Here is a 72,089-nt window from a genome sequence, read left to right as displayed (position 1 = left end):
CTCTGGCTATGCAGCAAAGAACACGACAAACACAGGCAGAAGAAAGACGAGAAGGATATGAACTCGACAAACATATGGTCTGATGAAGATGAGCACAAAATGCACCCAGTCACAGATGTGGATGCGTCCCTAGCTCAACAAACACACATAGACGACCGAACACATCCCTGTTGTCTTGTGTTGCTCATCGTGCAATGAGGAGCACATGACTTAAATCGGGTGTGGTGCATGACCTCTTATCGGACAAAAGCGTTCCACAGAGAGAGCTGATGGGGGAGACTGTGCCTCCCCGCCTGTTGGCAGTCATGAGGTCTCCATCCCGTTCGCCACGGCGTGTCTCGTGGTTCAAAGACCATAAAATGTTGGCGGCGTCTTGTCAATAAATCAGCTGCTTAGCCTGAGGAAAGAGGCATTGACGCGGGGGAAGGAAGCGCAAAAGACTTCTTTTTCAGGCATATTTAGCAAAAATGAAGCCTTTGAAATGTTTTTTTGTGTCCTTTAAATGTCGCACCTAGAGGGCCTGAAGTCTCTCAATGAATATAGTTATATATGGTTTGTATTTCATGTGCTCACCCCGAAGCCTCTCTTATGCTTATGCTGTCATGCAGAGCTAAATGCATGTATTCCAATGACAGAAGCTGTATCCTGTTTTATCGCATTTATTGATCTCTCTTCATCGTCTTGCCGAGGAGCTCCTCTCATTTAACTAATAATAATGATAATATCATCTGCATGTTGAAGTAATGAATCATGTGCCTTATATCTTACAGGGATCATTTCTTGACAGTCTCCTCAACATTGTGAGCCATACTTCACCATGTATCAGTTTCTGCCACTTTCCATCAGTGCTAATGTTTGCACTGAAACCCTAATAAGGCCAATACTTACAAACATATCATATATTTTAATGTTTTGTGGTAGATTTCATAGACAGGTAGTTAAAATGCTTCTGCAGGTGTTAAAATGGCTAATAAAGCAACTTGTTTCACGACCAGGGCAAGGTATCTTCAGAAATCAGCGAAACGGGGCCAGCAAGGAGAGGCAGAGAGAGGAGATGAGGGTTATAAAAGTTTACAACTGAACATCCTCTCAGATGGTTCCCTCTTTGATTTGGTTGATGGCTGAAACCGGCAGAGTGTAACCAAAAGGGTGAAATCAAATTGAGCAGAAATGTGTGAGGATACTCGTCCTCAGTGTGTGTGTGTCTGTGTAAAAGCCGGCTGTCCCATGACAAGGTAGCGTCACTGAAAAGCAATGCCCCCAGGCAGCAGCAGTCCACTTAGGGAACTTTAAATTAGAGTAGTGTTCGCTAACACAAGTTTACTGGGTTCATCCGCTGTCGAGATATGAAAAGGGCCGATTGTCTGGTGCACTGCTGATGGCTGCATGAAAATCAAGTGACAGAGCTTTGAATCGCAGGTCTATACAGTATGTGACCATGGCTAATTGTGGAGTGAATTGAAGAACCGAAGGATAGATCGAGGGATGTAATGGCAGATGCAGAGATTGCTGTCCCTTGGTGGGATGGTTACCTTCAGGAGCCATCACATGGGGTGCAAAGTGGTAAAGGAATAAGTGGATTAAAGTACGGTTTGTGACATATTTTAACTGTTGGATTATGTATACTGTCGATATGTTGAATAAAGATTATATTCAAAATAAAATTAACTGTGTTGTTGTCTGTGTTTTCGGTTCCTAAAAAAGATGTAAAAAAAACAAAACAAAGAAATTAAAATCCATGCACATCCACATAATGATACCCCACTAACAGTAATTGCAGCCCCACTGGACCAGTTAAAACATGAGGGATGGCACTGCATGCACATTTACTTATGTCACTCAGATGTTTATGCACCACAGCGACTTTTGAACACACATATCCCTCTGAAAAAGCTGGGCACTGTAGTATTTTTAAGTACATATGTTGGGGACTACTTTCAGCAGTGGAGTGTAATACACATTTGGTGCTCTTATGAGCATGAATAGCAGCAGGATGGTGTACGTGGGATTGACTCAAAGTAAACTACATTGCTGATAAATTCATGCTAATGAAGGAGCCTGTCAGCCAGTGCAACAATGTGGCTCATTGATGTGTGTTTGTAATAGTTTTTGGACAACAATGGATCTCTGGGGCACAGAGGAGTAAGCCATATTAGGCAGTTCATTGTTAGTTTTTTTTGGGACCACTTCATAATAACCGTCTGTAATAAATGGTTCATTTATAGTTAAAGGTGCAATATGTAACAATTGGCCACCTGCCAAATTCATACTCAAAACAAATAGAGGGCATTATATCAGATAACAGTAAGCTAACTGCTGCCAACTGTAGCTGCTGTTAGCTAGTTAGCCGTACAGCTAGCAGTACGGAGCACTGGGGGACTGTTGGTACTGTAACACCACTACCACAGGAGCTTCGGACTGGGATGAGTTGGGGCTAGCTGGTTAGCATGCTAACTTCAGATAGGCAGATACCTCCGCAACACAATACATGGACATCAACATCAAAATGTGTTACAATAAAATTGTTATTCCTTCACATTGTGTTGATAATTAAAGTTAATTTTTAGACGTTTTCAACTAAAATTCCTACATATTGTACCTTTAATTAAGTGTAAATTAATAGTCATTTGACTGTTAGGAGAGAATGAAATGCTTTATTAATCATTTATTAAAGAATTTAAAAGGTTTATAAAATCAGTTGCAACTTTATAACAGCCATGCAAGTATTGTTTATAGATTGACAACACAATATTTATAAACCATTTATTGAGCAAATGTTTATTGTAAATGTTTATAATGCTGTAAAACAAAAACACTGTGTAGTTCATCTGTTAACATTATTTGGATGGCCATAAAGTTGTAACTGATGTTTCTAAACCTTTACAATTGATTAGAAGAGAAAGATCTTCATTTATGGATTTTTTTATGCCAAAACAAACTAAATAAAGAAACTCTCCTCATTTTTATGACTGAATAAACAAACTGAATTTAAAGGACAACACAATTTCACACCGTTTTACTTTGTTTATATTTGCCGGACCCTGCCACCTTTCTAGCTTCAAACTGTTTTATGGGAACCTTATTTTTCTTCATTGATGATGGTTATTACAAAGTTTTTAAGACATTTTTTCTTTTTATGGAATTTGTTGACAAAAATAAAGAAACATCACCAGACTTATCTTTCTATATATGTAATATTTCCCAGAAAAAAAAGCACACCTGATAGATCATGTGACAGGCTCTCCTGTGTAAATTCTTCCTGTCCATACATGGCCTCTTTAGTTGCTGTGCATGTTAAATGTTATAAATAAATACATAAAGACAACAAGTATGATTCTTTCATTTTCCTGAGTGTGGGTCACACACAGCTATAACTTTGCATTGAAGAGTCACAAAATATTTTAACATCTGCTATGGTTGCAAACGCTGACAGAACAACACACACACACACACAAGCGTGTCTGATGCAGAAGCAGGAAGTTTATCCGGTTCTTGAAATCATAAAGAGTGTTATCAGGCTTCAACTGCTATGTAAAACAGAGTAGTTCAGCCTGCATTCTGTATGCAAAATGACAGCTAAAAAGACAGTCCCCTGAACTCAGTGGGAACGTGTAAGTGATCTAACTAAACTTGTTCAGCTCAGCCTGTCTGATGATATGAGGGCCACTCTCTCTGACACACACACACACACACACACAGACTAATGAGTCAGACATTCCATGCATATAAAATAAGCGTCTCTCTCTCACAAATGTTTGATAAGCTAGATCATTGTGTTGAAGTTTCTGTGGTATGTTACATGCTGCTGTTTGCCAGCGAAACACTTCAACTTTCACTTTAAAAAAGAGAAAAGTTTTATGTTTTCCCAGAGAAAGGAATGACAGAAATACTTGAAACTCTGAGACGTTTTAAAATAGACATGCTCTAACTGCAGCAGCTTTCAGTACGTTATCTGGTATGTGTTGATATCGCTGTTATTCACGTCTGAAGAATCTGTGGTAAGTGCTTGTCTGAGTTCTCGAGGCACAGTTTGGCAAACCACAAGATTCCTCCAAATCCCCACCTTGCCAAATTTATTAACCGCTCTGAACAAAGCGAATCGTAAACTGCTTAGAAAATGTCACATGAGACAAGCACTAACTCATTGTCTTGAGTATGATTTTCCATCATGGCTCATTGCTATTAAACCTTATGAAAGCTCATGCCACACCTGAGCTGTGGGAAAACACCTTTCTCATAAATCCAAAGACAAAAGGGGGAAAAAAAGATCTTTTACCTGCCAACTTTACTACTTATCCAATATTTATAAAAGACCTGAGGTTCCACCAAAGACTTGAATAGCAGTTTAACTGTGGGAGGCCGGTGACACGCCCCGCCCAAAGAGCCACACCATGTGGCCCATTCATAAAGCCTGTGAGCCCAACCCTGGAGCTGCATCTCGAGGCCTCAAGCTGCATGAGGAGGCCCGGTCACACAGCCTGCGATCCACACCCTGGAGCTGCTTCGGAGGAACTGCTTACACAGTCCAGTGGGACCAGTCCGCAAACACGCAGACACGCCTTATCTGTGCTGCGTTTCTGCCAGACGCTGAACGGACGCTGGCAGATAAAGCAGCAAAGGCTCAGACCCAGATGAACTAATACCAAGGAACTTTAAATCCATCTCCTCACATCCTATATTCACAACAAACACTGTTAACAATAACTAAACGTGGTCGCACGGCTAAAATGTCCGCACTAACTTGCGTGTTTATCTCGGTAAATACACACAGCTGTAAGCGTCCAGTGCAGCTCGTGAACAATGCTGGCAGCTCCACACCTTCAGCACAAGGGACACATTAAGAGAAATAGTAGGAGGAACTGGCCCACTCACTCTACAGACCAGTCCCAAGTGAATGTGTGTGTGTGTGAGTGTTTAATGTAAAATGTCCTCATCTTTAAGAGTGGGATGAAAATATTGTTGCAAGTCACAAAGGATTGCAACATGACTGCAAAGTCTTAAAGTAAAGGATGTAAAGTTAACTAATGCAGGAGTGGGATCCATTTTCAAACACTGAACATGAATAAAGCGTCTCAGAAAATGTCACACTATTCAGTCCTGCCAAAAGTTCATGTTCAGTTCCGAACTTATCTCAAAATGAGCTCACTTTAGAGCGATCCGAACGCTTAAATGAGCTTTAGCATATGTACTGAGTGTCTCAACTCTTTACGCTACCTTAAAAAGTGTCAAGCATGATGATGACACATGCCTTTGCCCATCAAATGTTTTTTTTGTTGCTTGCATTAGTCAGGTCCCACAGAGGGAGATGATGTTTCAGATGCAAACGCTCGCTCGCTGGCATGTTCCATTGCTCAACCTGTTGATCAGGCTCATTCCCACAGGGCCTGGAAGCTAATTTCTCTATGGGCTGTTTCTGTCAGAAGCGGCACCAAGCACAGGCGGTTTTATCTGCCAACTGCTCCGAGCCAAATGGATACGTTTATCTAAAAAAAGTTCCACAAGCTGGGCATAATGGAAGCATAAATCATGTACGAACTACATGTGCAAGTTTGTGCAAATCCGCAGCAGAAAACGTGAGAAGGGTAACTTATTTTTGCCGTTACGAAACCGAGATGTTGATAATGATGTGGGTGAAAGGCTGAACTGACAACGAGCAGTTGCCACAGGATGAACTTCAGTGTCCGTCTGAGTTTTGCAAGACTATGAAATCTCTAATTTCAACAGCGATCCCTATGGTCACCAGCGACACATGACCCCAACACCACACTTAGTCACTGGTATGGTTGGCTGCGAACACACACACACACACACACGTACGCGCACACATATGGACATGTTTTCCACACACGCATACACAGGAGAACCCTCTACTCTCTCTGGCGATCCCTCCCTCTTTGCAATCCCTCGTTTTTTTTCCGATGGCCGTCGTGAGTAGCAGACGGTTTTGCCATCCCGCTCCCAAAATAGCCACCCGTTAGCACAGCCAGGTCAGATGGTTTTGAAACATCCATGGCAAACGGTGCTGGAGTGGAGGGGTGGAGGGGCAAACTAGTGTCTGACCACCTTTTGGAGAGCTCCAGAGAGGTGGTCACGGGTGGGCCTCAAGTGGAGGTTTCTTTCACACTTGGGTGACAATGAGTGCTGGGGAACAAAAGGAGGGGCGTCTAAGAAAGACTGGTGATGTGTGCATCTGTGTATGTGCGCGCTTGCAAGCAACAGGTGGCGTACATTTGATTCATAACATTTTAACAGTCATTACATTATCACATCAGGGTTTGCTTTTCATATGTTATGACAAGTCAGCATCCACTTCAGCATTTCTCCAATTGCACAACTTAGTGTGACATACATCTGTTTTTACGAACTGCGCGTCTGTTTATCTCCCGTCTGCTCTACACTGTAGCCTCCAACCCTAGTCATCACAGTGCTTTTTCATCTTTATGTCAGTTACTTTTCACAGTTAGCTCTTAGTATATTGTTCACAGTATTTACAGTACCTTTTATTTTGCATATAGTGCTTTTGATCATTTTGTTAATCACCTCAGTGTCTTAGATAACCTTAAGTAACGTTAGCTAGTCACTCAGTGTAGCACCAATGTTTTCTTTTTTTAAACATTTTTTTTATTATTATAGTGACAGACGTTCGCTGTCTTGAGAGAGTGAGCACTAAAGTTCCGGCCTCATTGCTTATAAACTTAAAGGAGCTTTTCTCCATTTTAGGACCCAGCCTCCCGCACCTCTGCCACCCTTCACAACCCCGACTGCCTGAGCCAGCCTCCCGCGTACACCGTGAGTCTCCACCTTTACCACCCTGGGAGCCACCGGCCTGTGCTCTCTTCCTACCAGCAAACTCCTCCTTCTTTGAGTCAAAAAAATCACCTTTCAAGTCACTACCTGTTTGGCATCACTTTTGGGTCCACCACATAATTAATTAATACTATTTGTACAAAGCTAGCTGTTAAAGTTGAAGTAACTCACTTAAGGATGAAAAGCACTGTGATCACTGAGGTTGGAGGCGAAGGTAATGCATCCAACCTCAAAAAACAGAACAGCTTCCCTGAAAGTTCCCTGAAACCAGTGCAGAGCGGTTATCGACGTTCCCTTGACTTGGTCTCGTGCATATACATGATATTCGCTAATACCTGACATTCATTCATGAAGCTGTAATTTTTGCTGTCTGCCCCTGAACTTGTGCCTGGACTGTTGTCAAGCAGTGAGATGGTTTAATCCACTGTGGTCTAGGGCTCAAGAGGAAAGGTGTTCCTAAAAGGCCAGAAATATTGAATAAACAATATTAGATCTTCTTTTAATGACCCTTATCTGAGTCACACAACATACTGTTGGCTCTGTTCTGAGGTTGTAGTTGTTAGTGTTACAGATTTTATTTGAGTTTTCTTATTTCTGGAACAGAACCTGGAAGTTCCGGTTTCATTTTAGCTCGCTGGGTAAAGTACAAGTATGTGCAAGTAATTGAGAAGGTGCAGGATTTTTGTTTTTCTCGACACAAATTGAGCTCTTCATCAGACCCACTTGTCAGTAAGGCTTTCAGGTGTGCAAGAACATTGCAGTAATTGTAACATATCGCTAAAAAAGTAAGGGAAAACGTGAGGTAAAAGTAATTACGGCTCTATTTGTTAAAGCATCAACACTTATAAACAAATAACTGCAATCATTGGTTTCCTAGAAACAGAACCAATATCATCATTCCAGTTCGATTTGTTTGTGTTTTGACAGGATAATCAGAACCATGACAAAAGGGATTATGAACGTCAACTCAATAACATTTTGCTGACAAATTTATAGGCAGTAGTGAGTAATCACACGCACCATCTGGTTTGACTGATGTTACGTTTCTGAAGTACTTTTTTAGCCATGCCAGCACTCACAATCTGCGGAGGAGTTGGCCCTAAGTTAAAATGATCTGAGGGCCAGGCAAACCAGAAGACAGAGCTCATCTTCCTCTGTGTGTGTCCCTTTCGCAGGCAGGCGTTCGGCTTATTGATTCATCAGAGAAGTAGGCCGAAGCTTGACACAGCAACCCAACATGCAGTCTCCTAATGACTTAACCACATCAACTCTTTTTCTTCTGTGCTGTTCACCCTCCCTCCATCTCTCCCTTCAGGCACCAACCGTGGCTAGAGCATGGTGAGTCACGTTGGAACAAAAAGCCCTATTCAAAACACACACACACACATACACACACACAAACTCCTGATCAACTCTAGCCAGCCTGCCTCTTAATAAAAACTCCCTCTCTTCTTCAGTTACCCCCCTCCATCCCGCCGCCCTCTCAATCTCCACGCAGAACCAGAACGCAATGGCTGCGGTGAGACCAGATCAAGCCAAACCAGTTGCCAGGCGAGTATAGAGTCACCACCATGCTGGTGCTGCTCCCAGAAACCACATCACACGGCCTGCTGCCTGTGTGTGTGTGTGAGAGGCCGAGAAAAGAAAGCAGGATTTAAAGATAAAAAACATACGAGCAAACCAAATCTATTTTGAAGTACTATGACTTCCTTCCTCAAACAAGGCCTCAGTTGCCTTTTTCTGTCCCACATGACACACCATCACGGTCACTCACTGGCCTTTTGACAGACCTACGCTCTGTTCTGCAACTCACCAGAGTAAGAAAAAGGAAGAACAGGCCTGAGCGTTTTTAATTTTTTTTCCGCTTTGGCAAAATTTGATTAGCAGCCCCAAAATGAATTTGTGATGGTTGGTTTTGTTTCTTCTGCTGTTTTTTAGTGTGTCAGAGCAGCAGCATTTTAATGTTGTAGCTTGTTAAGTGAAGCTCTTAAATAATAGTGGAGTAAAAAATACAGTATAATCTAGCATGACGTGAATGTCCATCTGAAGTATCTGAAGTACTTGAGTAAAAAAGCTTACTTACTCTCTGCCACTGCCTAATGTACATTTGCACGACATCTTAAACTGCCAAATAACAAAAAGGAACTATCTATTTTAAGAAATAGTTTCAGTAATTCTTGTGCAGGCCTGCACCGTGTTCTGTAATGTGCTATTTAAAGGGATTATCGGGATCTTCAGTACATCATCTGAAGTCATTAATCATGACAACAGTATAAAACATGTTTTCTCTAGGCATTGTGCCAGTATTCACACCAGCAGTCTACATAGGAGGAATCTCACTGCAGGTCACAGAGTTTGAGTCACACACTAGTGTGTGTGCCGTGTATAGACTGTGATAATAGGTTCATAAGGAGTGAGCTCATAAGGGTTCACTGGCAGCTTTATGGCCTTCTGATCTCATGATTGTCTGGATCTTGAACCTCTTTTAACAGTTTCACAAGCTGTCTTCTTTTTCAAGCAGGAATTATGGCAGATGCGAGTTTGTTAAATGTTAAACTTAACACTAGAGTGTAATGGTAACTTTTACCTTTTGCTGCTCAGTTTTTGACTCAAAGTCCAGCAGATTGGACCTTGGATCAGTCCGAAATGTACCTGAGCTTCCATACATGAACAATATTTTATATTCTTCCTAGGACTTATTTTACACCAAGAAGAACATTTTCCCCAACAACTCAAAATACTCAAAGATACGTTTATTTACATTTTGGAAAAAGGAGCATTTTAATTTTGTCTGCATGTGGGTACCATATATATTGGCTCTTCTTCTTCTGTAAAAACTGACTTATGATCTTATTTTCTGTCTCTCTCTTTCAAGTTTATTTTATATACTGCAGTGCCTGTTGTTGGTTTAGCGTGGGATTTTTCTGCTTTGCATTGTTTTTCTGTTGTCGATATTAATGATGTTGAAAGATGTCTGTGTTTGTTTTTTTTAAAGAACATTTTTAAAAAAACAACTAAAAGTCTGTTCCCATGAGTGACAGCATCGACATGTAGTCAAAGTAAAAGGCCTCTCAAAAAAATACCTTCTGTTTGAATTCAGTTGAGCTAATTTGCCTGGAAAAGCTTCCCTCTGATCCTGATTGTTCTCTCCGGGCATTGGGGGGTCGAGTTCCTAGTTAAAAAGTAGATTATTCAGCACATTTGCTTTGATATTGCGAGGATGAGGGCTTGGGGGCAGGAGTGATCCCTGAGCGTAACTGTCTACCTGTGAGATATTCGACAATTATTTAAACACACAAAGCTTCCACCGCCTACATCCATTCCAGCAGGGTGACTGTCTGTGCTTGTTCTCTTGCAACTGCTGTCCAAAAAAAACATACATACCCCCACCAAAAAATTAACCCTGGCCAATACACATCTACTCTTATATGGGCCAAGTGCTGCACATAGTCATGCTAAATATGAATGAGCATTTCATTTAAAGTCAAGTATCTGCATGTTAAGTGTCACGTTTCTCTACAGCAGTTTAGCATGTTGCAGATCAGATTCCCATCACTTACATTAGTGATATAGTCGTGACTCAGTGCAATGAACTGTGGCAGCACAGCCAAACATACATTTACATTGGCTAAGCCCCTGTGTATGCACAACCTTACAATCACGATCTAGGTTATAAAGTTATGGACATGAATAGCATGCCAGTACATTTTACCTCATGATGTTTCTTGCCTGGGGCGACTACCTTTTACACTGGGTCTAAAAACAAGATAAAAACACTAAATCTGAGGGAAAATGTACTCAAAACAAGTGAAATTATCTGTCCATGCAGCAAGATAATTTCACTTGACAAGATTTCTTAAATTAAGATTGTTAGTTGAAGTTGAACACTTAAAATAAGAAATTAACTCTTAAAACAAGACAAATTATCTAACACTTCTAAATCTAAGTTTTTTTTTCTTGGTAAGAACCAAATAATTTGCAGTGTACTGTTTGCAGATCTTTCTCAGAAATGAAACATTCAATCCCCAGAGATCTTACTAAGGAAAATGTAAGCTTAATGTTGTAGATGGAATTAAAAATGTATGTGCCAGGAGTGTATATTCTTATGTAATACTGTCCAGATGTTACTTTTTTTGGTCAAAAAAGCTTGAGTCTCCAGCCATGGTGTGTGCGGCTGTGCTTATGCTGCCTTCAAATAGGGTCGTGTTTACCTTATTCATGAGAAGAGTCTGTAGAAATGGCGTAGGCACACTACTTTCAAAATATGTCTGAGGAACATATTTGTATTCCCAATGGCCTCATCTTTTTCCTCTGTCCTCGCTAGCTTGCTAAGTTGTTAGCCTCGGTTGAGTCTTTTGATGCCTATGTTGCCGTTGCCTGGCACCAGTGTTCTTAGGACTTGAACGCCAAGCATATGGTGTAAGTGCTTTTAGGCAAGTCTTTCCACTTAGCAGTCATCTTGGCAGCTATTTCAGGCTAACAAGACCAGACCCCTATCTAAATGAATGGGGAGTGAGCCATAAGTTTATTTTTAACGGCCACCAGGACATAAAAAAATAACTAAAAAATTTCAGTGACTTTGCCCCAAAGTAAGGTTTAAAGCGTTACACTTCTACTACACATACACACGGTTCCACGACATCAACTTCAACAACATCCATTTCTTCATTTCAATCCAGCGTGCCGTGACATCGTCAATAAAGTATACAACTGGCTTTGGGGGGGGAAGGGGATATGTGTCATATGACTGCCATCCTTGATGTAACTGACTTCTCTGTTCAAATGTCTTAAGTGCTTTGTCTGCTCTCTTAAACTGAAACTTAAATAGATAAATCAACCTCAGATATTGTTGGGGTATTATGAGAGAAAGAGAGAGGGGAGCATATTTTATTAAAATATTTTTATAGTCTACAGTTTTTAAATCTGACCTGCGGAATATCAGACTTAAGGTGCATGTGCGACCAAAATAGTTGCACCCAGGAGGCCTGTAGTCATAAAAAGTGTTGGACAAACTTAAATTTTGACCTGATGATGGCACCAGAGGAAATCTCAGTGGTTCATGATCTTTAACAATTCATCAACACCAAATCACTCATCCATCTGACAGTTGAGACATTTCCATCAAACCACAAATATGAATCCCGTGGTGGTGCTGGAAGAAAAGTCAAGTGATCGCCAAGATCAATAGAATTCAACATCTGAGAACCATGAACATCTGTACAACATGTCATGCCACACCATGTGATAATTGTTGAGATATTTCAGTTTGAGGCAAAGTGTTGGACCCACCAACATGAAGAGAGGCTGACATACCAACACTGCCATCCCCAAAGCCATGCTAACAAGACAACACGTTTTCAACGTTTCTGTAAACTGAATGAATAAGCAGCTTGTTGTTGAGGAGACCTATGGTTAGATATATACACAGTACAATGGCAGCACAGCACTGTTTGACTATAGCTGGTGATCAGCAAACAGAGACTGTGGTTGACTGCACACATTCTCAACATATTTTTCCTTGTGGACCCCAGACAGATTTTTCAGACTATTGTGTTTGCTTATCTTCAGCATGAGTTGCATCATTTGAAGTACTGTACTGTACAAGTGATGCAACTCTCTCCGTTGGTATGAAAAAAGACATATCTACAGGCTACAGTGTATTCAATCCTTACATAGCAGGGGATACAGGAAGGCTTTGAGTCTCTAAAAAGCAAAGGCGATAGTTTTACATGCCAATTTTCTCTGAATATTCGAGGCACATTTTAATCTTCCCTTAACTCTCAACTGGGTCCTGACCCAGATTTAGAAAAAAACCCTGTAGGGGACTGTGTAGACCTACAGCACGCTGTACAGTGTGTGTGTAACACTGGCAGGATAGGGTGTGGTGAGAACAGCAGCCATGATGGAGAATACTAATAAGAAAGGGAGCTTAGAAAGCAAAGATGACTCAGTGTCATCACCCCAGACTGTATCTGACTATAAAGGGCGGGGGTGAAAACCTGTCTCCTGACGCCCACTCTCCATCCGCCCTTCCCCAGACAGGGTGAGGAGGAGACCAGAGGGTGGTGGACTTTACCAAACCTCACACCAACCCAGATTCAGAACAAGCCTGCACCGACTGAGTGTGAGTCACAAAGGAATTTCCCTGACACATTTTTTAACCAAAGACAGTCTTTCTTACTTTCAACTTCCTATTGGAGATGTGTGGCATCAAGTAATCTAGGTCATGTGCACCAAGGCCTGCAAGTTTCAGCTTCACCAAAGACTCACCTTAATCGACATTCGCAACCACCTAAATATGTGTAAATCTGTTTCCACTTGTTTCTTAATGATTATGGATCTAGCTGTTATTAAAATTAGACATTGTCTGTGACAATTACTGGTAGTTCTTTGGTCTCATTCCACTGAATGATTTCGCTTCCCTTCCATCTTTTCCCAGACCTGACATACGCCAACCTCAGTGGAATCCAGATGGAAGCAACATGTGAGCCTTAACAAGCCAATGTGGAGTCTGATTGACAAGACAACCTGTGTTTGTCTTCTTGTCCGTCTGGCAGATGGACAAGACAGATAAATGCCTCGAATGGAAAGAAGAGAGGAGATGCAATACCTGCAGCTGGACTGTTTGATATTTTTTTTCTAACTGTCTCTGTGCCTTTTTTTAAAAAAAATTAATATGAGAAGGAGATAAGAATAGAAGTGTGTGTTTCTGAGTGCATCAGAGAGGAAGAGAGAGCCCAAGATGGATCGAGGATGTGCGAGTGTGTGTCAGTGTGTGTGTGCGTGATTACAGGCTGAAGGGCAAAGAGTTGAGGTGGTGTTTGATGCTAGTCTCAGTGGCAGGCTTCAAACAAACTGTCGCCGTGCTGCTTTCTAACTCATGCATACACACCAGTCCAAACACCCACACATATACATATGCAAACACACACACTGACACTCTGTAGCCGTCTTCCTCTGCTTCTACAGCTCACACAGGGACTTCTACCAGCAACAGGGCCAACCATACCCAACCCATCCGAGCATGCTGCGTTGCGTACAAATGCATGTGCAGCAGTTGCACCCAGTTCATCAGTTTACACAAAAAACGTATTTCCTGTGGAACAAACGTACAAAAGAGCACTGTAAAAAACTATCACACATGCTTATTGTATGTATATATATATATGGAACAACTGTGTGTAATCATACATACACTCAAGTAAATAGATAAAGAAGCGAGTATATTCTCTTCCTCACGTACACACATTTAAACAGTACACAAAGTCCAGGGGGGATCTTGCTCTTTCCTTTACACGGGCCATTTCCTTAAACAGATTTATCACCAGTGTTGCACAAGCCATTCGATTAGCTCTATGCATGACTGTATGTGTGTGTGTGCCCTTTGTAAGTAAGAGTCCAAGTGAGCTTCTGTGATAGTGTCTCTGTGTGTATTTGCCTGTGTGTGTGTGTCTGTGTATCAGGGGGCCGCAGGCTCAAGCTATTAAGATCAGTATAGCCGTTAGATATGTGATCTGAAGGATGATACTTCAGAGCCGAGAACAAAGCAGATGCTATTGCAGAGGAGAAACTGTGCAGGGCCAACATGCAAGCCCTGAGGGACCCCCCTCAACAATGCTAGCTTTAAAGCGGCTATTGTAGTTGGCCAAATATATTAGAGCCAACAGTTAAACTTAATACACTATAAAGCACTGCCAAGAAAATCTGCTGTGCTATTATCAACACATTTAACCATCTGTGTGAAGTGCACTCTATTATTATATTTTAGGGCATTTTGTCTAAATTTCTTAGTCATAGAGTTCAATTCTCTCCCGAGAGGAGGGAATGTGGCAAGGAGTTGATATTCCTGACAGAAACTATCAGGGACTGCGAGAGATCTTTGGCTCGCAGACAGTCAGCTATGAATAAAGAAGGAAAAGGATGATAAAGCAGAGCAGAATTAAAAAATAAACAGAGACAAAGAAGGCAAGATCACACAAGATTACTCACAAAGTCATTCTTATTAGAGACACAGCTCGAGTGTGTGTCAGCGTCTTCGAAGACCAACAGTTGGGAAAGATGGTGAAAGATAAATAATTTAAGGAGTATGCAGAGTGAGATAAAGCCAAAGAAACCAAAATAAGAGGATAGAGGTGGAGACAGACTGATGGACGAGGAAAGGGTCTCCACAAAACACACATCGAAGACAAACAAGAACAGAAACTATGTATTGCCAGAGGTACACACACATACCTTCACACCACCAACGGCACACAGTTCCAATGCTTAAAAATACTTCACTGAGAAAAGCCAAGTTTGGAAGGCCGACTGGACAGAAATATGCCAAAGCTACCATTTTAAAGTTCTGGAGCTTCATGATGACACATAAAGCCTGAATGGAAGAGCCAAGTGGTCAGACAAGAAACAACAAGAATGATAAGTCATCCAGGAAAACCGTTTGTGAGTCACTCGGCAAAATAATTTAAAATCCGGCTGGCATTCAGTAAATCTGTTTAAATAATTATCCACATTACATTCAAACTGCTTCAGCTATATTATTCATTTTATATGATTAAGGACTTTGTTTAGTGTTGTTGTTTTTTAGTGTTTTAAACTGTAATACCTACTTACCCCTGTTTATTCAACTTCTGATTAGAAACAAAACAAATAACACATTTGATTGCCACTGTTATTTTCACCTGTAATTATGTTGTTGATTATAAAAAAATTTAATAAATGTGTTTTTTTTGTTATCATGACACCTATGAACCCTTTCTATAAGAGAGAGAGAACTTTCCATCTCATGTAGAGAAACAACACTAATGACTTTTTACACCTTTTTAAATATTGAACAACCAGAACATGTTGACCATTTTGGTCGGTCGAGGAGAGAAAACACATTATATTGCTTGCATAAATAAAATGTAAAATGTGTTGTATGTATATATTGGCTAATATGATGAGAATACTGAGAGTTAATTCTGATTAATTTGTGAAAAGAAAAGTACCTGATAACACACAGTGTTCAGCTTATTAAACAGTGAAATTGATTTTGAGACACATTTTTGTCAATTTTACCAGAGAACAGCAAATGCAGGATAGACCAATTGTACCTAACCAACCAGTTGGACCCAGTTTACATGTTGTTAAGTATCACTTTTTAATGATTTTCGGATCTTTGCCATTTGAATTGAATGTTTCTATTAGACTGCAATAATTTCCATTTAAAAAGGGATACCCCATTGTTGAATTGATATAAGGAAACACTGTTTTACATGAAAGAAAATATTTTAAAATTCTGCTCCTCACAATGTGTCATTTATGAGTATAGCTTTTAAATGATTCTGCTGAAACAGCGCAAACATTTAGCCATTTTTCTTGTTGAGCCATCTGAAATGTTTATGTGAAATAATTCTGAGCTGGATTATTTTAATCTGCACAATTCTAAGCAAAGTGTTTCACAATAATTCATATTATAACGGTGATTCTAATTAATATTAGCTTCTCCTGTCCAGTCAAACCTTTAAGATGGATAATACCTTCAAAAATGGAATGCCATCATTGATAAATTAAGTATAAATTATGACGAAGCGACACTTGCATCTATTTCACCAGAGATAATTCTTTTTTCGTTATAAAAATATAATAAAAAAATCTTTCAATATGTTATTGCCCCAGCCAAATATCTTCTTTTGCAGAAAGATACTTGAAATCACAGACATCACTGTGTCAGGAAGGCATTAAATTTAGATCCATTAAATCAAAAACAGACCACATAAATCAGCATTACTCTCAGTAAAATCTTATCAGCATTTTTTTTTCAAGAACTCATAGCCTTGAAACACCGCTACGATGTCTGCAACTGTGCTTGGCAGCAACTGGCTGCCTTCAACCGGCTCCAGCACGACAGTGCAGCACATAAACATGTATGAATAACTTTAGAAACATGAACCCATTTGGTCTTTCCTCAACAAATCTTTCTATTTTATTGCACTTATTGAACCCCGGTACATCTGAAATAGCTTAAGGCCCTAATCCAGCCAAAATTCTTATAAAGGAATCTTCTGTCAGTTTCACTCCGTTTTCATCAGACCTCTTTTTGCAATTTGGCAGCGGGAGCCGGGCCAAGCACATTTCTCTGAGTCATCAGTGGGGGGGAAGAGGAGGAGGTGGAGAAGAAGAAGCAGAAGAAGAAGAAGAAGAAGAAGAAGAAGAAGAAGAAGAAGAAGAAGAAGAAGAAGAAGAAGAAGGAGGAGGAGGAGGAGGAGGAGGAGGAGCAGGAGGTGGCAAGTCCGGAGTTTCCCTCTCGCTCTTGCAGGCGAAGGCCTACACTGAGCAGCAACAAGCAGAGAAAACCGCGCTCTATTGTTTCAGGCCCTGCTGGCAAAGTGAGCCTTCCTGAAACTCAGCAAACAACTATCACACACACACACGCGCACACGCACACGCGCACACACACACACACACACACACACACACACACACACGAATGAGGGAGATCTGCCAAAACACTGCTCACTGAGAGACCTGCCAAAATGGAAGAAAGCTGTTGTGTGAGAAGTTTACAAGGACTTTCGTAGAATCTGTTGTTTTCTTTGCCTGGCAGCCTGACAAAAATACTCTCAATACAATCTTTAAAAAATATGAAATCGACGAGAAAGAGTGGAGCACAATCTTTTCTGCAACACTTTAAGAAATGACCAATAAAAATCAATGCCTCTCTAATAACAGATTATAAGTGTGCAGCACTGAGAAAGGGTGTGTGTGTGTGTATGTGTGACAACCTAAAATGATCAATCCTCAAAAACAGACAGCTCTGTGAAAACAAATTATACCTGAAAAGGACTTTGTGGTGATGTTATGACACTTCATTGTCATATCAAATTACATAATATGTCGGTAAAATATATAATTTTGGCTGTAAGTGCCGGGAGCAGTCCAGCCTCACTATGTTAACAGAGGCTGTGGTTGACCTGAAAAAGGTGGGACCCCAGCAGCAGTAGTCGCTACTTGGAAGGGGGGAAAAAAGACAATGCTGTTACATGACTGATAATGATGACTGAACAATGCTCTCCTTCTAGGAATCACCGCAGCTTAATTTAGACTAGTTTTCAACAGGAGGAGTTATACTGATGTCAATAGCATATTATCAAGTTCACGCCTTAAAAAAAGAACTACAGCATTTGACAGCCGAGGGTGTGAGTGACTATTAATGAGACTCAAAATGATGCATAACGGCTGTAATGCAAGAGGAGCTTCAGTTATGGAAGTAGACTTACTGCACTGTAGGTCTGGCAACAGGTAGAAGCTGTAAGAAATGACAAATAAATGACATGACAGGAAAAAGCTTTGAAGAGCAACGCTTCATTTCTCGTCTTGGGCTCTGTTCAAACACTCCGCAGGTTCTCATGTCCCCCCCGGACCTGTCAGGCAGCTCCACTGTTTGTTTTCCACTCCGACGTGGGGACAGATTTGGACAAGGGGTGACAGCGGAGTCTATTTTCTCCACCTGGAAGCTTGGAATGGAGGGCAGGGAAACTCAAGACTGGTTTTACCCGCTTCCTGGAAACTATAAAGCAAGCGGGAGGCCCCACTGTCAGGGAGAGGGGTAGAGTAAGAGAGACTGTGTGACAAAGAGTGAGCAGAGTGAGAGAGACTGAAACCTCTAGTCAACAGATAAGGAATATGTGCATGGGTAAGAGTGTTTATGTGCCTGCCTGTGTGTGTCTGTGTGTGTGTGAAAGAGAAAATGATAGAATGGTATAGAGCACGTGCTCCAGCCAGGGGATTTGCTGATGCCCACAAAGATCTGTTTACAGTGAGTGCCCCTGATGACCCCCCAGAGGATGCAGGAGTCGCTGCCAACACACACCCACACGGACACACACATCACTCAGGCCACATATCTCAGCAGACATAGATACAGAGGGTCTAAGGGCACCTGTTAGAAACATCCGGAAGGCTTGATTCCAGACAAGCACTCAAAACCCAGCCTGGTGGTAGGTGTTAGTGGACGCGCGATAGGGGAGAAGGAGCGAGAAATGCTCTTCGAATCCAGCAGCTGATGGAGCCCCACAACACAGCAATTTGCCTCTGAAATGCAACGTGAGGTTGTGCATAGGGAGATAAAACGAGCACATCCTTCTCGGGCAGCAATGGAGGCCAACAAGGAGCGTGAGCGTGGGAGTTTAAAGGCTCGTTCCGAGGCCTGAAGGTAGAGAGACTGGAGAAAGAGTGAGAGGGAGATCTGTGAGAGGAGAGACGGACAACATAGGAGTGAAGGGCTAAAGAAGGAGAATCAAAAGGCAAAGGAGGCATGAAACAGAGACTCTGTGTCTTCCAACCAAGTTCAGGTCCGATATTTCTCAGTTCTGCATGAGTCCGGGGCCTAGCTTCCAATTAATAGACGGGTACGGTTCAGTTCCAGGTAGTACATTTTTAGGCCTTTTCGGGTTCGGCCATGAATTTTTGGACCTTGTGAAGACCTCTAACCAGCTCACTAATCTTCAAAGCGGGGAGGTTGATAGGAAGCCAGCATAGACTCCAGGAAGTCACTACACCCTATTGTGTTGTATAGAGGAGAGTGTGGTATCAATCTTCTCACTTAACTCTCGGCAAAAAGGCGAATACGCTTAACTATTCCTTAAATTCATCCCCCTCTTCCGTCTCTGCCCTCCACAGGTCAGCCCTGCGGTGCTTTTCACATTTGCACACGATGGCCAGGTTTTAAGCCTGCCTGTTACATTTCAGTAGTAGACTCCCCCTTGACACACATGGACGTGCACGCCCGCTGACTCACCAACCTGCTTGTCTGTCACAGTGATTAAGTGTGATCAATGCTGCGCGGCGACCATGGCTGTGCTAATGTAACATAACATGGTGTGTACAAAAAGGAGCTGGCTGAGATGAATTAGGTTCCTGAGACAAAGAGAAAGTCACACATCAGCTTCACGTAGGCTCTAAATTACAGGGCGTTGCTTTGATGCTATATAATGAACATAGTCAAGGTCCAAGGTGTTTATGTGTGGGGTGTAGGCACACCTAAGTACACTGAGCATGTACACTGTATGTAGAAATGTAGGAAAAAAAGTAGAGAGAATTTAACTGTGCCCTGAAAAATGTGTACGGAAGTATACTGTAACGTGCTGTGTAAATATGTGAGTGTATGGTAACAGAGAAGGAGTCTGTGTGTGTGACCACAGGGACACAGATGGAGAAAGAAAGGAAGCGAGAGGGGAGAGAGAAAGTGGGACAGACAGCAGCGATACAAGCTCTCAACTTGCTCCGTCCTCCTCCTCCTCCTCTCTGTTGCCACTGAGGGGAAGCGAAGGAGGTCACCCACTCCTATAAGCACTCAATCAACCTGCCGGCGACCTTGCTCGTCCTGGATACGGTGCCCGCTCACTCTGTTTGTCTGCCTCATACGCTGCCGTCCCGCTGCCATCTCTCTGCAGCCGGTGCCAGGTTACACCGCCACGAGCGCAGAGGTGCCGTTCCACCAGATGCCCATTTTTCTGACTGCGTTGTGCCAAAATGCGATTGCAGTCAGCTCTGTTTTACATCAGTGAATGACGTTAAGAGGAGTCTTTGACAGGGATCACGACAAAACATGCCCAGGTTAATTAGCATGTGGGAGATCTTTTCCCTCTTTAATTGCGATGATGATGGCACGGTTTTGGTGTAGTGGACGCTTGCCAAAGTGAAATGGAGTAAATGAACGTGAGCCATTCCTTAACAGCATTGTGAATAAAGTGACATGTACATTAACAATCATTCAGGAAATCCTCATATTACACAGTCACATTCAGTTAGTGAAAACCAAGTGGAACTGATGCAACAACTCAGCAATAATCTGCTGTGACCCATCACGAAATTACATTACGGAAACAAAATATTAATCAAAATTAGTCATGCAGCCAACAACATGTTTCATTACTGATTAACATGTTAATTATTTTCCTAATTGGTATTAATAGTTTGGTGCATACGACATCAGGGCTGTAAATAACAATTGTTTTCACTATCAGTTGATTTTTTAGTCTATTAAATGTCTGAAAACAGTTTAAAATGCTGGTCACAGTTTTCTAACATTTTAAACATCTGGTATGTAGGTTTAAGGGGGATTGCAGAAATTGAATATAATACTGTATGTAATAATTAGTTAGTTTTAATTAGTTTTCATTAGTGTATAATCAGAATGAACAGAATGAGCCTTTTATATCTCTAGAGGAAGCAGGTCCTTTCCCGCGGAGTCCACAAACATGTTTCTACAGTAGCCCAGACTGGACAAACCAAACACTGACTTTAAAGAGGGTCTTTCATGTTTGTTTTTTTAAATGTTTTTATCAGCAGATATATCGATATCGAAATATTTTACTCCCTAATATCAATTTCAGCATCGGCCCCAAAAATCCAGCATCAGTCGTGCTCTACTTACTATATCAATATAGTTGCTGATTGTCTGTTCATCAACCAATTGACCACTCTAATCCAAAAATAATGAAAATGTCCATCACTATTATCCAAAGACCACGATTATAAAGTCAAATGACTTGTTTTGTTTACTTGGTTTCAGCTGTCGGTTTTTGGCATTTCTGCTTAAAAAGTAAAAATAGAAATTAACAGCAGATGTCCCAAAACAGGATACAACGTACGACTGAAACATGCAGCTTCTCATCACCAAAAAATTTATTTTCACAAGCACCATTCCCACCCACTTTGAGCTGAGAGGTAGATAAAGGTTACTGAAGGATCACTCAGAGATCAACTGGGATACTACAAAGTCTGACTTGTATCGCAGGACAATTACCCTGTACTGTAATAAAGGAGGAAACAGCTGACCCACCGGCTACTGCTAGGGTGCAAATTAAAACACGAGGCTGCAGATATCTCCATCAGCTGTGACAGTCAGGTCACATTCCTTTGTTATGTGCTGTCCGACGGGCCTTCCCCTACGGAAAGCTAGTTATAACTGTGGATGCAGCTGCAAAGATGGCTCCACTGACCACAGCTACAAAAGGAATGGAAAGACAACACATGGGCCGAGACGGACGAGAGGGAGGAGGGAGGGTGGAAAAAAGGTTACATTTTTCTGAATGGATGGCAGGGGAGCTGAAGAACCTTGGACTTGTCATGTATTAGCCTGTTCAGATTGTAGATTGTGTGTGTGTGTGAGAAAAAGGGAGAGGCAGACAGAGACAGGAAAGGGAATGTAATTCATCTTTAAAAGGGCAGATTCCTGGGTGATGTATGGTGCGTAGAGTGCGAGTGTGTGTGTGTTTGTGTGTTGTAGGAATGGGCGTGGGAGGCGCAAGCTAGCTGAGCTACAACTCCTCTTATCGCTCCACAGAGCAATGTGGAGAATGAGGATTCTGGGTTCTGCCCTGCTGATCAAAGACACACAGAGGCTGATTCAAAATCCCCTCCTCCCTCTTCCTTTCCAGCTCTTCCATACACACACACACACACACACACACACACACACACACACACAGAATTACAAGATCAGCAAATAGCATGTAGGCTAATGCTATGAGCAATGACTCAACGCTGAATAAAAGGCAGAGGGAGTTTAGCTAAATATGTGAGCTGGACAATTTTGATGATGAATACCACCTGTTCTTGGACATGAGCCTCTACTGAGTCCATTGAACTGTACTGTATATTGACGAGTGATCAGGCTGCACAGGATTACAGATCAACTAAGGATTATTCTCATTATGGATTCATCTGTTAATTATTTTTCAATCAATTACTTGGTAAATCTATAAAAAGTCATGAAATATTGAAAAATGCCCATGGCAATTTCTTCCTTGAGCCTAAGGTTATGTGTTCAGTTCATTTTCTGATGAACCAATGGTGAAAAACACAAAGACATTTAATTTACAATAATATAAATTATAGAACAGCAGCAGATCCCCACATTTGAGAATCATGGATTCTAATTTTTCATTTTAAATGAGGTCAGAGCAGAGCGTTATGCACAAATCAACCAGCCAATCAAAGTTTACTTCTATAGCACCTTTTATACAAGTTAGTGCCGTTTTAAGTGCTTCACAGAAGACTGACAAGCCAGTAACAAAAGAGAGACATCTATAAAGAAGTGTAGACTGTAATGGGATATAACTAAGTACTCTCCTTAAGTACAATTTTGAGGTACTTGTACTTGAGTATTTCTGGTATCTGCTACTTTATAATTCCATTACGTTTTGGAGGAAAATATTTAATTTTACTCACAACATTTATTTGATAACTTCAGTTACTAGTTACTTTGCAGATCACAGCATCAGAGCCTGTGGAGTACTTTCAAATTAATTTATTTTACCTGCAATTGGATTAAAAATGATGATTGTGATTCCCATAATTTGACAAATGCTCTAATATTGGATCTGATAATAGGTCGACCCCATAGTATACAGCCCATACATACTGTACATATAAATAAATGGTTAATTTACTTTTACTTGAAATTGTGATACTTGACTACATTTATTGCCAAAGAAATACCTACATTCAAGTAAGTTAATTCAATATCAGATACTTTAAAGGGGCACTATTTAGTTTTTGGAAAAGAAATTCAAACTCAGAATTTTAATATTTACAATATTAATGAGGTAATAATACAAACTATTTAATTTTTCCATAACCGAAGAAACAAACTGTTCTCAGAGGAAAATAAGGTGCCCAGAACAGGTGGCAGGGTCCGCCACATATAAACAAAGTAAAATAGTATGAAAATTGTGTTGTCCTTTAAGGTCAGTTTGTTTATTCAGAAGAGTTTGTTTATTCAATTTGTTCGGGCATAAATAAACATCAGTCAATGAGGATCTCTCTCTCTCTCTCTTCTGATTAAAATTTCTTCCCCAAAACTACATAGTGCACATTTAAGACTTTAACTAAAGTACTATTATTATTCATAAGGGTGACTTTCATGACCTATGGATACTTTTTCCAACACTGTGCAATTGAAATTGTTTTAAAAAACAAAAAAACAAAAAACAAAACAAAAAAATGACATAAAACAGATTAAAATGACGAAGCAAAGACAAAAATGATGAGGAAGAAATACAATAAAATGGATTTAAAGGTAAAATAATAATTAGAAAATAGTTAAAATAGATATTTTTTCAATATTTTGAACTATTAATATCTATTTTCTAATTAGCTAAACTAAAAGCACGATAAAATAGCAACATAAAAAAGCTAATTAAATTAAAAAAAGAAAATAATAAAAAAATAATAATAATAATAAGAGAGAGACAGGCCAAGGTTGCCTAATGAGATTAACTACAGTCAAAGCAATGAATGAGTTGTAAATCTGTAACTCTGACTACAGCACTTTACACTAGACGGTCTCGTCTGTAATTCAGATGCAGGTCTCATCACAATGACTGTGCACACGACTGCCTGTGTGGGTGTGCACGTGTACGAGAAGGTGAGAGAGACCCAACGTGTACGTGTGTTATTGTGCATATAAAGTCCCTATACAGTCACAGTTCTGCTTCTCAGACTAACAGTGTGTCTGTATGCTAATTCAATAAAGAAGCAGCGTAAGCCTCTTAATAAGCTCTACGTCTCGTCTCTCTGTCTCCCCATCACTCGTCTCACTACTTCTATCACCCGCTTTCCCACCTATCCATCTGCTCTCTTTAATGCACGTCTACCTCCATGTGCTCACCCCTGCCTCTCCACACCCTCTGACTGTATGCTCCCTCCCTGTTCCTCTCCTCCTTCTTTTTCTCCATTTATTTCTCCTTTCATCTATCACAGCCTCCTCCTCCACCTCCTCCTCCCCCCCCCCCCGTTTTCTCTCACCCTCCCTTCCCTGCCTCCTTTCTTGTATGTGAGTGGTGGGTCTGCGGGGTCCTTGTTATCCGGCACCTATCCAGACATCCCTCAGCTGGGAAGCCAGACGAGCCAGACAGGCAACCGGGCAGACAGAATGACAAAAGACGACCAGAGAGAGGAGGGGAGACTGACAGCCTGGCAGCTACTGCAGCTAGACTGACAGGCAGGAGGAAAGGCAATAAAAAAAAAAATATATAACTGGACGGGAGACATCCAGAGAGGCAGCACTGAGACACCCAGGCGAGTAGTCTGACAGGAAGACAGAGAGGCTGTCAGTTAGAGACTACCAAACAGGTAGGAAGACAGATACAGGGCAGGCAAGTAGGAGGCAGACAGGTAGGCAGAGCAGCCAGACAAGCAGGTCGTCACGGGCCGGTACGTAGCAGCCAGCCGAGCTACGAGCCCAGCATCCCAACAGGCCAGAGGGTCAGTAAGCTGCACGGCTGATAAACACCGCCTCTGTCTGGGCCTGGCACGGTATTGCAGGCATTTAATGACGCTTGCATGGAGACGAATAACCCTTTGATTACTGCATGTTCAGCCAGAGACACAAAATGAAGATATCATGTCCTTCAAAAGCCTGAAGAAAGGCTTTGGGGAAGGATATCAGATGACTGGAGAACACAACAGTTAACATTAAGGTCAATCTGGACTTTGGGCATCATCTAGAACATTCAGCAACACTTTATGATAACCATCATTAATAATACATGGTAAATTTATAGTTCAAACTTTTAGCAATTGTAAAGGTTTATAAAAATCAGTTGCACCTGTATAATGGCCATCCATATAATGTTTATAGATGTACACAGCATTTATCAACCATTTAAAAAGTATTAAAGCTGCAACATTACAATAAACTATTGCTTAATTAATGGTTTATAAAGCATTTTATTATTTGTTAACAGTGATATAACTATTACTAAAGTTTAATAAACCATTATACCATTTATTAATGATGGTTATCATAAAGTAACCTAACATTCAAAATATTAGAATAAAAATTGGGATTAAAATGAGATTAACACAGCTTCAGCTCTCCAACTGCTTGAAAGGAGGGCAACAGAAAATTATTCTGCAACAATTTTGATAATCAAATTGTAATTTAAATAATTTGTTTTCGAACAAAAAAAGCCAAAAACGTACTACTTCCTGCCTCTCAAATGTGATTATTTGCTGTCTTCTATGATAACGAAATAAATTCTTTGGGTTTTCTGACAAAACAAGCTTCCTAAATATGTCAACTTGGGTTTGTAAGGGATTTATGAGGGACTTTTTTTGAACTATTTAATGACATTTATATGGGAAAGATTAATAAATTAAACAAGAACATCATCTTGTGATATTTTTTTTAAAGAAAATAATAGATAGTTGCAGCTCTACTGGACAAATTCAGTGTGAGGTGCAGAGTGTCCTCAGGTACCAGACACTTAAATTTAACACTTTTTGAGACATTTTCAAAATACAATATTAGACCAAATTGATAAGTTTGAAGATTTGTACCATTAGAATTGTGAACTGTCACGCAAAAATAAATTAAAAGATGGATAAATAAATTGGAAAAAGACCTCACAATTTGCAATTTAAGGTCTTATTTATAAATATTGAATCCATGAAATCTTAAGACTTTTTAGGGACCTGCAGACCCCATGGTAAATAATCTATCAATCTCATGAAATTCTTAAAGAAATTCCTCAAAGAATAGACAGAATAGACTATGAACTGACCCAGCAGCTTCCAACACCAAGACCTACAGGGGTCTGACCTCACAGTCAATCTAAAATGAAATTCTTATGAAATGTTGACACCTAAGGAGGCCATGACGAGAGAATGAAGTCTCAACGAGAGCAAAACTATTCTTAGGCTGTACAAACCAAGCCTACTATGTTTCTAAAAGGAGACTAACTATCTATACATATTATTAAATACTTTATAAGCATAAAAATGTAGCCATAATAACCCTAGAAAACTATTCTGTCACTGTCATAATTTCCTTTTCATGTCTGTGTTAATGTGATGGTAAACACTCAAGGATGGCACAGTCCTTCAGACAGTTATGAGCGTCCACACACGGGTCTCTCGTTGAGCATAGCTGAAATATGTTGCCATAATTCAAGTCAGGAGGAAGTTCTGTCAGAGCAGATGTATTTCCTTTACTGTGCCCAAATGAAAGCCATCATGTTACAATAAAAATGTCCCACAATAGTATTACAGTGACAGTCAGGAAGTGAATTTACCAGATGCAGGCGTGTTGCACTGGTGCAGTGCTCCAGTTTCACCATATGGTGAAGATTTCAGTCCAGGCAAACGCCCTCCAATTCCAATCACTCTGACTCAGCAAAATCTGTTACCCTTCCTCTGTTCACCAGATGTGACAACCATTCCTTCAGAGCAATCCAAAAATATGTTAAAATTTAATTACACCCCCCTCAGTTCTAAAATAAAAGCACCAATGACCTCGGGTTAAGGCCCAGAAATGGTTTCTAACAAGCTAACCTAGTTGGAAGAACTGTGAGGAGAATTGCAGCATGTTTTTGTTTCATCACAAAGTTTAGAAACAGTGTGTTTGGTCATCAGGATACTGTAACCTTTACAGCCCTTGCTGCCAGCTATTTCCACAGTCTATGTGCATTTGTTCCTCCCCGATGGTCTGTCACCCAGATCTCTACACCCTGGCTGTCTTCCTACTGGGTCAAGTCACAATGACAGGAAACCATGAACCTTCTTCTTTGGGAGGGCTTTACAGAACCTCTGAGAAATCAACATGTTCACATCCTCACAGGCTAAAACAAGCCATTAAAATACCATCCACAACTTCCAGAAAGTTGAGAGAATTTAAAGTGCCAAGGAGTCATTAAATTTTATACTGCCAAATTTCTGTGAAAAAAAAAAAAAAAATCCCCAAATTAAATAACACTGGCATGGATTTAGCCTGAGTGAGGCAAATTTTCCAAGGAGGGCCTTGTAGTTTCCATCTTTTACCAATTTTCAGGAGTGGACTGGAGATAATTGTTCTAATTTACCGGAATCCCTGCTCCCCAAAACAGCCAATTAATTTATGTTTCTGTACTGGTTAGCTCTGGCTGTGGTTAGCTCACCACAGGCATCTTCCTGTACTTGCCAACATACCATTACAAGATCAACCAAGAGAAGGCTCAGAAAATGACCGGACACACTGGGGAGAGAGGAAAAAGCCATGACTGGAGGTGAGTCACAAAGAGGGAAAAGCGAGCCGAGCGCCTGTCTGAACTAGATGTACAATTTATCATGCACGGCGGGAGGTCGTTTAAAGGAGATGGAAGGGGGAGAAGATCCTATTGATACAGCACATATCACTTGCTGTTTGTATGGAAACATGTGAGGGAACAGAGGAATGTCTTTGGTGGTCATCCCCCCCAACGGAGACCTTATTACACCCTGCATCAATAAAGCCCTTTGGATTTAGAAGACTGATGCATATTCTTCCGCTTATGGGTGTAGTGTGAATTTACTTGAGCTGAGTTTAGAGGAGAAAACTCTATATGGTGCAGTGTCTTACAGGAGATTTCTTTTTTTTCAAATATGTTTGAATTTCCTGGAGGGGAAGGCTTATTTGTGGCCATCCACCTTGAAAAAGACATTAGTTTAAATGCATGTTAAACCTAACAAGATAATTTATAGCACAAATCCAAAATTACCTCACCAAATGTTTTAAAATCGATCGATTGTTATGTGAGTGTCAAAACTGTGAATGTAAATATTTAGGATACCCATACTCATATCTGATAGCTTGTTTGAATTAAACGGAATGTAATATTTTCGTATTGCCAACAAAATTCCATTAAAAGACCGAGTATGTATTTCAATGCCGACTGAGGCAGCTCCTCTCTCCCACAGAAAACACAGCTCCTGAAACGCCTCGTCAGTAGTCCCGCCTTTAATTCCTTGACTTTGTGACATCACACTACGTCACCATGTCAGACATTTATGCCTAGTGGCTAGTTCGGCACATAAGAATTGATTTAGCACAACCTTAAAGAGACAGGAGCTAAAACAGAGCGTCTCAGACAGAGGGAGAAAACAGAGTAGCTACACTGGACAGTTTTTTGAGCATTAAAGCATGTAAACCTATTCTTGTAGTAACCCAAAATAAAATGATGAACCTGAAAATGAGCATAACATGGCTCCTTTAAATAGTTTGGCACTGTAGTTTTTAGCAAACGTTACTCAAACTCGAGTACTGTAAACAGGATATGTGTCAGGGATTGTCTTAAGTGGAGGATGAATATACCTTTGGTTCTCTAGTGAGTATTTGTGGCAGCAGGGCGGTTTATGAAGGGTTGACTCAAAATAAACATAGTGATTGTGCAGAGATGTGTCTCATTGATGTGTTTTTAATAGTTTTTGGGCAAGAGAAAATACTTGTTGGTGAGTTCAATTCATTTTTGGCTTTGGTCGTTACATGGCATTTGTTTACATTAAGAAAAATAAGCAGTAGAATAGAAGCTTCCACCACAGGAAGGATTAACCATTTAGGACCGCAGGATCTGAATAACAGTGATTTTTGTGTGATTGTATCCACTACCGCAGTGTGTTTGCTTTAGTTAGCTGCAGGGGGTTAAACTGACCACAATCTTCCTTCCTGTTCCCTCATGGGTCTCTTCCTGTGCCAGGCTAACAAATCATTATGTTGCCAGATCAATCAAGACGCTGAATGCTAAATGACTGGTCACACTGGAAACAGATGGAATTACTGGTGGTGATTCACATCTGAGAAATGTGGCCTAAAGGCCTGGAGCTGATTTCCCAAAGCCATCTCAGCACTGGGAAATGTAATTTGTATTATAATCAGAGTCTATCTAGTCATTAATATAGTAATACAGCGTGGGTGGGTTTAGCGTACTAGCAGTGAGCTGAAGTTGACCCATAGAGCTGGTTACAGTACAGACCTCCAACATGTCTGCTTATTTGTCCAAAGACAGGATGTGGAGAAAGGGCCCATTGAGACATATAGAAGCATTAATCACTCACCAGGATTACAACATTTATGAGACATGAGGCTATTTCTTAACAATGTAACTCTGATACCACCCCCATAAATTTATAATGCAAGCTACTGCAGCATTCAAGGGGAAATCCAAAGGAAACACAATGAAACTGAGGCCGGCTCAGTCAATAATTATGATTGTGAAGCAGCCTCACACAAAACTAAAAGTGAAGCGTGGTATGCAAGCTGCTCCAGTGGCAATGAATAACAGATGGGTCTTTGGGAACAGATTGATAGGGTTGAGGGGCACTTTAAATGAGGAAACAGGCACATTTTTATATGAACAGCATCTATGTCTAAACAAAACAAGACCCATGGGAGTGAAAAAATTGACCATGTAACATTTTCTGTCAAAGAAGCAGTGACAGGACTTAGTCTCATGATGACATGACAGATTTGACTCATGATGACATGACAGATTTGACTCTGGCATTTCTGGTTTCTGAATTTGGGATAGTTATTCATGCTCGAGGGTATTTATTGAATTGTCTACTATCAAACAAATAACATATGTGATTTCTGCTTTGGAGTCGATTTTGACTTGAGGGCCAGAGAATGATCATTGGTAGAGTAAATTAATAATGACATGTCAGAGTGGGTCAGCCTTCTGGAAACAAATGCTTCAAACAGATAAAGACAAACAGATTAATGAACATTCAGACCATCCTATAAACGGTCTGGATGACTGGATGTATATAATACTTCTCTTTATTGGAGGCGCCGTGGGCCAAACTCTACTGGCAGTCGCATATTTTGCATTTAGTTTCATAACCAATGAATAGACAAAATGTGTGCTTGTTTTGTTCCTCCCTGTCTTGTGATTTTTTTTTTTTGGTTGAGTTTTGGTTGTCTTGTTTTAAATATCTGTGTCCACTGCATTTGATGGAGCGTATTTATGTTGACGACCATGGCCAATTGTGTGTGTGGCAATGAAGAGTTGTGGGGTTTAGGGTGGGGGTTTGTATGTATATCTTGTGATTTATATTTTGTAGATACAATTACCCCTGGGTTTTTTTTTTCTACAAAACTGCATGTTTCTCTTATTTTTGGCTCTCCATTCTCAACTGTCTGAAACTCCTATGAACAGTTCAATGGGACTCGCACTTCAGGTGCTCAGTGACCATTCAATGCCCGTCTTAAGCGTCCGCGAACGCCAAAAAAGGACGACAATATCATCATCTTTCACAATCCTCATTGTCACTCCTCCAGTCACATTTGCCCTGTACATCAACTATGAAATTCACGCAGACGGCCGGGGAACATCAAACGCTACTTCATCGCTTTGATAGTGATGGATCTGATGTTGCATACTTTTGCTTGAAAAACAAACCCGCAGCTACTTAAAATTCAACTACAAAGTCTCATCAGAGCACACTGTGGTTGTGGATTTTTCCACAGATTATGACCTCAATCTATTATTGACATGGTGTCTGTGAACATGAATGATTTAGTATCATTAGATGACAATCGGCTTAGTAACAGTTGCCTCCATCTTTAGTTGCTTTCTGAATGAAAATCCAGGGAGGAAGGGGGTTTGAGCAGTCTGCAAGAAAAGTGCCTTATGTATCCCAAGTCCTTGGGAATGAACCCATTGAACTCCCAAAGGTGTGTGGAATAACTCAGAAACAAAATCTGACACCAACTCTTCCATCTAGTGGCCAAAAGATGTCATTGCTTCTAAAAATCGATCAAATAAAACATAAAGCTGGCAACATGAGTAATTCTTTTGGTTTGTGCGGTAAAAATAGGACTGAGAGATCCAAACTGGGGAGGACCAACTCGTCCTGGACAACCCTGCAACACAGGAGAAGCTCATTTTGACTGGAGCAGTGAGCAGCGTAGATAAATATACACGGTTTGACCACAAGTTATAAGAAAATTGGTTTATTGTGGTTATGAAAATGAAAATGAAGGTCTGAACAGGCAGATAACGATTTGCTGTTGCTATATAACCAAACCATAATTTCTTGGTAGGGCTGGCTGCCTCAAAAGAGCAACTTCTAAGCACAACCCATCTGAGATAAACTTAGATAAAAACATTAGTTCAGTTTTTGGAAGACTAGAGAAATTATGAAGATATGGAAGAAAGACAAATGCACGACTGTTTTCAGAAACAACAGTCACTGAAGTGGTACAACAGCAATGTGTGGAAGTTAGCTAAAATCATTAAGATCACAGAGGCCTAACAAATTAATATGTTGCAATATAAAACAAATATAAAATCTGATTATAAATTATAAAATAAAACCCATGATTAAAAAAAAACAACCTACACTCCACCCTACAATATTTGACCTAGGAAAGCATTAAACTATTTGATTTTGAAGCTTTGCATAGACGCTAAAGTTTTAAATCTAATTTCTTCCACTAATGTTTTCGATGAGGAAAAAAACACAGATGCTGACTCAACAAATAATCTAAGAAAACCCTAAAAAGTCTTCACAACGAACTTCTCAGTTAATTTTGGAATGTGAACGTCAACTTCTACCAATCCTCTAACATAAACAGATTACGTCCGGCTTACTCGTCAGCGTCTGCAAACTGGTGTGGCTCAGTGGGGATGCTGAAGCAGGACCACTTGACAGGGCGTGGGTGGTGTATTGCTGGTCTGTAATTGGCTGTCAGTGGCAGGTCAGCGATGTGCGTTTGCTTAAGTCTCAAATCCCGCAAAGCAAAGTGGAGCACATCCTCTGGACCTGGAGGAGGCAAGGAATAACAGAGTCAAACACGTGTACTTGGCCTAAATCCTAAAAAAACAGCTCTGAAAGCCAACCTCAGCTGGAGGAGAAATAGCTTGTTGTGAGAAAACCTTCAAAAAAGCGGAAATTTGCCTTTTGATCTCAAGTTGTCCAGGTAAAACAGTCCGGTAGGTTCAACTGGGTTCAAGCAGGTTGAGACATAAACACCAACTTCCATCAGAGAGAAAACAATGACCTCTTTTGTAAAACTGAAATGAATGTATCTCATATAATCAGCAATTTCTGTAGATTAAATAGAGATTGTGTTTTATCGTTTCTTAGTTTCGTTCATTTGACTGCAGTGGTAACAACACTGCTGCAATTATCCTTACTGCAAAACATATTTTAATTTATAAGACCTATATATGTATTTCAGATATTTTGTGTCATCAACATATAGCACTGTTGAGGGAGATAATGTGATATTTAAATGAGTTTTCTTTACCATAGGGTCTGAGCCCAAAACACATCTTTTCCCAGACAGGCACTGTCACCTCTTGGATCTCACTTTCCCAGTCCTCCTGCTTTTGTGGTGGCAGTGGTGGAGGTCTGTAAAGGATTAATAGCTCTCAAACCAACTTAAGCAATCCACAATCATCTTTCAAAAAATGTCATCAAATGTCATGTCGTCTTTGCTAAGACAGCAAGGGAACGTAGCAAAATGTTTACATGTTTTATCTTTGATTATCTGACACTGTTCATTCAATATTCTGCCACAGAGCAGTGAGAGTGGTTACAAGAGTAGTTTATCTGCTTTATAAGGTAAATGGAAAAAAAAAAAGACACCACTCTCATATTTATTATAAGTATAAATTATTCTTTATAAGACTACAGTCAGCTGCCTCTGTCCAAAGAGGCTACCAGAACCTCTACAGCTCACAGAAGGTTATGGCTGAGCCGTCTTCCTTTGTTTCCAGTCTGTATGTAGGCGTGTGTTAAAAACAAATATTATCTTCTCATCCAACTCCCAGCAAGAAACACTGTTGTATAACTGGTTGTATAAAATAATACATTTGATGAGGTCACCTTTTGCCTTTGGAAAAAAAAAAGTGCTACATGTTTTCACTATTTTGTGACATTTTATGGATCAAAATAATTTTAGTTGCAGCTATAAACTATTCCTTTGACACTGAGTTGCACAACTCTTTAGACAGAAAATAGCGCAAAATGAAAATTCAGGCATTCAGTCATATAGAGGAGATTCGACTGACAGGTGACGCACCTGTTCTTTCGTCCAAATTTCTTCCGTCTTCTCTGTTTCTTTGCTGCTGCTGACAGGCTGGGCTCTGGAGCCACTTGGTCAGAATAACTGGGTGAAGCAACAGTGTCTAGACTGGCAGCCCCATTTACTGAGATACCACCAGGATAGTCTGCTCTGTTGACCCTGCCAGCTGTTGAGGCATCACTGACAGCTGGAATAGTGCTACCATGCTTCCTGAGTGTCCTTGGTGGTGGTGCTTTTCTTCTCTCGCCCTTGTACTCATGGTTAATATAACCATTAACCATGCATTGAGGTTTGGTTCCATTCAGTGTGCCAGCTGGTGTGCTCTCATTGGTTCTAGTGGCAGCTGCTGAGTAGCCATTGTGGACAACGGCTCCGTTAACCAAATCTGTGCCTGGGGCCAGACCGTTGGCATTACAGGAGTACCGAGGCCTTCCTCTCCTTCTGCCCTCATAGTTCATACCAGTCTGAGGCATCACGTCACCTGTAATGTAAAGTAAGACCGTTTGAGTTCAAAGAATGGCAAAAATCAAAACTGTAAACTCCAACACAAAATATATTTGTTTTGTTCTGTTTCAATGGTTCTAAACAGATTAATTAAAGATATGTAGAAAATTCACAGACCATTATTTATTGTAGATATCAGTGAAAACTATTGGATTCATTGCCATGAAATCTGGTGCATTCATGGTCCTGGATGGATGGATCCTAATGACTTTGTTGATCCCCTGGCCCAGGCCTGTTTGTACTGAGTACTTTTAGGCTGCACTGGTCATATAGAATGAAATAATAAAACCAGTACATGTGACAGTACAACTAACACCTGTTGCAAAATCATCTAGTGTGAAATGTGATACTTTAGATAAGTGCAATTTTCTTTAACATACACTTAAATTAATCCAAATGGGAGTTCAATGCACTTGCAAAACTATTGTTAATAGAGTAACAAAGCGGGAGGAGTTAATTTGAGCTTCCAATGTTATGGAAGTAAAAGTCCTGTTCATTTTCTCCACAGACATGAATGTTTAATGACTTGTTGGTGTGCTATCGAGGCTTGGAGGGACATGAAAATAAGACAATCACTACAAAATATGTGGTCCACTGATTTAAGAAAAAGGGAGGGAAATCTAAATATAAGAATAAGTTTGTAGAAACCTTCTAACTTATCTTTTGGAATTTCTGAGTCAATGTTAGATGTACTAAGCAAGTATAGTGCCATCTTAAACACACTTGCTTGGCTTTTCCTCCATAGCAACAGTGGCTGGGGATCCTGGGTATTGTAGTACTAGCGCCATTCACAGTCCATACCAAACAAGAGAAAAACATGATTTCTCAGAAACAAAATAGAAATAATCAAAAGAGATCGTCCTGACTGATCTAAAAGATTTCCATGATCATTGAGGAAAACATTGACAAAATAATTAAATCAAAGAAGAATTACAGTAAGTACCCTTCTCTTGGCACTTATGCTAAAAAAATAAAAAAAAATAAACAAACTCTTCATTTTCAGGACTGAATAAACAAACTCACCTAAAAAGGACAACACACTTTCATACCGTTTATATTTGGTGATGCATTGATGCAATAAGGCACCTTTATTCCAACTGGAATAAACTAGTGTGAAGGCACCACCTGTGATGGATCTGAATCATCTGAGCCTGCATGTCCCAGAGCATGATGGGATGTTAATTGCGTGATTTTACCATGTGTTGAAGCATCGGCATTTCTCATGTTTCTCCACTCATTTATTCAGTTTTTTCCCTTTGATTTGCCCCCCATCTGTACACTAGAGGAGTCTTCCCAACCCCTAAAGAAAGACAGTTAGTTTGACTGCCAGTTCACAGCTAGAAGCTAACTTAGCTCCCTGCTGCGGCAGGCTAACATCCCCAACATTAGCTACGTTAGCGCTGTGACTGACAGCTAGCTTACTTATTGAGAGTTAATGTGCTTAGTTATGGGGGGAAAAAACATACATCATACACGAAAGTCCGATGGGAAAGAAATCTCATAACTTAGTGCTAAAACCTAGCGTTAACTAAGTTTTATTTAGCTAACTCTTACCTGTACCGTAGCCTGAACACTCCCCCGTGTAGCGCACAGGGACCGGCCCACAGACTCCGTGGGAACGGGGCGGACGACAGGGAAGAAAACTACACGCCGGTAGGAGGCGCCACAAAAAAGCAATGCCATATTTTTTAGAGCTTTGTTTTTCAATCCAGTTTAAAGGGCGTTAAAGGAACACCCCGAGGAGAAACTATAGTCTGTTTAGCTACATTATCAACCTCTAAACTTCTTGACAAGTGATTCTTATGTTAGATTCAAGGAAGTTAACGACCCAACAGCGACCCCTAGCGACAGGAGCGACTTCTCAAAGTCACCAGTGGTGAGAGGACAATAGCAGGCATCCAAACGAAGGGGGTTTTGACTTATTTACAGTAGTTTGAGTAGTTGTAATTAGTTACTTCAACCCATGAAAAATCCCTCATATTTGCCATATTCAGGAGGCCGTACTCTGAAAAAACAAAAACCTGTCAGAGATCGTCTTGTACTGCAAGGGACAGAATGTACGATAGTGTTCATCAGGGAGGTATTTAATTTTCATTGTGACAGATACACTATGTCTGTTGGTGATAACTATGTGGACAACTTGTCCTGTCAGGGCTCTGAGGTAAGGCCTCTGTTTGAAGTCTTAATAGTACCCCAGTGGTAGGGCACCTCCGACAATGGTTTGCTTCTAACAAGTCCCTGTAAGTGACAAAAATAGAGTAAAACTGTACCTGGCATTGTCTATATATTCAATTTGTTATAATTACTGAAAGACAAGAATACACACACTTTAATTTGATTGTAAATTCGGGAATCAGATGTGTACCTGTATAACAATGGGTTATTTCAATGCCAGGTCAAATGTTTTTATTTACAGCACAGTATGAACAACACAATGGAAGCTAAGACATCAGCAGCGTACACTGTAGGCATAGAATAAGTAGTTTCATGTTTTAGAAATCTAGTAACTAAAATGATAGAAAGTTCTTGAGACAGCATCACTGCCAAAGCCATTTTTATTGCTATTTATAATGACTACATCGCATTGGATAGCCCCAATGAGTCAAAATTTAAGAGCTACAGGAAATGAGTTTCTGACAAATTTTACAGCTTAATGTATCGTTCAGAGTGTAAAGATTTGTAAAGCAAAACAAAGACAAAAATCAGCAGGTATCGGTAAATAAGTTAATATTGCTCATAATGCTCACCATTTAGTCGAAGTTAGGAAGACAGTTTGCAAACATATAAAAAGCCAGTTTAAAGCAAATTGAATAGCAATGGACTCACTGTGACTAACAGAAAAAAAAAATTAAGAAATGCAACAAAACATCCCCCGCTGCATTAAAAAATCCTTGACAAAATATTCCCAAAATGCTAACCCGGTCTGCGTACCATACAAAGCATTGTGCTATATCGCTTTTCTAATAGGACACCTAGGCAATCACAAGTTCTTTCTTGATAAAACTGTATAAAATTGTTTTCATAGTATCAATCTGAAAAAGAGTGGTGAGTGGCACATGAATACAAATTATCACTATATAATTACAACATTTACAAGTCAGGAAAATATGTCAGACACAGACATAGAATGTAGCTTCAAAAAACGATGTAAATCTATCGCAACATCATCTTGAAAAATGTCCTCAAAAGGCACAGACAGAAGAACAGGTGAACCATGCAAAAGGAAACAAAGTTGTTTTTTTTGTGCAAGGAAGCAAAACTCAAGTTTAGAATAATTACATAATACAGCAGATTGAAGTTGTTTCCCCTCTCTAAAACAATGCCCTCTTCAGTACAGTACTGAATACTGTACATGTGTATCACAACGCATATTAACCTATGACAGAGATTTAAAGTCAAAAAGCCTTTTTGGCTCAACGTGAAATATCCAGTTGTACATTCATGATATTTACAGTATTAGAGCGTTTCAGAGAGCTATCCGGGTGTTAAAAACAATCAGCAACCTGTAGGCTTCAATGAGATTGCTAATCCAGTCGTTTGTACCAAAAAGTGAGTCTCCTGTGCATGGTCACATACAATATCTGAGATGATTTCACTGAGCTTAGAGAGATGATTCAGTAAACCATGTTACAATGGCTACCAGTCACTTCAACACAAATCCACCACTCATCCTGTACATTCATATCCTTACATTTCTGTGCAACATCGTTGGGTCTATTGCTAGCAACAGTGGAGCTTTTTCAAGCTCATGCATTGCTAGCAGATAGCAGCCATGGAAGTCACAGTTTAAAGACACTCCTTGGTTGCAGCTTCCGCTCCGTAAAGTGACACTCGACTGCTCACCAGCACCAACTAAGGGCCACTTCTCAGTGAAAGAATATTCACTATTGGACTGATTGACACTGCAAGGTTACTGGAAGACATGTTCTCAAGAAAAATCACCTTCGATTATCCATTTATGACTTCACCAATACCCTCCTTTGCTACCATACACGGCCCATCACCTGACTCCCCAACTCGGCTCATCTCGACTCAAAATTTCCTGCTTCCCTTTTAGTTATAGGGGTTCTCATTGTTTCCTTTCTCTGACCACTTGCCACGATCTTCTCTTAAAACGTACCTGTCCAAACACGTCATCAACGTGCACTGTTCAGAGAACACCTACATGATGGAGGAGAAAAGATGGGCAGTTTACCGATCAGGCAACACTCGACTGGTTTTGCCTTCATGCCTCTGAGAGTCGGGTTAACAGTCTGGTTGCCAACTTGCCCGTCTGCTTCACGACTGATTCTCTCTTCATCACACCAAACTGTTTATCTGTGGATAAAGCAGCTAATATTACACCAGGATGCAGTAGAATCCACGTCAGGCTTGTGAAATGTTCCAGTTTTATGTTTTACGTACGTGTCCAGTGTTCTACACCAAGAACATGTTGAGCGCAAGAAATCACCAGTTCAAAGTTGTGACAGTAGCTACAGTTCACAGCATCGACAGCGAATAAAAAAGAGCAGGGTAGGAGTTGAAGACTCACAGTAGTTTGACCTACAGTCAGAGAGCAAAAACTTGTTGAAAAAACTCCCTTTAGCTCAGTGCAGAAGTACTTCTTTTCCCTGCCACAAACAGCAGGGGGCGACACATGTCTATGTATATGTTCCAGGTTCTAAAACTGGCTCTGGTTCTCTCTGCATTCCTGTACAGATTCCTGACCCGGTGTGCAGGTTCTTATCAAACAACTGGAATGATCCTTTTCCTGAAACCGGGAACGATTCTCATTCCAGTTGAGTCACTGCTAGTTCTTGATCTCCAGGATGGAGGGGTTGTGGTCCAGAATGGACAGGATGATTTTGTCCATGTACTGTCGCAGCCGTATGTTGATTTCTTCCTGCTCCTTCAGGGCTTCCATTAACTGAGGAGAAGAGGAGAGGAGAAGTATGTCAAACACATTTTCTTTTTAGTTTGTCAAACAAGGTGAACTAATCTTACCAGTTGTGAAGTATTAACACAAGAATTTCTTTGTTTTACTGTGGAACCTTTGTTAAAGCTAAAGCTAGAATATTTTGTTAAAGCTGGGATATCCTTTAATACTGGATACATGCAATGTTTTTATGGGTCCACATATATATAACAGAAATGGTACTTAAAGCAACCAATTATCTTGTAATAGGGTGAATGGTGTCTCTATCACTTGTTTCTGCACTATGTGCCTTCAGTCAGAGGGTAGGATCACAGTGTTACATCCATGTTTACTTCAACATACAAGTTTTCAACACATAACATTGTTATGGTGTAATGAGTTTTGTCTGTAGTTAGTTAGACTATTTGTCAGATGTAATGTCTAACAAATTGTTACAGACCTAGGATTTGTATTTAACACAGTGGTGCCAAATCACACAAAACGGCAGTTTCTACATAATGTTGCTTTAAGGCTGCAATTAACAAATTACATCGTAAATTAAACTCCAAACTATTTTGATAATCGGTTAATAATTTTGTCTTAATTTCATAGTTGACCTCTAGTTAATCATGCAACTCTAATCAAAATGGTTGCCAGTTATTTTCTGCCTAATCAATGAATTGTAATTCTAATGCTGCTATACAGTAGTTACAGATTTATGGTGTTAAGTTATTCCATTTTAAGCATTGATAGCCTATTTCCATAGTATTTGTTATGTGTGAGATATAGCCATGGTGACGACCACCATATCATGCAAATTTGATTCAAATCTACACTAATCAAATATCTAACACTGCTCTCCTGTGGCATGTCCTAGAAATACAGTTCTGCTCTAACTGCTGCGTGTGATTGTACCTGGTCTCTGGAGGCGTTATCTATCTCTGCAGCTAGAGACTGGGCCTTGGTCTGTGTGGCAAACAGGGTCTTGGCTTCATATAGACTGAGGCTGAGGATCTGACCATTGAGCTCATCGTTCTGCTCCCTCAGCTTCTGGTTCTCCTGAAATACAGAATCAGGGTGGGAGTTAGAAGAGAGGGACGTAGGATGAGAATGAGATAAGTATCTGGACCACACAACTGTATCTGGAGTGATGATGATATAAAAAAAAATAAAAAAAATGACCGCTACTCAAGCCTCACTCAACCCACACGAAAAAAACACTGCACCTCATCCAGCAGCAAACAGAGCATCTATTTTGGCAACACCTACAGGACATAACATGGGTTATAAGTGTTACAGAACAAACTGCTCCCCTGCTTTGTCTGGCGTGTTATGAAAGCTCCATGATTAAGTTGCCTTTGAGTGCTGACACGAGGTCAGTCTGCTTTTCCCTTGTTCTCTCCTGAACCATTAGTGCGGGAACTGCAGCACTGACCCCAATTCAGTTCACTCTACTCCATTGTTATTAGTGGTTAATCGAGAGGTCAAAGGTCACGGAAGCAATTTTACCATCAGACCAGGACGGAGCCGAGCCCCAGATAACACCAGGTGCTGGAATTCAGGGGGGAGAAAGTCCTGGGACATAAATCGCTGGACACACACACATACAGACATTTACAGAGGTGCACAGGCAGGCGTAAGATAGTGAGCTTAATCCTGATGGATATCACAGCGCAAATTAGAGCTACTCTGAAACTGCAAGAAGTAGCTCAGGGTAGGAAGTTGATATATTGAGAGAGAAATAAGTATCAGAAGATTAAAGCTGGTATAAAACCATTATTATCATTCCCAGTCTTGGTTGCCTGCAGTGAGTGTGACGAGTTCAGTGCGAGGTTGCAGGAGGAAATGGACCTTATCATCTTAGTCACTGATAAGATACACACACTGTGCAAATCAGCAATTCTGACTGACTGTCTATGCAGAGGCTTACAGAGTTACTTCAAGGCTTGGTGGTTTTAGTAACCTCACCCTATTCTGTTGGCTAAGGAAGCATAATATCTAATGCATATCATCACGTCCTGAAAATGACAGACTCCTGTATAACTTCATGAGGCTTTAACGTCGACTTTTTCAATCTGAAAACACTCTCATCTAATCCCTTATCTCTACTTTGCACCAGGTCTGTTCACTTTGCAGGGATGGAAACAGAAAGTTGGCATCTGAGTCTCTAACTGTGAGAGGCAGATGTTACTGCATCTAGATATACAGGCAGGAAAGATTAAAAAAAGTATGTATTTTTAAATTTTGGGTTGAACTGTTCCTTTAAAGTGGATCTTAAGAGGAGGAACCAATGTGATAGACTTTGATCGTTACCATCCCCTAACCCCACTGGTAATGTGTGATAATATATTCTGCCTAAAACCACCCTGTTAGGTCTGCAGCCACAAAAATAATGTTCCTCTGGCAGTACTTAAACCAATTTATTATGTTAAATGGAAACAATTATACTTCCTGTAAAAGCAAGATTAAGTGCACTGAGTTCTGCAGGGATAAATATAAATCTATAATGTATCATCTGATCCATCGCAATCATTGTGCAGGCATGTCCTCCCTGGTTATAATATAAAAAGTGTACATGTATTGTGTTGCTGTGCTGCAACTGTACCCTATTGGGCCATTATGTGTGAGGAAGTAATTGTTTCTAGAAATAATGCAGGGATTAGCTGAATTTGCATTTTTATTACAATTAAGTTGCACATTGCTGAAGAGACTGTCAGACAGTAGCATGATGGTCAGTCAAACATATAAACTGGTGAGAAAAAGACACTTATGATAAATAAAATCAATGCCACACTTTCGAAATCAAACTTGGAAATCAAGTAAACTCTTCATGTTGTAAAGAAAATAAAAATAACTGTGGTCAGCCAGGATACATGACTGCTGCTTTAACATAAAATCAACCATGATTATAGACAGCATTCAATCTGTGAGGTTATAATTATGTAGTATATAACAGTGCATCCAAACCAAAGCACAGAAATCCCAGTTCACTGTAAAAAAAAAAATCCCTGCAGACTAGCTGTGCAAACACCAGATTTAAGAAAGCTGTCCAACAGGTGCCATGTTGCTTGCCAAGTGAAAGTGTTTTATAATTATCCCTGCATCTTAATGCACACTCAGTTGCTACATCACTTACTGAGCTATGCACAACAAAGACATGAAGAGAACCTTTAATCGGTACCTGCTTGAGCCGCTTGACCTCGTGCTCCAGCTCCACCTCCCTGGTCCTGGTGTTGAAGTCTGCCAGCCCTGAAGAAGTGCTGCCGCTGCGGCCGCCAGGCCTCTCTGTCTCCAGCTTGAAGAGCTGCAAATGCTCCAATTCTCGACGCAGGTCCTCTATCAGCTACACAGAGACAGGACAGATGAACATTATATAAGGCCAATGCAGTATTTTGTAAGTGTGGGTGTATGAGCAGTGCATGATTGCAGTGAGAGAGAGAGGAGAGTGAAAGAGAGGAAACAGAGTGAGCAGTAGAGCAAGCAACCCACTCTGTGTGTGTGTTTGATTACATAAAATAATCCCTCCCACCTCCTGCATTTCTTCCTTCTCTTTCTGGAACTGGTGTCTGTTCTGTCTCAGTTTGTCCATCATTTTCCTGTAGAGGTCCATCTCATCCTTCAGCCGCAAACTGGTGTCCTCCAGCTTGTCTGTCATCCTTTGTTTCTCCTGAGGAAGGACAGACATACACCCTCAGTGTAACACACACCATTAATCTTGTTTGCTGTGTTTCTTTTTTTTTGTTCAGAAAGAGTAACATCTGTCGTTTCAGTTCCTGCCTCAGTGTTTCTTCCCCGTCCTGATTATCCAAGCCTCATCTGCTTTAGTAAATATCTTTTTACACCTTGTCCTGTGCTTTTCTCTTCACCTGAGTCTCTGATCCACTAGAAACGTAGCATACAGTTAGAGTTTGAAGATAGTGCGCTATGTGTTTCATTTATGTCAAAACAGACAAGCCTATACTGTATACACTCCTACTTACAGTGTTTCATCAAACTTTGAGAACCCACAAAGACATACACAGGTATCTACATTGACAGACTCATTTGTATTATTTATATACTATTAAATAAAGATTTGGAACTTTTATTCAAGTATTTGAATATAGTGTTACATTTTCTATTTTCTGTCACTCTTTTGCTCACACATTTTTTTTAAGCATGAGCTAGAGCTGACAACTATCTGATTTGATGTCATTAACGTAGATACTGTCTCAAAATGGAGGTGTGCATCAACACCCCAAGGCTGTTTCTAACACCTCATCCTGTGAATAAAATGAATCTTAGTGTGTGTGTGTATACACATGTTGAACAGTATTTGACTACTAAAGAAACATTCAGGGACCAGAAGACTGTGTTGACAATTGTGAATACGGAAATTACATAAGACCCTGTTTATTAGAAAGAGAAGATAATCAGATCAGCAACTGATTTAGCATTGTACTAGTATGCAAGTGTTACTAATCACATTAATTAAGGCTTTATACCTAAATAGAACAGAGCCTTGTCGGGTAACCACCATTTTTCCAAGGCTGTGTGAGTAGTACTCCTCAAGTAAACACACACTTTAATTTGTAAAAAGGTCGGAGTTACCCTTTAATGTCCCAAGCAACACCTGTGTGCCCCTACTATTTCATGGCAACATGGCTGCTGTGAAAAAGGACAAAATCAATGCAGCAGAACCAGAGAAATCACGTTCTTCTTTCTTGTCAAAACCTTGCTCCTACATTACCCATAATGCACCCCATATCTTCTGGTATGTATGCTAGTAATGGCCAATGTAACCTCGAGGCTGCTAGCCTCAAGCAAAGGTGAGGAGCGGGCTACAAAGGTCTGCCAAACTCATGTCTTTCTAACTTCACACTTCCGGATTTTTTCTACTTTGAAATTTGTAATCTTCCAGCCTGATTCAATCAACATCACATAATAATCCGATTTCAAACTCCCTCTGGAGCCAGAAAAGGCTTTATATAAGTTCTTTCACATATGCATAAGTACCCCCCAACACCTGTAAACAGACGTTGTTGTGTACAATCAATGGTGTTCCCCTTTAAAAGTTAAAATATGGACAGAATAAAGAAAACACAAACAGGATAAAAGACAACAAATATACAAACATGGCTTACCTCATCCAGTTTCTCTGTTTGTGATTTGAGCCGGCACATGTTCATAGAAAAGTCACTGTTCTCGTCCTCCAGTTGTCGAACTCTAAAAACACAAAATCCTTTATGTCAGTTTACTTTTATATAAACGCTGAGTTTGGCTCAGAGTCAGCTAAGGCGCCTACACTAACTATATGCTGCAGCTCCAGAGGCAACAAACTAACCCCTGGAGGAATCTGAGTTTAGCATACAGTTTTACATTCTGCATTTTCTCTTAACAGGCAGGCCCGTCAATGTCCATATTCAGGGGATTTAAAGCAACGTTGTCAAGTCCATTTCTTTACGTCCAAAAACTCAAATCTAAACTACATATTAACATCAGATTATACACTTCCAATCCATACAATTGTACACAACTAAAAATGTATTGTTTGTGCATCAGTTTGCTCGATTATTTGTGTGTTTCTCACTGGTTGGTCAGCAGCTCTATCTGTGTGTTCTTGTCTCTCTCCATCTTGCTGTAGGCCTCTCGGTGTCGTCTCAGCCCCTCCTGCAGACTTTGTTCTGCTCGCGTCTCCTGGTCTTTAAGCTGCTCCTCCAGCTCATTAACCCTGGGATGATCAACACATCACACAAGATTGTGTGTTACTTTTTGAAACAGTGAATACCAAATGACTGTTACATTCTGTTGCATAAGGTCTGCAAGATGAATAGCATTGACCTTTCAACAATGAGAAGTTAGACAGAAGATCTGTATGACATGGTACTGGTCCCATCATTTATTTGTTCTAAAATAAATGTTTTGTTTCTGAAACCCATCTTTCAGACTCTACCTGTGCACTAGTTGTGTGTTCTCCTGCTTCAGCTTGGACTTGAGATCACCGTTCATCAGAATCTCATGCTCCAGTTCTGCCACTTTCTTCTCCAGAGAACTCACCTGATAGAAACAAAAACAATTTACCAAAAACCTGGATTTACACCATATATATAATTAAATCTGATAATTAAATGTAGGGATGCATGCTCAATAATGCCATCTAGTATGAAAATGTCTTTCAAATGTCTCTAAACGTAACAAGAAATATTAAATTAGGTCAAAATAAAGCTAGTCTATAGTTGAAAGACACTAAACGACAACACTTCCAATACTTCCTACAAGTAATTATGCAGTTCCCAAGTTTTTAAAGACTTTTAAATGATAACCATATTCCTTGAATTTGCAGACGCAAGAGGAATCCCAACAGGGCTCATCCTATGAATTAGCATTCTCAGCTTAAGCTGTGCATCCACCAGGAACAGCCCTTCTCAACTCTCTCTGTGTTTGGAGAGCGTAAAAAACGCTGACGGTGAGAGTTATTTAATCTTTATGAGTTTAAAGTATCCTCACAGAAACAGGAAAGGCTATTACTGCTTCCCACGAGCATTTGTTCAGTGTGTAAAAGAGGTTGGTTAAATAAAGATCTGTTGACGCAGATCAACATACAGACACGCAGACACTGTCCGTACCTTCTCATTGATGTCGATGTCGCAGGAGTCGATGCTGTCTCTGAAAAGGTCTTCTGTGCTGCCGTTACTGCTGCTCAAGTTGCTGTTGTGAAGCAGCTGCCTGCTCAAACACACACAGAAACACACACAAACTTAAATAATCTGCTGGGAATAGATCCAGGTGAGGACCAGCTGGTTCTCTGCGAGTCTGCATATATATATTTATATGTGTGTGCGTGTGTGAGAGAGGAAAGGGAAGTGTGCTCTATCCTGCAGTGATGTAGATGATATAGGACTGTAAGGACAGAGCCAAGCAGAGAGGCTGCTGCAAACAGAATTAAAATTAGTACTGTGTCGCACAATGAAGTGTGATATGGCTGCCCCCTTTTACACTGATGGAATAACTTGAGAACAGAAAGCTTGTCCATTATTGAGATTAGCAATATGGAGAGGAGAGGAGAGGAGAGGAGAGGAGAGGAGAGGAGAGGAGAGGAGAGGAGAGGAGAGGAGAGGAGAGGAGGGTTCCCACACCTTCTTAAATATCAAATTCAAGAAGTTATCAAGGACTTTTCAGGCTAAATTCCCTAAAATTCAAGGACCCAATAGAGAATAGTCTGAGACACAGATCAAGGTTAATTAATGTTTCAACACAGAGAATCTTTATAATGAGAACTAGCAGGCTTTACAGAACCTCACAATTAAAAAGAGAGAGAGGCTTGAATGTGTGAACACACACTCACTTAATTGTGCTGCGGTGTTACAGTGATGACATGCAGGAAGCAGAACATAACCTTCATACTGACGTAAAGTAAGAATACATTACAAGAACCCAACATATATAACTTCAAGCATTTTCAATTAACGACTTCTATTTATCTCCTAACATTCAAGGCCTTGATTTATTTTCCCTTCAAATTCACAAACTGTCAAGGATTTCAAGGAGCGACAAGGAGGAAGAGGATAGTGGAGATGAGGAGCACAGAAGAGTAGAGACGCCATAATTATACATTTTTATCGTATTATTAAAAACCTCTAGAACCCACACGCATTGGTGTCATATTACTCAACACACCATAAAAGGGCATGCTAATCATGTAGCAGTAATGCAGCGTACCCACTTAATGGGAAGAAGCTCTGCTAAAAGCACATCATAACTATTGTTACCTAAACAAAACCCATTTTTAACACCAAGGGGAGGAGAGGAGAGGAGAGGAGAGGAGAGGAGAGGAGAGGAGAGGAGAGGAGAGGAGAGGAGAGGAGAGGAGAGGAGAGGAGGAGGAGAAAGAAAGCTGTAAAGTTGAAGAAGTAATCAAATGAGACAGAGAGGACAGTAGAAGGAACATGGGGAGCGAGCCAAACTTAATATTGAATACATAGATCAGGTCTGACAGGCCATTTTCACTCTGTCACTATAACTCAGTTAGTGTGGGCTGAAATAGAACAAAAGCTTGGATACAAAACATTTCACCCAGTACAGACCAACAGGCCGTGAAGATGGGTACATGGCTGAAAAAGCTGATGACCAAACTCAACTCTTAAAGTAAAGATTTTCCATCAGTTTAGTTCCAGATAAGATTACTTCCATCCAGACATTAGTTAGTAATTAACTAGTTGTTAGAGCACAATGGTCGGGAGGCTGACTGATAAGGAAGCAGCAACTAATCTTGCTGTTAGTGTCCTTGTGTCAACAAATAGAGCAAACACGTGCAGCACAGGCATAAACACAAACACAGTACAAGTGAGTGACCTTCAATGAAGACACGCACACAGAAGCACACTTAAGACTCACATACACACAGGTAAGAGGCCTACCTGCCAAACGCAGTGCTGGAGATTTTCCTGTTGGGGCTAGAAAAAGAAAGAGAAAACAAAACGAAAGACATTTTTATTACAGTGAATTGCCATGGATACGTCTAGACTCACAACAATGCACTGGAAACTAACTGCTGATGGCAATTAAGATTTGGGCTGTACAGTGTGGCAGACATGTAGCAAAGAGAGAGAAAGAAACACCGAAGGACAAGCCAATGATAATACAATTTCACTCCTGGTTCAGTGAGCGGGGGTTTCTGTCAGCTCAGCAACTGTCTCAGGGGGACAAAAGCCCAAAGGCTCTTTCAGTCTGACGTGTATCACTGTGCTGGATTTCACATTGGATTGACAAAAATGAGCAACATACTGCAGGGTCACACAAGAGACAGCTAAATTAATACAGTAAAGAATATACAGAGTCTGTGCATGTTTCTTTCTATGTTGTGTCAACCCAAATTTGATTGGGGGTAATGTTTTTAGGGGTTACACCTATGATGATAACTTCTTTTTGACAATATAAATGTCATTTTAAGGCTATTTTATGACACTTATATCGTGATACTATAATAGAATAATAATCAATTAGTACACCCTTTCAAAGAGCAATCATTGTCTCATTCTTAATGGTCAGTCAATGGAACTGTGAAAAAATATATAAAATAAAAACCACACAACCAATATTGTATAAATAAATATATACATTTAAAATATTTAAATAAAAAGGTGAGGTCCACATTCCTGTCTAAACAAACATGCTTGTAAACATAACAGGCAATATTGAGGTTAGCATAAATGATCAAGGTCATGCATATTCATCGATAAGCTGATAATGTACGATAAGTCGATAACATCATCATCATGACAGGCCTTATGGGGGTTGTAGTCCATCATGTCTTATATTATTCTCACTACTTAAAAGGTAAAAGATCAACTCTGCTTCTACAGTCATGCAAACTGTAAAGAAGCTCAAAAAGGACGCATCATATTCAGTGCAGACAGCATTTGTAGGAAACAGAGTGGTGGAAAGAAATGATTGACAAGGGTGTCGAACAGGCTGATCATCAAGAAGGATCCTCTCAGCATTTAGACAGAGTAAAGTTTTACAAAGTGTATAATCCTGAATGACAAAGGGCCAAATTGTGGAGAGAAATACAGCTTTGTTTTTAGTCTATGAACCTCTGTTAGGGCAAAAGGCACCCATTTATTATTGAACAACATTTCTGTGGTGAAGTACTTGTGCTCTGTCCATTCTTCTTTTTCTATACGTTATTTCCAAACTCCACTCACTGTTTTATGCGTTTATTACCCGTGCTTCACTGTGGCCAGTTTCATTAAATTAATTGTGTTTGACATGCATAAGTGATCCTTTAAATATTGTATGCGTATTACTTACTAATTGCTTAATTGAAAACGCTCCTTCCTCTGTCCTTTCTGAATCCACTTAGTCTTGCTTTTAATCCTTTACTCCTTGGATTAATCTATATGGTGCCTTGTTTTTAGACAGTTTCATATTCATCCACGACCTGCTGCCCATGCCTTCATACAAATCCTCCTTCCTCATCAAAATCCATTCCCTCCACCATCCTATTCAGCCTGTGTCTACTTGCTACGAGCTCACTCCATTTTAAAATAATTCTTCCAATCAATTTCACTCTCCTGTTCTTTCTCTTTCCACTCTCTTCCTTTCTTTCTGCACATCTCTGATTCATTATTCATAAAGGAAAAGCATGGGTCTAATCAGGAGGGGCATGTTGGATAATTTCTCCGGGGAGAAATCCTGCTGAGTCAGCAGAGAGGCTCAATCCATGTAACAAAGAAAGAAAGCGACTCCACCATTCACACTACAGTCATACACATTGTTCTACAACATATAATCTTCTGAAATAACTCTGTGCGTGTTTGTATGTGAACTTGTGTTTTCAGGTGGACAGCAGAGCTATTGCTGGTCACCACGGATTATGTTTCCAATAATAGATTCCCTATCACAATGGTGGATGAGGTAAGCACAGGAGTAACAGCCTTACATAACAATCAATTAGTGTTTGTGTACATAGTTGCTCATGCATTAAACAGAAGGAGGGACACTTAAAAAACTCCCCTGTAACAATATTATCATTGTTATTACATATTACGACCATCACCAGTTTGCAGTATGAGTGGACCAATACACTTTAAATCCCTCTGTCTGTATCCTGTATATACACATTATAGCTGACAGCGTGGTGCAACATTGTGGTGTATAGTTCCTGTCATGTATAATTCAGTTATCATACCCTGGTTGTGTCACTAAACAATAGATGCCAGGACAATTAATGCTCACCTTACCTGTTTTTAATTGGACGGTTTTGTTTATGGAATCAGCTATTGTGTGGCTGCTACGGTATATTTCACCATATGAAGTTATATTGATTTTAATTTGACTAAAAGAGACAGGAAATATTGCAATCAGCAACTAAATGTTGACTGGCTTATAGGCATAATATGGTGGTCAGCAGGAAATTTTTGAAAACAGGAAAACAGCAAAAAATGTGAACATTTCTTAACTCACAAAGTTACCTCTGTTCTCCACTTGCACAATGTAGTGTGACGTATATTTGCTTTACAAACTGCACGTCCTTTTGCCTCCGGTGCCTTCAGTATACATCTATAATTATGTCAGTGCTTTTTCATCCATAATTTAGTTAGAATACTTTTCTTAGTTAACTTGTCTATATTTTGTTTAGTTTACCGTTCGCTTTTGTATATAGTGTTTTTAACACACACCTAATATCACGCAACCTAACTTTAGCATGTTGTTAGTTGCTAACGTAGCTAACGGTTATCCATCTTTCTAAATGTGAAGAAATAGCCTTATAGCCTACTGTAGAGTTGGCACTGGAAAAATGATCTGCAGTTCGTAAGGTGGATATACATCATACTACATTGTGTAAGTGGGGCATTGTGTTTGTACGGACAACTTGCATTTAGTGGGGGCAGATATTGTGTCATACTGTTGTGTATGTGTCCTACCTGTTAGCCTTGAGGTTTTTGAGGCGAGCCTCCAGGTCATTGAGCAGGTTGACCTTTTTGCTGCACTGAGAACAGTAGACATCCATCAGTTCACCAGTGTAATGCTGACGCACCTTACGAGGAGTCTGGCCTGCACTGTGAACAGACACACACACACACACACACAGTTTTTTTTATCTGTGGATAAGAAGAAGTCATCTTACATTTAACTGCTTTTGATTACATGTGCAGGTGTAAATATTTGACCATTTTAGTGTTTAGAGAAGAAAGGCTGACATAAAACAATGGTGCCAGTGCCAAGACACCTAGAACATTGATCTAGCTATCCACTAAATAACAGCAATAAAAACTGGCACCAAGAGAGAAAGAGATGTAAAAGACTGAGAAGAAGAGAAGGAAAACTATCTATCAGATGATCAACATTTCCTGGGACAAAACGTTTGCTACACAGGAACACAGTGGAACTCACAACACTTTCTGTAAAATGAATACTTGAATCCATAAATATAACTTCCAGTCTCCACTTAGTTTATTGTGTCACAGTATGTTGGTAAAGAAGCAGTGTTGTCAGAATACTACAATTTCTAACTTTAAAAAAAAATATTGATAATTTAAGTGCCGGCACTCTTAGTGTGCGGGTCAATCCTGCTCCACTGCTTTTTTCTAATCACACATAGAGCTGATCTCTATAAAAACCTTATGAATTTATTACATGTAGCGTTTTATGTGTTCCTGGAAAAGCAGGATGTAGCTTCCTCTTCACCAATGAAATTAAAAGGAGCTGACACTGTGATGATCTGCAGGGAGGGATTTCGTGATATGGAGAGGGCAGAAAAGATTACCTGCAGGTTGTGAGAACTGCCGGTAGCGTTCAGTACCAGCCTCCTTAAAGCACTGGTATCGATATATCAATGTTTTTGACAACACTAAAAGGTAGCACTTGAAGCAAGACAGCAACAATTCAGACTCAGACTCAGACTCAATTGCCTTATTACCAAACTTTTAAGGTTTTAAGATACACACTTTGATTTTAATATAGCTTCCAATAACTCCCCCAAAATCCCATTATTTTCTCCCAGCTCACTGTTCATATAAGTCAACACAGTTCCAACACAGTTGAGGTTTTAAATCTCAACCTCAGAATCTCAAAATGTTTGCTTTGAGAGGCACTATACCAAAATTAGTGAGTGCACCTTTAACCCACTTTGTACTGTAGTTTTTCAAACTTCTTTCCCATGCTGAGTTTTCTGAGGCTTCTTGTAAATCCGGGCCTCATTTTGAATTTAAATCTCCATGCCAACTCCATCTGGTGAGTTTTGTCTGCTTGGTATGCGTGGAAGGAGCATGGAGCAGTATTGCCAGTCTATCAGCCAGGAGACTTAATCCCATTAAACACAGACCTTTGATGAATATTAATGTGGCCTTAAGGGTAAAAACTCCTTAGCTACACTTTTACAGTCAAGACTCAGAATAATATGAGTCAGGTAAGGATTCAGAGAGGAGCATCAAGTCCATATTTAATAGAGGTGAAGCTACAGAAGCTGGTCAATGTCCTCATAACGACTTAACATGAATTAAACTACACTTAGCAGCACGGTGGTTCCCAACCCATGGTCTGCAGACCAGCGCTGAGCCACAAAACATTTGCTACTGGGCCTAGAGGAAATGCTATGATTCATCAAGTAACTTGAATAATTGAACAATTAGAAAGACATTCATAGCTAGTTAAGGCTATTTATAGAGTAATTACATTGCCCTTTTGGTTTGTCTGTACTGTATCACTCGCTGTCACACCCCAAAACAATTGGACACTATTAGTAGGTCATTAGTATGTGGTAATCAATTTGTCTACCTACTAGTGTCCCACTCAGCATTCAAACATGAAGACATGTTTCTTTGTCTGTCTCTCTCTCACCTAGAGGGAACAGATGAGCCGAGGTCGGAGTATCCGTTGGTGCGAATCTCGTCGTCTGGGCAGGGGCTGCAGTAGGGAATGTAGTCCGGTTCCTCCCCTACTCCGTAGTCCTCAAACTGCTCCTCGTTCAGAGAAGCTGAGGAACGCGTCGATAGGTCGGAGGTCACCGAGATGCTGGTTTGACCACACCTGAGGAAAAAGCGGAGGGGGTTGGTGTTATACTTACATAGACTCTTTATTTTGAGTGGCAAATTAACAATGACACATGATTACATTCAGGAGCCCCTGGTATATCATACTTTTAATTCAGTATATAAGATACATTTTCCCTCAAATATTACTTAGACTAGACTGATACATGTACATTCAGACTTAACTATTTTTAGTAGTAAAAGATCATTTTAGTCTGAGAGATAATTTCAGAGAGCCTGGGGAAAAAAATGAAAGGAACAGACATATTTCCCCATGAATTAGGTTCTCTACGGTATGCAGCACTGGATCAAGGAGCGCAATCGAACGTGGACTGAAGTAAGATTTAGAGACAGTCAGACAGAAGTAATAAAAGATGGAACAGGGCTTACTTCTCCCCGGGAAAAAACAGATCCCCCAGAACGTCCTCCTTGTCTCCCGGTCTGATCAGGCCTTCGGAGGTGTCTGACCCTTGGGTGCTTTCCACAGCACTGTCTCTGTCTGATTCCCTCTCCCTGCCCTCGTCTGCCACCTCCTCCTCTGGCTCCTCCACTTCTCCTGGGAACAGCTGGCACTCAGGGACGGGGTCAGGATCAACCCGTGTGCACATGATGACCGGACAAACCGGCTCCTCCTCAATACCCTGGGGAAGAGAGGAAGAGGGAGAGAAAAAGGTGTTCTCATGAGTATGTTTAGAAACAACTTTACAAACACTGACCTGTTAAACAAAAACATCTCATGCAGATAGGGCCGGGTTGTATGGCTATAGTTTTAGGTCATATTGTGATGTATGATATATACCTCGATTATCAAATTATCCATTATTCTTTTTTTTTTAGTGATTGCATGCCCCCTTCCAAACATCACAAGACTGATTTCAACCATCAATGCAGACATAGCAAAACGAAACGACATAAAAGACAGCAAAAGACACAGGGGGAAATCGGTGTTAGTGTCTTATATCTGCAGAGACCCTGCAGCCCTCTGCCTGTGTTTCCTTTTTTCTCAGTTTTTTGCTGCTTGGGATGCTTTACCAACCCATAATGTTGGTATTTGATGTCCTGGGACTGAGATTCAACCAACTAAGTTTATGAACATCTTGGCCAAATCCTACCAATTCTACCTTTAGGTTTAATAGTCTTTGAATTATGTTAATATGATGTGAGGTTCAGTGAGATTTGCACAGAAATATCCGGTTGAAATTCCTTCAGCAGGATACTTTCAGCTTTAATACTTTGAGAACATGTCAGAGCCTGTACTAGCTAGCTTTTAACTTCATTTTTGAGTAAGAAGTTGAACCAGTATTCTGCAGCCAAGAGTTAAAGACTTTACAGTGTTTAAATGTGGAGAAAAATTTGAATCCTTCCTATATACATTTCAATATCTTGCAAATTCATATTTTCAGACAGTGGAATTCACAAATCAAGGCTGTTACAAGTGTTGTCAGTAACACTTGTGGATTCTGGTTTAGGGTGGATTTCCCATTTAGTAAATTCCTTCACTGTGGGAATGGTCTTAAGTTGTGGGGGTGGGGGTGTAGAGGGCTTGAAGGGTGAAAGGGCAACAGGTCAAAAGTCATAAGTCCCGTTCCATCTAGTTTCATTCTTCAGCGGCTCAAATCTGGTCTAACGCAACAGAGAACAGGGACTTTTCTCAGCATGACTGAACAGCTGAGACACGCAGCAGCATGAAGGAGGTGGGCAGGTGACGAGGTAATCAGAGAGGAGAGGCTCGTGTGTTGGGTAGTGAGCAACAGAAAAGTGGAGAAACAGGCACGGATGGTGGTATGGACAGAGGTGGTGAAGAAGAATAAGTACAGAATAGAAGAACACAGCTAACGAGTGAGGAGAAGAAAAATAGGGCACGGGGGAACAAAGCCGAGAAGAAATGAAAGGAATTATCAAAACCGAGCGAGGCTGAGATTAAACGAGAGTGTGAGAGCTGCAGAAAAGATGTAGGTGAGGCAGAGATAACAGTCAGGTCGGTATTCGACAACATTACAGACTAATAAAAGATTTAATAAAAGAAAAGATTCAGACAGCTCTCTGTCTCTCACACACAACCCTGATGTTTCATCCTTAAATCTCCACTGATACAGAAATCTTGTCTGAACTGTGAATTTCTAACCCCTTACTAAGGACTGAAACTTTTAAATAATACAGCACGATTTGTATTTGAACCCTTCCTTTAACCCATTAAGACCAAATGTTTCTCCCTTTCGAGGCTGATGTCGTGAGTGTGTTTTGGATGATGTTGTCACTGTCAATGCAATCATTTCCAATTAAAGCCAAAGTCTTAAGCTCTTAAATGTTTGTAATCTCCAAAAGGCTGAGAAATAAAGGTTTTAGTGAACGTTGGCAATTGTTTTCTAGGTCTTAATGGGTTAAAAGAGGAAACATTTGGTCTAAAATGACTTGTGTAGCACTGTCAGGTGGAATAGTGCTGCCTTTATGTGTGGTTGTTTTTAAAGTTTTAAAATGTCCTTTTTTCAACTCTATTTTTCCTCAATACAAGCATTGTATGTAACTTTTTTAGAAATGTGCTTAATAAAAAAAAAAGTTTTCTTACTTTACTTACTTTATTTTGGGTAATTATTTTTCAAGTAAAAACTTAATGTTGTTTATATAATGGGTGGCTGTCCAGTGGATTGCAAAGTTGTTCTCAAGTGTCAATAATAAATGAGAAAGCAAATAAATAAATGGGCTGTAATATAATAAGCCACTGGGCCTTGTTGCTTAATTAAAAAAAGGAAGATTGTGCATGCAGATCCAAAATAATAATTAAAAAAAAAACAATAAAGTTGGTTTGAAGTCTCATTGAAATGAAAAACAAAAAAAAAGCTCTCTTGGCAATTTTGGCCTGTTGAGTCTTGGCATGACTGATGAGATGGTCTGTAAACTACATCCTTGTGTAATTTGAATGCTGTTCAGAGAAGATTATCTGCTCATATCTGAATTATGTACTGTATTCATATTCATTTACATCCCTATCCTACACCCAACACACACACACACACACACACACACACACACACGCACACACACTTTCATGCCTGTGCACAACTAAATTAAAAAACTACCAATTCATCTCATAAACTGAGGCTTTGTGCTGCAACAAAGAGCCGACATGGGGTCTGGAGCTGAGTCACAGAGAATAAAAAGAAGGGGAAAGGTCTCTTTAGCATTCCTCAGACCAGTCTCTTTATTTCCCTGCAGCAGAATAAGAAACAGTGAGAGGCACGAAAACAGGCAGCCCCCCCTCTGCACTGCAGCACAACAATTAAAGAAATTGAACAAGCTAACACAGCGGGGAAGTTTAACACCTGATGTGCTCGTTCTGAGGAGGAAAGTAGAGGAGCTTTTCATGTAGGGCTAGCCTACATAATAACAACAAGCAAAGTTAGAACTAATCAAAATATAGAACAGAGCCCTTCAACATGGGTTGAAAAGGTGATATCAGATTGTTGACATCAGATTGTTACATTGGCTGGAAAGGATCATTTCATTGGAAAAAAACACATTTTCTCATCATGAAGCAATAATATCCTCAAATTTTTTTAATATTCTTACACTGTAAAGTCTGACAGTGACTTTACTTAAAAACGAATAACGAATAATTCTAAATTGTTAAAACTTTTTAGCTCGTAAAACTTAAATTGAATAGTCTGGGTTACTTACCTCTGAGGGAATCGGTTTGGTACTTTTTCAGTAAAGTCAACTTTTATAATTTACAGTGTATGTTTGTGAAGTTAGTTCCTTCTTTCTAATCACTCCTCAAACCTTACTTTTATAGGAAAGCTTTTTATCTTGACAGGTTGTACTATTTTTGTGTTTTTTTGTTGTTTCAAGTGTAAGCACTTCGTAACAGATATTTGTGTTATACAGTAACGTTAATTTTTACTATTTAGAATAAAAGCCAGGTTAAAGTTATTAATAGCTTCATTCTCATTAACTACTGTATGTGTGTTACACAAATACAATATGCCCAGTAAAGTCTCATTTTTAAGTATTTAAAGAGGATAATTTTCTCTCTGTTCAGGTGAAAGCATGTCAGCTACTCACTCAAGTGTTCAGAAAAAGAAACGATACCTGTTGAGCAGTCAGTCAAGAAGGAGGAGAACAGAAGCACATGTGCCATCGTTTAGACTGCTAATTAAAGCCTTTCTGACAGCTTTTGTTTCAGGCAAAGACACTAATGGACAATAATACCCTACAGTGTGTGTGTGTGTTTGTTTTGAAACAGAAGTACTTTGCACTCTGACAGTCAGTCTGATGAGAGCAATAAAAATGTTATGATGGAGGGAGGAGCTGTGTGTGTGTTTACAGTTGGCCTCTATCTGTACCTGCCGGTTACAGAAAAAGCCTTGGGGCTGTAACGGCCAAAACATGAGCCTGCAGATTGTTCTGAGTTGTTTGATTCCCCTGAGTACAAACACAGCTAACCTGCCAAACAGCACCTAACCTGCCAGTGGGCTTTAAATTTTGCTTGTGCTTTCAAATGCAGCAGCTCTGTCTGAAGCGCCTTCACATCACCCTTTGGCCAAAGCAGGATTTTTATCGCCATTAAATGTTTGCTGCTTGGAACAAGGCACCTCTGGTCAGACAGAAGGGGGATACTGTGCTGCAGCACTGGATCGTATGAGAAAACTGATGCATTTTTTGAGCATTAAAGCATGTAAACATATTTTCGTAGTAACCCAAAATAAAACTATGAACCTCAAAATGAGCATAATATGTGTTCTTTAATGTTTATGGTGCCTTATGGTCAGAATTATCTGTATTACGTGAAAGAGAATCTATACTGTATCGTGCTTGGACAACACTCATGTCCATGGATTTCGTTTCTCAGATGTAAAGACATAATACTCAATAATTATATAAATCAATAATTATGCAGCTTTACATCATTACACTGCGCGGCGTGCATGCTGTTGTACACATTTTTATTTCATATTTTGCCTTAAATAAAATCAGGAGAAGATTTCCAATCTCTCTGTGAGTCTGTTGCTGCAGGGTCTGACCTAGTTAAAATACAGACATCCTATCATTCCTTTCCTTCTTTCCTTCCCACTCTCCCAGGTGAGACTAATGTCAGAAGAGGAAAAAGATAGAGAGAAGAAGAAGACGAAAGACAAAGAAATCAGGCTCTCTCTGAGATGAGAAATTCAGGTTGACTGAACAGACCTTTTTTTTGTGTGTTTGTGGTCAAGTCATGTGTTAATTTGAGAGTAGAACATGAATGTGTACATATGTTATTGTATGTTAACAACAAAGAAGTTTGAATGCTCTCTTTGTTAAGCTCCCCCCGTAGCCAAACCCTGTCCAGGTGCTGAGTATAAAGCCGAGCTTCTCTTTCATCAATCATCACTGAATCCCTCACATGTGGGATTTATTACACGTAGTTTTTTTTACATGTCATGTGTGGCAGAATAAGCATGCGTATGCTGTGAACTCTCTCTGGAAAAATACTGGTCAAGCACTATTTACGAAGATAGTCAGCGCAAATTTTCCAGGTAGAGAAACAGTTGTGCAGCAAGAATAGTTATGTATGAGCTGGAGTAAAGAGGAGACTCCAACACAGCTAGACTATCTTAGAAAAATGGATTATTAACATCTACTGCAGCTACAAAAGAAATGTAAGAAGTGGGGAGAACAGAGATGGATGGATGGATGGATTCATGGATAGATGGATACATAGATACAGAAAGTGAAGAGCAGGGACTCTCATCATTTTTCTATGGGAAGTTGAAGAGAAAGAGGGAAAGGGAGAGGGAGAAATATCACACCAAATGTCAAGTGGAGAGAAGTGAGTCAGAAAACATCAGAGGCAACTTAAACTAACACAATAAACACAACTTCTGAAATCTGTTTGAAGTAACTGGAAAAAAATCTGACCTCTCAATTAACTCTCAGCTAAACTTGGCAGTGAGCATGGATGGTGGGCATAGATGGAAGTTTATGTAACATGAATGATGACTACTACTCAAACCATGTTGACACAGCCCTGAAACTCAGAGTGTTGAGTAACACAGTTGTCATGCTACAGTAATTGAGCAACACTGTGAAAGATCACATAGAAAATGGTGAGATGCAAATGATGTCACTGTATTAGAATTGCTGCTACAGTACTAGTTGCTAGGGAGGCAAACATTCATTATTTCCATGTTAGAAACAAAGTGTGTGTTTGTGTGAGAGAAAGATTTGGGACCAAACAGGTGAGACACACTGAACTATTTTATTTCCTCTGAGACGAACTGTAGTCAAATAATTAAAATTCATCCAAATACATGATGCAAATTCTCATGGACATAAATATCACAGAGGTGATTCTTAGGAAGTCGCATCAACTTGGTGTTTGGTATTTCATATGCGGGAAAACGAATGCAGCTCGACTAAGAAGCAAAGTGAACAACGGACCATTGTCCCCACAGAAATGCATGCTTGCTTATAATATTTTTCATATTCTATTCGATTTTCTATTTCTGCTTCTTCATTTGCAGCACTTGCTTTTTATCTTTTTATTTTCTTTGACTATGTTTATTGTTCTGGACCAAAACATCAAGTGAAATAACCTTACTGTGAAAACTTACTTGGCAATAAACTTGACACTAATTCTGATGACTGGCGCAATACAATGAGATTGAGTCATAATCAGTGTTAATAGTTACACTTGTGCTTTTCTAAAACAAGATTGCACTCCCAGGAAAAACAACAGCATCAATTGTTTCCCCCCGAAACAACGTTCAAATGACAAAACCCTCTAGCGGCTGTAAAAATTGAGACATGAGCAAAGGAGGAATTCAGGTGACTGTATTATTAACAACACACTAACTGTAAACAAGGGAGATGGCTGTTCATTTTACACTTCACACAAGAATGGGTCAACGTTGTGTCTTCAGACCATGTCCACAATAGTTCCCCAACTCTGTACCTTTAAGGGTACAGACCAGAGTACCAATTCAAAATAAATCAAACAGTGCCACATTTCGGTATGTCATAGCTCATCTATAGAGTATAGAAAGGAAGAGAAAGACCGATACGTCACCCCTACAACAAGTCACAGTGAGTCAGGGAAATGCTCACTGCAATATCTGTACTGAAAAATACAAAGCTGAGCCATGCAACATGTCTAACCTGAGGAAACAACTGGTCAAACAGAAAATATAAAAGCTGAAGCTTGTGCAGTGCTCGACAGTCCTGAAGTTCCCTGCAGCGCCCACAGCTGACTTTAGCACGACATTAATTAGCTCATTAATGTAGCGTTAAGCCCCTTTATGAATGGGGAAACCTTAAGTCAGGCATCAACAATTCATTGGTATCTTGAGGTAATTAATTAGCTAGTTGGAGAAGTTGTTGCTAGAGATAACTAGATTTTTCCACTGTCTCGAATGATGTTATGTTAGCATTTTTACTTGTGTTACCCGAAACTCAGCTACTGGCTGCATCTGAAATTCTTTACTGACATGCCGTTTAGTACGCTACAACAATACCTGAGATTTTTTACTATGTCTGAAGCCTTAACCATAAGCACATGAATTGCATAGTATTTACTGGCAAATACAATAGCATAAAAGCACTGCACTTCCTCTACTTTGGATAAGGCTGACGAGACGCTGCAATGATGTATTGCTGCTTTTAATAATTTTCCTTTTGAAAGGTGTATTTTTATATTTTGTCAAATAATGTGCTGATATTACATCAGTTTCTACAGTTTAGTTCAGTTATCCAGAGTAAAGCGCCACTCACTCAGGAGTCACTTCCAGGTCTCTGAGCAGCTTCCTCTTTCGAAGAACAACAAACTTTGGATTTTGTCATTTCATTTGGAGGACTTTTCCTGCTACTACTGCTAGTAAAGTAATCTACATTCATTCATGTGAAAAAGTTTAAGAAAATTTAGTTCATTCTGTTTCTTTCTCTTCACACAATGAATTTGACAGCTTTTTTAGTAGCTAATCAGTGTACTTCCACTTGGCAGCCGTATACTGTTGTATACAATAAAAGCTTACACACACACACACAGACACAGTGACAGGCAGAGTGACATTAACTAATTACCTACTGAGAGGCCAATTAACTTGAGATTAGTGTTCAATCATGAAGTCATCAAAGACCCGAACTGTTTATCAAGTTCAACAACAGCAGCAGCAGCAGGAACAGGATTGTTGCAGCCATCATTAAAAAGATAGACTCCCGTTCCACCTCTTCTCACACCCCTTTAGTGTGTGCTGAGTGCTGAGGGTCAATACCATTTTAGTGCTGAACAAATCATTTATCTGCCCATCTGGCACACTGGAGAATTATGTGGATGACCATGCATTTCAAGGCGCTATTGATCTCGATGTAAAAAGTGGGAGATGGCTGCCAGCCCATGACTGGGTAAGAAAATACAACCTGAACATTTTATTTTCTCATCTGAAGAGTGACATGTTTAGGTTAGTTTCACTGTTTGTTGTCAACATTTGCAGAATTTTACAGGAAAACATCTCAATTGCCAGCAGATAATGCAATAAATATTAATAAAAGACATAAAAATCAAGGAAATTCATGATGCAATTTGATCTACATTAGATATTTAATTTATTAAAAACATTCTGCATTTGAAGAAGTTGAAGCTTCGTCTTCCAAAAGAGATGCAGCAGTCTTTAAAGATCTTAGCACTCTATTGAGGACCGCCCTCTAAGAATATTTGAGAAACATGTTTGTGGTTTGGGCAAAACTAGATTAAAGGAATTACGCAGCTTATAGGGATTTAAAACGTGTTGTTGTCTTTTTGTTGTATAACCATCTTGTTGCTGTACAATGAAGCAAAACAAATGTTGTGCAAAAAGACAGAGAGGACAAAACAGAGATGGAGAGCTGCAGCAGTGTGGGCTGGAATTGGATGAGCGGACACATGAACTGACATCGACTGGATCGATCCACACTCTCACGAAGCTTTGATTTAGTATGAGTCAGCAATCAAAAGGAGAAGAGTGAGGGAGAAATTGAAAATGGGGGGAATATAGAGAAATGGAGAGAGAGAAAACAGAAAGAGAGAGAGGAGGGAGAAACAGAGAGAAAAAGACACAGCAGTCTCTCTGCTTGTGTTTGTCAGACCGGGCTCCAGAGATAAGAGGCGTTTCTCTGCAGAGGCTTCATCTCACTCTCTTTGTTCTTTTCATCCTCTCCTACTCTCTCTTTCCGTCATTCTTCTAAGCCCTGAGCTGCTCAAATGCTGCCACCACAGAAATATTCACCTATAAAGTGAAGCGTTTAATGCTCCTGCTCTGATATTCAGCTTTTTGACTCTGTCACCCATGGCTCTTCTGTCACTCTGAGCTTCAAATCTCACCAGTGGGTAACAAGAAGTACTGAGACAGGCGGGCATAAGAGGCTTTACAGAACCTAAAAGGGATATTCTAATTCACAAAAGCTGAAATGGTTAGTTGATTATTTGATTATCATTTCAGGAATTATTTGAAGCGAAAAACGCCAAACATTGGCTGGTTCCGGCTTCTAATATGTGGGGATTTGATACTTTTCTTATAAAAAATATTATAATAAATATATTGAGCTTTTGAAGTGCTCTTTAAAGATGTCGCCTTTGGCTTGGGGAAACTGTTACTAGGACCCGAGCACTTGTCAGCGCGAGGACCTATTGTATCTGTAAGGATTATTGTTTTCCTCCCAAACGATTGCATATTTGGTGGCCTGAACATACCTCAAAACTCACCAAACTTGGAACATACATCACATGTGGTGAAAAATTTGATCATTCAACATGATTGGGGGTGGGTGTGGCCAGGGGACTCCATAGCGCCACCTAACGTTGTTTTGTGCGCGCGGAAACAGTCTCGGATCATCATGAAATTTACAGGACTCATGGGTCTCAAGGATTTAGCCAGGAATTATTTTTGTCGGAATTTTTGATGACCTTGATGATCAACGGTTATCAAAATCTTTCGCCTCCGATATACCTGGTGGGCGTGGCAGTGCAGTCAATTTTGATGCTTGCTCATTGTTAGAGGCATCTCCATGTATGGTGTGTGTTGGACACAAATTGTCCACTAGGCGGCACTGTTGCGTTTCGCGTCATGACCAGACGCACAAAATACCTCCAGGCCGAAACCCTCAGTCCAACAGGATGTCGGCCATTTTCATTCAAAGTCGATCCTTCGCCATAAAGCAGGAAGTCCTTATAACTTCGACATACAATCTCCCATCTACACCAAATTGCTCACACATGTAGAGGGGTTCGCCCTGAATACGTCTATGCATCAATACTGTGTCATATCTATAGCGCCCCCTAACGCCGGGTCATGTGAAGAACAACTTTCTCCAATCTTCATGAAATTTGCAGGACTCATAGGTCTCAAGGATTTAGCCAGGAATTATTTTTGTCAGAATTCTTGCTACGCCTACGTTATACCTGGTGGGCGTGGCAGTGCGGTCAATTTGGGGGCCCGTTCATCACTGCTTGAGCAAATAATCAAGAAAATTACGAAAATCAAGAATTATGTTTTAAACCAGAAAATAATCAGCAGACAAGTGAAACTAATATTTGCATGTACACATATCACCTTCAAAAAGTCTTCATTAGTTGAGCGATGATCATATTCACACAATACCACGACAGGGGAGCATACACACTCTCTGTGTATGCGTATGTTCATGTATCTGCATGCACGTCTGTATTATTCAGCTCCAGAGGTAGGCAATACTCTTCCTACGCATGCAGACACTCACACATTACACAAAGGGGAAGTAATGAGTCATATTTCACAAACATTTTGTTAAGTCAACACTGTGAGAAGTAAATGAGACACACACACTCGCCAGAAAGAACTACTGCACAAAAACACCTGAGACTGCTAAATAAAGTCTCTCTTCCTTCCTGCTCATTCATCCTTAAGTCAAAACGGTAAGTAAAACATCAACACCGGGGCTGTAAGAGCAGCTTGACACACACACCTACACATCTATAAAAACATTATGACTCTACACTATGCAAAGTGTTCCAGTCGCACACACGCAAACACACATTTGTTTTCACCTGAGTCTCAGGGGAAACAGGTAGCTGCTTGGATTACCAGGAATGTAGCCCTGGACAAAGGACAACATAGGGAGGGACTGGAGCTGCACACTGGAGACTTTGTGGAGGTATTCTCAATTAAGCCCAGCTTAGACTCAAACAGGAAACCCCAAGAGGTGAAAGAGCATGTGTGCCTTCGTTTTCTGTTGTATTTCTGTATCGACTGAAAAAGAAGAAAATGTCTTTACATGCAGAAAGATGTGGGAAGTACTTATTTCAAGCTGAAAATCTGGGTTTAAAGTGAAGATTTACATTCAAATTAGGTTTAGAAGTTGAGTAAAGGGTTAAAACCAGGTAGAAGTTACAGTGGTTAAAAAGTTAGTGTTTCAAACCACATGTGTGTGTAGGTGTGTGTGTATACAGTAGGCCCATTGAACTAGGAGAACTTGAAATACATCCCTTGGTTATGAACAATTTACTGTTAAGTGTTTGTGTGCGAGTTGTTGAGTGGACTGCGGTTTATCCGTTAGAACATGTCAAGACAATTTAGCTCTGTTAATTGTAGATCACAGATGCTGCAAAGCAATCGTTGCATCCTGCTGACTGCTGCACATTCAGTCAGTGCTCCACATGTGGAGGTATGGGTGTCAGTGAGTAAATGTGTGACACCACTGATCCAAAAGATAAGTGTATTTCTTAGAAACAAAAGTAAAAAGAAAGCTAAATATTTGCTCTGGGCCTATGCTATAAAAATCCAAACACAGGCTAAACAGTCCCTGTCAATTTGAGGTGTAATTAAGAGAAGCTGTCACATAAGTCGGCAGATGTGTGAATTCGGGTGTGTTAGTCCATTTGTCCTTGTTATGTCAAACACCTCTTCTCAACTTTAAGTGTTTGACAACTACTAACAGTATGTTTGAACAAAACTTGGTACTTCATATCAAAACAAGGAAGTAAGCACTCACCCACAGAAGTCAAACCAAAGTCATGAGCTTTGTTTTTAACCCTACAACAGACAGTGTCATACAATCCACTGGGTCTGCAGCTCACGATTATTTTCGTTATATTTCTTTAAAGGTATAATATAATAATATTATACTATATAACATTTAAGCATTGAAATGTCTAAAAAGTAGAACTTTATTGCATATTTTGTCGAGTTGTGTTGATTTTACCAAATGTTTCCGACAATGTTCAAACCCAGAGAAATCTGTAATTCTATTTAATGTAAGGGTGCATTTCATTTGGCACCATGGCACTTTAATTTACGGTGAAACATCAGATGATACGGCAGAGAGTGAGGTCGGAAGTCGGCGAACATTTCTGCCTGAGTCACGTCAGATTTTCGTCGGCAATGGTGTTTGTTCAGCAATTAAGGCAACAACCATTATCCAATTCTACTTATTGACGTCATCAAACTCCGTCTTTTGTTGTCATTGTTTTGATTGAGTGATATAGCAGAAAAAATACTGTGCGTTTAACATTTAGATGTCTTGTATTGTCTCACCAGAACCCAAGATATTTAATTAACAATGATATAAAACATAGAAAAGCAGCAAATTATCACTTTTAGGAGCTGGAACCATACATTTCTTTTTCCATTTTTGCTTGTTTATATCACTTAACAAATTAATCAATTGTCAAAGTTTTCAGGATTCATTCTTTACTCTAAACTTCTAAACTAATGGTTTTAGGGATGCTTTAGTCATATTTCCTTGAATTATCATCATCAATACTATAATAAGCGATTGCGAGAAGAGAAGTTACATTCATCTTTAAGGGAAAAGCACAACACCCTGACTCATATGTAGCGGAACGAACGCTTCACAACTCTGTCTCAGTCAGTGTTCAAATCTGTCGTCCTCACAGCCACAGCGTGGTGTGTCTGGCGCGTTGATCGTCCTCACTGAGTCATCACACTGACATCCAGTGAGAAGAAAAGAAAGCACCTCACTGTTTTTCTTTAACAGCGTGCATTGTCTTTTTCTTGAGCCACTGTTTGACAGCCCTCTTGCTGTTGGCCGTTGAATGGGGGCATTTCAGTGTGTCGTTAGCGGCAGGCAAAAAGCAGGTGGTCAGGCCTCTGCCTCTCGTCAGCTGTTGCATGTGCAGAGCATTAAGTATTTTCTTAAAGGAAAACTACAAGAACCAGAAGAGCTTCTGCAGATGTTCAGAGATAACATTTGGATAACCAGAGTAAAATGTTGCCAGTTAACGTTTCTGCAAACCAATGATATGCTGCCATTTTTAAAGGTCAGATATACCATATTGAAATTTCTACACATTACATTAATGAACTGACTGTGGGAGGTAGAGGGGATGCTGGTGGAGCCAGTGACAGCAGTTCGAGACTGCATTTTAACATGTGTAAGTGTGAAACCACTGGACATTTCTGACAATGGACCATAGGGTTTCAACATTTGTTAGCAGGACACCACTGGACATTTTTAAAGACACCTCAGGACAATTTTTGAGCTGTGATTTCTGACGAGAAGTCAGGACATCTCCAGCCATGTTTGTGGAAACCAAAGCAGCTAATTTAAGTAAGAAGTAACTAACTATTCGTATTAAGATAATTATTTGTTTTGTTTAGAGTTTGTTCTTTCTTCTCTTGCAGAGAGAGACATCATAGAGGGGAGTGACTGTTTTAACTGCTGCAGATTAGCCTCCATTCATCCAGTACAGCTCAGTGCTGCATGCTAATCTAGTTATTCTAGTCCTGGTGTACACACTGTGCACTGTGAAATACACTTGGCTGAATGTCAATCTTGTTTAAGCAGACAAAAACAAACTACTGCAAAAAAAACCCAACTATACTGTATGAACTTTTAGGAAATGATTTTAGTGGAAAATAAAATCCAGGAATGTGTTGAGCCCAGGACAATCAACACGCATTTTCCTGTTCAGCTGAAGGAGAGTAAATCTCGTTATGTAACGTCCAGTCACAGACCAGGAGTATTCAAAACGACTATTGGGTCTGACGTCACATGTTGCTATTGTGATCCCCACAAAGGACTCACCTTGCCTTTCTATTTTTGGAGTAATGAATTAATATTAGAAGGTACAAAAAGTACAGTTGTACTGTTAACATCGCATGTTTAATAAGGCTTATATTCCTGTGCTGGCAACAGCACACTGTTGTCACATTTTTTAAGATCATCTTAATGTCTCTGGTAATATAAAGAACCTGTTTCTGAGGCCGTAAACATCTTAAGTTGTAAATAAAATGAATTTAAACACAATGTCTAAGCCATGTCATGTGAGTGTCATGTTAACAGTAAACCTTACATTTTCAGTGTGTTTGGTTCAAAACACAGTGTGATTGTTATGGTATAAACCTCCCTATTTTCTCTGAACTATGGCCTGAGTAAACTAAACTAGAATAACTTGAATTACACTTTAAATCAACAGAACATTTCCAAAGTGAACCTCTTTACGTCATTCATCTGTCTTTTCTTTTTTCAATCCATCTATACCTGGACATGCTATATCTGTCCTGTTCCCTGCACTCTCATTTTGATCACGCTCTCTTTCTTGCTCCCTCCTTCCTCTCTGTCACTCCCTCTCCTTACAGCTACCCTGATTTTCCAATTAATCCCATTACCATCAGAGGGATGGTGAACCGCGACAGAGCCACCAGCGACTGAGGCACAGAGAAAATGATAAGACGGGGAGGAGACGAGAGCGAACAGAGGAGACAGGACGGTGCAGAGTGATGACACAGACGCCAACAGCTGAGCAAGACAGACAGGGAAGCTGTGAGGCAGGGTCACCCGCATGCAACACACACACATTCAAACACAAACTGGGGGACAATGGACTGCGCTGCCGCTGATCTCGCCTGTCTCCCCCCTTCACTAAAAACTATTTGTGCTTTCTTCGTGTTTTTAGCCTGCCTCTCTTTCTGCCTTTCTTTCTTTCGCCTTTGAGTCCATCCTCTGTTTTGTTCCCATTCTGTCAAGTATTCTTTCGTCATCCCCATTTTCCAGCTGACTGGGTGCAGTCTGGTTGCTTACCCCGTTTACTAGTGAGGAGAGTCCATGGTCAGCAGTCCCCCTCTTTCCACCGGCCAAACCCTCATCCACTGAAGTCATCCACTCGCCCTGTTCACCAGGGCTAAGTCTGTTTGTCTTGGCTCACACACACACACAATCCACACACTCTCTCTCTCTCACACACACACACACACACACACACCACACACAGGTGTTCCCTTCAAAGGCAATAGGAGGAGGAAGCGCCGGGATAGTCCAAAGGGTGAGTCCCTGCTAGTGGTATAATCCAAAAGAGAGGCAGAGGAGCAGCGCAGGATGTACCGTTCACTTTAAAACGCTGCTGCACCGGCTGCCTGGTTTCTCCTCCACCAACAGAGACTGCGACTGCCTCTCTCTCTCTCTCTTTGTAGCACACACACTCACAGATACACACACAAACACAGACTCTGGACCTCACACCCTCACACTCACACACTTTCCCTCTCTTGCTGACTGGTTCGCCGGCTGACTCGCATTCACACAGTGAGAGCTCAGATCAGGCAACAGTTGTTGAATTCATGGCCCCTCCTCCCCCTCCCTCCCCTTTGCGGGTGGTTGCTAAGCAACTGGCTTCTGTGGGCGGGGCTTGCGAGAGCCCTCACATTGCTGCACAGTCTGCTCTGGGCTGCCGCCTACTCAGGCTATATTTGCATATCAAGCCCTGCCTGCCTCTCTGTCCGGCTCTGCTGTAGCAGAGGCCAGTGCCTGTGTGGGCTGTGGAGAGGGGGAGGGAGGTGAGCGCTGTCACTTAAAAATGAAACAGTTTGTCTTCAGTGATGTAGCAGATTCAAAAAGAAGAAGACACACTGGTTAGTCACAATAGGAAGGAGAAAAGGGGGCATGCGGGGTGATGGCAAAACAGCTAGAGGCATTTGTTGTTCATTTCACTCGACTAAAACTTTCAAACAAGTTCAGAAAATCACTTGTATCTGCAATGTTATCTGCACAAACAGAAAGCTTGAACTGAAACAGTCAATTCATTGATTAGTTATTTATCAACAGAGAATGAATTGGCGACTATTCCAATAATGAATTCATTTTACAGCAATCTTTTAAGCAAAAATGACAAAAATAGTGTGGTTCAAGCCTCTTAATTGAGGTGATTTGTTGGTTTTGTTAGTCTGCTATGTTATCAAACTGAATATCTTTGGATAATCAACTGTTGGATGGACAAAACAAGCAACTTAAATATCCCAACTGCAGCTTCAAAGTATTTTCTAACATTTTATGGACAACTAACTGATTAATTGAGAAAACATCAAACAGATTGACAACCCAGTCACCGGAATAAATGTTAGCAAAGTATGTTTCTGCAAAACCTGTAGGTTAAAACTGGACATTGCTTTATGTTGCAACTGTACTATGTCTGTTTAGGTAGAATTTTCTATTTCTCTCTTGTCACAACTCTGTGCTTATGCTCTGCTTAGGTTTAGCCACAAAAACCACTTGGTTAGAAACTATTCCTATCACGGATATTTCACTTCCGTGAAATAAAGCTAGTTTTGGTTGCCACAAAAATACATGTGAAGCTCTTTTTCATGGTTTCTAAATAGCTGACATTCTACAGATTAAATGTGTTGTATGGATGCAATAATTGAGGAATTAGGTTTCATTTCTCTAAGAGTTGATTATTGGCTTAAATGAATCAGTGAAACCACGATCAATTAAAGATCTGCATTTACTTTCATGTGCAGAATGGATGAATGGAAACTCTCTGCACCAACCTATTTAAAAAAGCAAAACTATTCTTGCTATAAATGTTATAAAAACAACATTTTTCTCTGCTATGCCATTTCTTCTACATTTCTAAATAATTTCATAGTAGTTAAGGTCTCATAGTTGGGCCCCTAAGCATATAAGTTATTCCTCAAAGAATACACAGAAGTTTTACATAAATGTAGGAGCCGAGTGGGCTCTCCATAATGTTTACCATTATTTCTTTTTCAACTCTTATCTGAGCTCCGCAGGGGGTTTCAATCATTCTTTCAGCTGCTGTACTCCTCCACTTGGATCTTTAAAAGTGGCCCTATTCTAGTTAGAGGCTGATCAGCTTCTGTTATCAGTCAGGGATACAGAAAACAACCTTGAAGTCAGCATTGAAGACTTTCTTCTAATAAGAGTTCCAAAAATGTGATTATCCGGTTGTTACTTGTGCTTGATGGCCCAGTTCCTGCAGAAAAGGTTAATGTTGCCAATTCTAATAATTGTAATAAAGTAAAAAGTACCTCACATTTCTACAGTTCTTGAGTAAATGTACTTAGTTACATTCCAACATTGGGAGTAGGTGCTTGAACCATGTAAGATTAGTCTAAATCTATTATATTTTCTTTGACTTGTTTGTTTTTGTTCTTTGTGTTTGTTTATATACAATATAAAGAGCCGATTACCTTAGATTTGATTAGATAGATTATATTACACTTCAAATATTATCTCAGATATATTTCCTATATTTCTGCATTCTGAACAGCTATCACAGTACAATCCACTCTCTGTTAGTAGTGTCATCTCAGAACTACCCTTACTCTCATATTGCTGTTGTCTCATTTATATTTGAAGGACTTGTTCGCCGTGCGGTGGAAACAGGATAAATCACACACTCTACCATCACAACAAATCCCCTCCGGTCTCTGTGCCACTTGAAATAAAAAGAGAACAATAATAGCTTCTGTTTGATTATTCTGTTACTTCTCTGCTTTTATTTTTTGATTCTCTTATCTTCTTACTGTCTTTCCTCCTCACCAAAACTTTAGATTAATTCATCAATTTAATTAACCCATGTTGTCATTAAAATTATGATAACATCTCTAGCTATATGTTGTTTTGTTTGGACTGGACTCAGCTGCCTCTGGCAAGAGCTGATGGCAGCTGAGCCAAAACTTCATCCTGCTAAAATTACAAGAAAATGTCAGTGAGAGTATTATCTCTCGTTATCTCTCTTGCTCTTCCGCTCATATTTTTAGTGTTTCAGTGTTAATTTCATGACTCATACTCTGCATGCCAGCCAATCTCTGGGTCTCATGTAGTAGGTGTCAGAGAGCTACTTGATGTGAGCACCCTGATGCTGATGAAGAGGGAGAGGTGGTGAGAAAGATGAAGAGGAGGAAAGAGATATGATCCAAGCTCAGGGAGCCAAATAAAACCTAATTGTGTGGGAAGGAATGCACCCTTCCTACCGTTTTCTTTCTCCCTCCCTTCCTCTTGCTCTTCTTCTCCGTCACTTCTCAAAGATGTTGGCAGCGACCCAGCCAATTGCCTGTGGCTATTTGTTTATGTGCAATTTGTTAGAGGGCTGGCCCCTTTCCCCCCTTTCAAAGAAGCCATTTACAATTCTATTCATGTCTACCTGCCTCATTCACACTGCAACACATAGTTACGGACCAAGGGCCTGGCTTTCACTACGTGCTTTCACATATTGTTAACAAAGTTATGTTAATGCTATTCAGAGAGGGGACGACATTATTACGTTACTTTCTGTAATGGTGTATAATGAAGTAGGGAGGTGCTGTATTAAAGCGATGAGGCTAAGTGGCAAAGAGGAGGTGTTGAATGGACACAAGGCTGAAGCACCTTCAGATATATACCTTAAGTGTACATAGTGAAGTGTTAAAAAAAAAATGAAACAAATGTGTGGTTTCAGCTGAAGCAGCTCTGTGGGGATTCTCGTCCAGCTGCTGGGGTTCGCAATGCAGCAAGACGAATGACAGAGAGGAAGAGGGTGGGGGTAGAGATGGATGGAGCGAGAGAGGGAGAGGCCCCAAAGAATAAGGAAAGAAGCAGAAGAAAACAAGGCAGGGATACTCTTTAGGGGGCAGTGGGTCGGTAGGCTGCTTATTTGGGTCGAGTGCTGTGAATGCCAATAACGCTGCTGCTACTTCTTGTAAAGATCTGCAGAGCTTTGGACACATGCTCCACTCGTGAACCTACAGATTTCCTGTGACAATGTTGTTACTAGGGATGGCAGGAGAAAGATTTAATTGCAGATTGTGATAAAAAACACACAATAAGGTGATCGTGGTGAATTTTTATTATCAGGATAGTCATGAATATCTTCACATGAATGACTTGAAAAAGCTGTCTAGCTCGCTGACGTACAGCCCTAAATTTATTTAACCTTTATTTGTGGAGAATGACCTCATGGTTTATGATTGCTTATTCAAGACTCTTTGTTTTCCACAAACATCCTACCTGTGATGCAATATAAATATCTGTTGCAAGATTGAAGTGATTTCAGTATGTTTTAGTCCAATTTTCAAGAGTTTTAAATGATATTATCTTGATGACATTGTGAATCGCAATTATGTTGGACATGAGATTTTCATATCTTCTCATGCCTAGTTGTTACACACGAGTGAATTTCATTTCAGTCCGTGAGATCAGCAGTTCTGCCATGTGTCTTCAGGCTGCTTAATCCCACCAGCCTCGGGTATTCATGCCGCAGCTGATTCTGCAGCCTTCTGAATTCCTTTGGTGCTCCCACCCCCGATGATTTCCATAACCCCAGTCTGCAACATGGCAT

The 72,089-nt window shown here is 40.2% G+C and overlaps 2 protein-coding genes across 3 annotated transcripts; both read right to left on the bottom strand.

Annotated features, from left to right (window-relative positions):
* Window positions 1-31,527: 31,527 nt before the first annotated feature.
* LOC141005778 (uncharacterized) lies at window positions 31,528-35,759 on the bottom strand. Its single transcript, XM_073477809.1, has 4 exons — window positions 35,681-35,759; window positions 33,620-34,103; window positions 32,843-32,946; window positions 31,528-32,355 (listed from the first exon to the last, which is right to left on the bottom strand). Exons 2-4 carry the CDS (start codon window positions 34,093-34,095, stop codon window positions 32,180-32,182), a joined length of 756 nt encoding a protein of 251 aa, XP_073333910.1. The 5' UTR covers window positions 34,096-34,103; window positions 35,681-35,759; the 3' UTR covers window positions 31,528-32,179.
* A 904-nt stretch (window positions 35,760-36,663) lies between these two features.
* rab11fip4b (RAB11 family interacting protein 4 (class II) b) lies at window positions 36,664-68,058 on the bottom strand. Of its 2 annotated transcripts, XM_073477085.1 has the most exons (14): window positions 67,556-67,686; window positions 52,922-53,172; window positions 52,341-52,529; window positions 50,426-50,560; window positions 47,417-47,452; window positions 45,626-45,725; window positions 44,953-45,056; window positions 44,590-44,730; window positions 44,144-44,225; window positions 42,550-42,687; window positions 42,202-42,363; window positions 40,530-40,610; window positions 39,936-40,079; window positions 36,664-39,032 (listed from the first exon to the last, which is right to left on the bottom strand). In XM_073477085.1, exons 1-14 carry the CDS (start codon window positions 67,631-67,633, stop codon window positions 38,916-38,918), a joined length of 1,758 nt encoding a protein of 585 aa, XP_073333186.1. In that variant the 5' UTR covers window positions 67,634-67,686; the 3' UTR covers window positions 36,664-38,915. The 2 variants fall into 2 exon arrangements, with proteins under 2 accessions (XP_073333186.1, XP_073333195.1); XM_073477094.1 differs by lacking the exon at window positions 40,530-40,610 and having other exon boundaries at window positions 67,556-68,058.
* Window positions 68,059-72,089: the final 4,031 nt, after the last annotated feature.

This window comes from Pagrus major, chromosome 1, assembly GCF_040436345.1.
Source record: "Pagrus major chromosome 1, Pma_NU_1.0".
In the NCBI taxonomy this organism is placed as follows: Eukaryota; Metazoa; Chordata; class Actinopteri; order Spariformes; family Sparidae; genus Pagrus; species Pagrus major.
The sequence above is the reverse complement of the archived record's forward strand: the minus strand, read 5'-3'. Positions and strand labels throughout refer to the sequence as shown.

Coding starts and splice junctions, on each gene's coding strand:
- LOC141005778 (XM_073477809.1), bottom strand. CDS start 34,095: ATGCCTCAGACTGGTATGAACTATGAGGGCAGAAGGAGAGGAAGGCCT. Junction 32,947..33,619: donor AAATTTGGACGAAAGAACAG/GTGCGTCACCTG, acceptor AATCCTTTACAG/ACCTCCACCACTGCCACCAC. Junction 32,356..32,842: donor TTTTGGGCTCAGACCCTATG/GTAAAGAAAACT, acceptor TGCCTCCTCCAG/GTCCAGAGGATGTGCTCCAC.
- rab11fip4b (XM_073477085.1), bottom strand. CDS start 67,633: ATGACTTCAGTGGATGAGGGTTTGGCCGGTGGAAAGAGGGGGACTGCT. Junction 42,688..44,143: donor AAACAGAGAAACTGGATGAG/GTAAGCCATGTT, acceptor GTCCTTCCTCAG/GAGAAACAAAGGATGACAGA. Junction 42,364..42,549: donor AGAAGGAAGAAATGCAGGAG/GTGGGAGGGATT, acceptor GTCTCTGTGTAG/CTGATAGAGGACCTGCGTCG.